The 72,089-nt window shown below is 42.0% G+C and overlaps 1 protein-coding gene and 1 long non-coding RNA gene across 2 annotated transcripts; both read left to right on the top strand.

Moving 5' to 3' along the window:
- Window positions 1-48,668: 48,668 nt before the first annotated feature.
- On the top strand, window positions 48,669-62,438 carry LOC122656385. Its single transcript, XR_006332096.1, has 3 exons — window positions 48,669-48,679; window positions 50,626-50,628; window positions 62,221-62,438. It is a non-coding gene; the product is annotated as an uncharacterized LOC122656385 (long non-coding RNA).
- A 3,781-nt stretch (window positions 62,439-66,219) lies between these two features.
- LOC122656958 (probable leucine-rich repeat receptor-like protein kinase At1g35710) lies at window positions 66,220-71,432 on the top strand. Its single transcript, XM_043851666.1, has 2 exons — window positions 66,220-69,520; window positions 71,059-71,432. The coding sequence occupies exons 1-2, from the start codon at window positions 66,226-66,228 to the stop codon at window positions 71,403-71,405; spliced, it is 3,642 nt and encodes a 1,213-aa protein (XP_043707601.1). The 5' UTR covers window positions 66,220-66,225; the 3' UTR covers window positions 71,406-71,432.
- Window positions 71,433-72,089: the final 657 nt, after the last annotated feature.

The raw sequence follows: 72,089 nt of genomic DNA, 5'->3' as shown, positions 1-72,089 counted from the left end.
TCGATGGCACTAAGTTGTTGGATCCTTGTTTGATTATTGCATTTTTTATAAATTTTCAAGTCTTTGCAAGAATTTTGGAGATTGTTGCTAAGTTTGTCATGTCTAGTTGAATTTTACTTGGATTATGTCCCGGTTTTAGTTGTGGTAAAATCTTCAATTCACAATATTTTAGGGAAACTCTTCAAGTTCAAGTTTAATTCTTTTGCATGCCATAAAATCTCATAGAAAATTATCACATTGTCTTATCTTTAAGCACATTCTCTTGTATACATGATTGTTGATAAAATCCTTGGAATCTTTCCTCTTTGTAGCCGTATATATAAGGCATTTTTTCTCATTCTAGGGTTAGACGAAAACTTGTATCTTCATTTTATTTAGTGAAAAGTTCACCGCTGCTCTTCCCATGGATGTAGGTTTCTCATGAAACCGAACCACGTAAATCTTGTGTGTTTGTGATTGTCTTGCTTTTTATTTTTCCTCTTCAATCCCATATTTGGCCATCTTGTGTGATTCAGCTTCAACAGGGGACTTATCCACGGCGCCGTGGGTGACGTCAGTAGGCTGATGTCGTAATCTTCCCCGACGGCGTGGTTTTGTACCCTATTGCCATAGGGGGCCTCCATAGGGCCGTGGGGCACTGTCCATGGCATCGTGGACAGTGTGGTCCCCCTCTTTCCACTTTTTGGATCTAAATGGGCCTTTTTTGGTGTTTGGGGTGTGTTTGGGCCCTTGGGCCTTGTCTTTTTGACCCTAAGAAAGGGAAAGGGGTGCGACGTCCATCGTCCGTATCCCGTTGTCATCATCGCCAGGGGGGTGACAAAATTTAACGTCTACAGTTTACCCCTCTTTGGCCGAGGCTTGTGCCAACAGTCGAAGGATAAAGACAAAAGACCAACTAATTTTGTCACCAAGAGCATGCACTGATGACGCTTTGCTCAAAGGATACATGCTGACGCTTTGCTCAAAGGCGGCAGAGTAAACAGGCGGTTAATCACGATGAAATCCTTCAAAAGAAAAATTCGGGAAAAACCAAATCTTGAAATGTGTAACAATGAGACGGCATCGTGAGCAAATTTTGAAATGTGTAGCGATGAAACGGCATCACGACCAAATTTTGAAATGTGTAGCGATGAGATGTAATCGCGACTGAATTTCAAAATGTGCGATGATGAGACGGTATCGCAACCGAATTTTGATGGGATGGCATCACGACCAAATTTCAAAATGTGCGATGATGGGATGGCATCGCGATCGAATTTTAAAATGTGTAACAATGAGATGGCATTGTGATCGAATTTTGAAATGTGTAACGATGAGACAGCATCGCGATCGAACTGTGTAACGATGAGACGACATCGCGACCGAATTTTGAAATGTGTAATGATGAGATGGCATTGTGACTGAACTGTGTAATGATGAGACAGCATCGCGATCGAATTGCGTAACGATGAGACGGCATCACGACCAAATTGTATAATGATGAGACGGCATCACGACCGAATTTTGAAATGTGTAACGATGAGACGGCATCGTAATCGAACTGAAATTGTACGATGAGATGGCATCGCGGTTGAATTTGAAGCACATGTATTCATTCATATGTAAATTTTTTTTTCTTTTTTCTTTTTGGGTCCACGGCACTGTGTGGAGATGTCCACGGCACCGTGGAAATCCTCTTTATAGGGGGTCCCCCCTTGATTTTTTTTCATCTTTTGGACCCCAAACTCTACCATTTTTTTGGTACTTTTCTGTATTTTCTGAGTGAGATGGCTTTCCGCAGACATCCTCGACAGTCCTCACACAATCCGCTACTGGGTACGACTAATACGGATGATTGAGCGGACTAGTACCCGTCCGGGTTGACACTGCGAGACACTTCCCGCCACATTTGCTGCGCCATTTGGGGGCAATCATAGGCGGTGAGTGCACTTTACCCTATCCCGTATTTCTTTGTATTTATTTAATTATGTATTATAGTCGGAGACCAACTTAGGCTTTTAGATGCGTAGACCAAGGCGAGGCCATTAGATACCAAACTGGTAATCTTTCAACATGTAGATCGATGTGAAACCCTAAAACACCGACTTAGGCATTTTTAGGCACACAAATCGAAACAGAGCTGTCAGATACTAAACTGGATATCTTATGACACGCAAATTGAGGTGAAGCCCTAAAACACCGACTTAGGCATTTCTAGGTACGTAAATCAAGACAAAGCATCAGATACCAAACTGGTTATCTTTTAGCACGTAAGCCGAGGCAAAGCCATTAGATATCAAATCGGATATCTTTTGGTGCACAAATCGAGGCAAAACCCTAAAATAATGACTTAGGCATTTCCAGGTACGAAATTGAGGAGTTGTTAGATACCAAACCGATTATCTTTGGGCACATAAACCGAGGCAAAGCCGTCAGATACGAAACCAGATATCTTTTGGCGCCCAAATTGAGGCGAGACCCTAAAATGCCAACTTATGCATTTTTAAGCACGTAAAACTAGGCAAAGCAGTCAGATACCACACCTTGTAACTTTCAGTGTGCAAATTGATGTAAAGCTGTCAGATACCAAACTAGGTACCTTTTGGTACGTAAATCGAGATAAAGCTGTCAGATACCAAACTGGGCATCTTTCGGTGTGTAAATCGAGGTAAAACCCTAAAATACCAAGTTAGGCATTTTTAGGTATGTAAAACTAGGCAAAACCATCTGATACCAAATCGGGCATCTTTTGGCTTACAAATCGAGGTAAAGCCATCAGATACCAAACCAGGTATCTTTTGGCATGCAAACGAGGTAAAGCCATCGAATACCAAACCGATATCTTTTGGTGTGCAAATTGAGGCAAGGCCCTAAAATGCCAACTTATGCATTTTTAGGCACGTAAAACTAGGCAAAGCTGTTAGATACAAAACCGGGCATCTTTTTACTTGCAAATCGAGGCGAAGCCATCAGATACCAAATCAGGTATCTTTTGGCGCACAAATCGAGGCAAGGCCCCAAAATACCAACTTAAGCATTTTTAGGCATGTAAATCAAAACAAAGCACTGAAATGTCTGACTCTATTTTTTTTTAGACTTATATTCTTGTTTTCTCTTTATTTATTAGAATTTGATCTTTTTTTTTTTAATGTTTTTACAGGGTAAGACCCTCCTGATGCCAAAGAAGTATTGTGGCGTGGAGAGAGTGTAGGAGTGGTATGGAGAGCTTTGCCAGAGGTACTGTCCTAGGTGAGGCGGAATGGATTGGGGCATATTGCTACCTGCCCCATCCGAGAGCTGGACAGCTTGATAGTTCAGGTTTTAGTGGAGAGGTGGTGGCCGAGCACTTACAGTTTCCACCTTCCACTAGGAGAGGTGACTATCACACCTCTCGAATTTTATATGATTACAAGACTTCCCTTTGGAGGGGTGCCCGTGATGCTGGTCCAGGAGGACTGGGAGGACTGCCTCGATTACTGGGGGTGCATGACAGGGATGCACTCCATGCATAGGGGCCTTCCTGCCGCCGTTATGAGGCAGTTCTAGACGAAGAAGGGGGTGACAGACCAGTCGCCCTCTGTGGAGCATGACCAGATGGCCTGGTGTTTTCTCCTATATTTGCTGGCCGAGGTCGTGCTCGGTAATATGATTGGGACCGTGACTGTCGACCTTGACTTCTGTCGGTTCTTCGAGGACTTTGACCTCGCGGCAGGGTATGACTGGGGGGTTCAGCTTATGCCCACCTCCTCTACATGATGGACTTCCTAGTCCTAGGTTCTCCGAATCTTATCGGGTGCTCCTATGTCATCTGGGTGAGTCTTATCCCCCTTCTAAAAATTCTTTATTACTGTCTGACTTCATTTATTGATTTTTTTTTGTTGTTGTTCCCCACAGACATGGAACTATGAGATTCTAGGCTTTCGGACTCCCTTTTTAAGGGGGGAGAGGACCATGGCATCACTTTCCTTAGGGCCGAGCGATGGTCCAAAGGGACTCTCTTGAAGAGCGGCTGCTGATGATCATATTTATGTGTGAAATCTTAGGACATAAAGCATGCATTTTACCACATTGGACAAAGTTACTTTGGTGCTTTCTTGTGCTTTTCAGGTTTTTGGCTACTTTATGCTATTTTGGACTATCGGGAGCTGCATCTCCCAATCTACACGTAAAGTCACCATTTTTCTTTCCATGGCTGTAAAGTGAACTAAATTTTGAGCAAGTTGGATGTGACGGAATTCAATTTCGCATCCGTTTAGGCTACCATGCAATCGATTATTCTTTTTAGGCTAGGAAAGGATAATGGGTCAGAAATGAACTATAATGCAAGTCCATAGCCATTCTGCCACTTCCCAAGGGTATTTTTGACATCAAAGAAGGTACTCCTAATCAATGGTGGAGATCTACTGTAAGTACATGACCGTTTCGACGATTTTCCAATCTTGAAGAGAGAGAAGATCTCCTACCCACATGGGGGGACCCACACTGCCCAACCCTCCACGATTTTTGAAGGTGCCAAGCTGTCCACGATTTTTAGAGGGTGCACACTACTCTCCATGATTTTTCTAGAGGACTTGATGGGAATTATTTGATTGTTGAGTGGAATCCTAGTCACTACTCTCGCTCTCCTCCAACTTTCCAAGGGCACTTTTGGAATTGTACTATGGATAGATTTCTTTTGAAAAATATTCTTTCATCCTTGGAAGGTTGAAAAGTCAAAAAAGCCTTAATCACATGACTTGGAGAAGACTCCTACAAAGAAAAGGAAGCACAAGAATAGAATTAGAAAGTCTACTTTTTAAAAAATAGAAGGTTTATATAGCTAGGATTTTTATCTCTCCCACTTTCTATTTTTCTCTTTTTTGTTGGGATTCAAACAATGTAAAGGAGGAAGGATAAGAGAATATTCTCTTAGTTTTGGGACTTTCTCTCTCACTCTCTCTCCCCTCGGTTTTAGAAGGAGAGAAGCCTCACAAAACCGTGCACTATAAGAAAAAGGATCTTTCGCGGCATTTTTTGACGGGCCTTAGCGGCGTTTATTTATAAACGTAGGCATATATGAATATTCGCCGGCGTTTACCACCAAACGTCGGTGTATAAAGGATAATAGGTAGAAATCATGGCATTTACATGTAACCGCCGCTACATATACATCTTTAGGGGCGTTTGTTTTGAAATGCCGAGGTATACAACACTACAACGACGTTTACTTATAAATGCCGTAATATCATATTAGATGTACCCCTCCCATATGTATTTTCGGGCGTTTAGTAAGAAAACGCCGTTAGATGGGAAACTATATCGCCACGTTTATTGATAATCGCCGCTTAATATAATACTTTTTTCAGGCGTTTGTTTTAAACCGCCGGGGTATGTAACAATACAACGGCGTTTATTTGTAAATGCCGTAATATCATATTGTATGTATGTGTTTTTCGGGCGTTTATTAAGAAAACGCCGTTAGATGGGGAACTATATAGCCACGTTTATTGATAATCGCCGCTACTATTTTTTGTGAAAAAACTCCGAACTCTATTCATTTCCCGCCTCTTTCCGCGCGCTAACTGATCGACCCTTTCTAAAATCTCAAATCCCAATCCCTCACGTTTCTCTCTCAATCTATCACGATCGTTCTCCCTCAAATCCCAATCCCTGAGTTTCTCTCTTAATCTCTCGCATTCTCCCTCAAATCGCTGTCTTTGTTATTGTTGAACAATGTCCGATTGATAGATAAAGAACCTTTATCTTGTCTCTTCATTATTACAAAACATATCACCCATGGATGTTGGCTTGGGTTGTTGATTAACAATGGCCATGGACGATTGATCATCCCACGCTCTCTTTCACTCTCGGCCAAGGTGAGGACTATTTGTGGCTTCAAAAAGAACTCAAACTGCTTCACGATCACCGTCCTTGTGTCCCTCTCTAATCTTCATATTCTCTTCAAATCTATCTCAATCTCCCACATTCTCTCTCAGATTTCTCTCAAATCTCTTTCAACCTCTCTCCCTCTGCAACCGTTGTGGACCATTTGGGGCTAAAACAACCGATTGAGGATCAAGGGGAAGATTCTAGGGTTGGTGTTGCTCGCTACCATCGTAAAGAGCTCCACCTGTAGCGACGGTGGTGTTGCTCTTGGCCTCCCTGGCAGGGAGCATCTCCTACTCTGAGGTACGTAGTGAGCTCTTACTCTTCTTATTCCTCTTTGATCTGTCTCTATCTCTCTCTCCTTCAATGTGAACACTATTTGACTGATTTTGTAGTCGATGATGATGAATTGTAGGTTGTCTTGCGCTCATGTTGTGCTACTGGATTTTGCATCTAACTCTTCTATTCAGCCTTTATTGTTGGATTTCTATTTATATTGTGGTTGTCTATGTGAAATCGCATCAGTGTGTTCAGGTGCAAACAAATTTGGAATTACTCAAATTGGCAGACTACACTTATGACATACCAAGCACATAATTCTGTTCAGAGAAACCATTTTTTAGGAATTATTGGGTGTGTTATAACGAGGATGTAATGCCTGATGCTTAAGGATAGGTTTGGTCCTGTAGGTATAATGCTCTAAGTTCCTTGTTGTTCACCCTTTGACTACGGAGTCTAGAACCCTTCCATTGCTGTTCCTGGTTTGCTTTGATATCATATTGATGTTGCATAGAGCCTGGAATATATGGTTCATGATGGCCCTCGAATTCACATAATGAAATCTCAATCTCTTTGTTGTATGAAAGTTAACCAATGATAATTGATTAATACACTTTTGCTTTGAGGGGGGAAAAAAAAGGCCAAAAGATTGTCTCTGTTTTGCAGAGAAATAGCCAAAACTTTAACCCCAATAAAAATTGGATCAGATCATGTAAAAGCCTTACAGAAGTGCATAATCTGCTCATCCTTCACTTATATAATTTGTAATCTCTATTTGTTTAATTAGCTGGAGTTTTCTCAAACCTTTAAAGTACGTACTGCTGTAGTCTAGTTTACATTATGCCATTGATGTTCTCTAGTAAATCTAAAGTGGGTAGGAAATATGTTAAATCAACCTACACAAAATGAGTTTGTTGTCTCTGATTCCTTTCTTCTTCTTCTTTTTTTCTAATAGTTGGACAATCTAGCTTATGAAAATAATAGAGAGACTCGTTCCTCAGTCTAATAATTACCATTTGAATCATCATTCACCCATTAACCTCAATATTTAGTTATGGTCTTCCTTACATAAAGGTTCCTTGAGGTTTGAATCCCAAAACCATTTATTAGTTGGATTGTATGGGATTCTTGGTTTTTTATGTTTTAGTTGTTGATTGAGAACTGAGAAGTAGGGGAGATGAGAGACCTAAATCAGCCTCAGCGATTCAATGCTGGTGCCAAGTGGATTGGAAGGTCCATCTCTCAACTCATGGAAGTTTGGCTCAAGCTATTACTGCCTCACTTTAATTTAATTTTTTTTTTCAATTGAATTTATAGAGGGGACTTTAAAATATTAATTAGTAAAAACCAAGCGAGTCTTTGTTTGATTCTGCGCATCCTATGCTTTAGTAGAAGTGAAGATCTAAAGATCTTCATCTGCATTTTCTACTACACTACATATTAGTGAAAATAATGCACACACAAACGTTTAAGTAGAAGCATAAGAGAGAATCATGCATATATGTGATGTTGTTTGTCTATGTACTCGTCATTGTTAGTTGTAATCTGTAGTCAAGTAAAGATTGAAATCTTCTATGAACCTGATCCTGGCTGCAATTATTAATTGTAATCCGTGTATAATCTAATGATTTTACTTTATATTCTTTTTTTTGTGTGTGTGTGTGTTGGAGGGGGGGGGGTTGAATTTTTATGTATTTGTGTTCTTGCTAGTTGATCAGATGTTAATTTCTATGGAAAAACCAAATATAAAAGCATAACTACAGTTTGGTCCAAACTTTTGATTCCTTAATTAATATATATATATATATATATATATATAGTATGGCCATGATTGAATTTTAAATTTTAATAAATTAGTTGTGTCTTGATTTATGGTTGTGGCAAGAATTGTAGGAGTTTGGTATTCCATGAACATGGCTGAGAAGAGTAATAGAACAAGTACCTTTAATAATCCTTGTGAAAGGAGTAGTGAAAGATATCTATAGATAACATTAATTTACCATTTCAATTCTCATTTTTATTTTTATCAACCAAGAAAGAATTTATTTAAAATGGAAGTGGGGTTGAGGTAACCCTAAATTACAGAATATCTGTACAAGGCTAAGCCAGCTATAAGAAACTTAAAAGAAATATCTTTCATTCTTCCAAATATTCATTAATCAAAATCAATGGCATTTAATTTATTTGATTACAATTTTAAATGGAATTGAGTGGATATTGATAGCCCCAAAGCAGTTTATCTTTGTTTAAACTCTCTAGATTTTGATGTTGATTGTACTTCTCACTATCTCTTCAAAATAGTGTTCAAGTCTTTTAAATGATGAAACTTGGGTGGTGCATGTGTTGATCACCAAACTAACACCTTATTCTTTGATTAGTTACCCAAGCTAATGAATAGATGTTGGGAAACTTTGGATTCCGTCTTTGCTTAAGGTGATTTAAATTGTGCTTTGCAAAAACTGCATTAATTGATAACCTAAACCGTGCTTCATATGTGTGGACAGATTGACAAATGATGAAAGCTTCTCAACTCTCTAATCTCAACACCCCCCTATACATCTGCCTCCCCTGTTTGTTACTCTCAATCTCTAACTCCCTCTCATTGTAGAGATGGACATTGACCTAAAAAAAATATTTTAACAGGGGAAGGGACTGATATTTGATACTTCTCAGATTTGCTGTTAAATTTGCTGCTTTTCTCCATATATTCATTCACCTCTCTAAGTTTCTGATATTAATGGATTTATCTCCCCTCTTCTCCTTGTTACCTCTAACTCTTGAACTTTTTCCCAAATCCCAACCATTCACAGATTCTTATATGTTTTAAAACCAACTAAAGAAAGTTCTCCAATGGGTTTTGTCTTGATTCTGACTTTATGGGCTGTACCGGGTGACTTATTCCTACCTTTTTAATTAAGATCCATTAATAATGGTCTCTCATTATAAGGTCAAGACCATGACCCCTTTCCTTTTAGTAAATCACCCTAATGTCATGAACATTACAGCTTGACACCAACACCCCCAGCCCCTTAATTCTCCCCTCTTGGCCTAAGAAGATCAAGATTGGGATTGGAAGTTGGAACTAAATATCACTTGTATGTATCTTTGCGATTTCTATTCATCTTGGGTTTTAAAACATAGAGTACATAAAAACAATTCTGTATTTGTGCTAATTCATTGAATAAGTCTGCTGTAGTTTATACAGATCTGTTTGAATAAGTCTGTTTTAGTTTATACAGATCTGACAGTTATGTCTGCATGACCTGGTTCTGGTTCTGGTTCAATTCTATCTTAATCTAATGTCAAGATACTAGTCTTTGGATGGTAATCACCTAAGTGCTGAGCTTAACTGTGGGAAGGATTGGTAGTTTTACATTTTAACCTGAGCTTAACTGTGAGAAAAATTGGTAGTTTTACATTTTAACTGATGTGTTTCTTGTCTTGCTAGGGGGTGTCTGTAAGGTTCGAAGGCCTACTGACTAGAATCCTTCATTGGCTGCTGCTGTTGGACCTAGCCATCCAAGTCCTAATCTCAACCTAGCTGTTGTTGGTCTTACCCCAGGGTAGGTTGGGCAGTTTATTCATTTGAGTATTTTTTTTTTAAAGGTAATTATGTTGCTTATTGATTCAAAATTGGAGATACAATCAGCACAACAGGTGAGACTGTCTGGTTCTTCCTTAGGAGTGAAAGGTTTTGTTTTTGGCACTAGAGATGTGTTTGGAGAGAGAGATACCTTTGAGTCAAGGGCACTACAAGAATGAGAGTTTTATATATTTCTGTAACATTATTTTATTTTTAAATGTTTTCTTTCTTGATTCCCTGGTTCTTCTTTTATGAACTTAATCATTCCTGCTGCGTTTCCAGTTTCGTTTCAGATTTGAGTGTTCTACTTCGTTTTGGAACTGGTTCCTTCTTCTTCCCTGCATATTTCTCTCAGTAATGGGGCTTTGCTTCGTTCCTGCTTTCTTGAGTGTTCTGTTGCGTTTCAGATCTGAATGTCTAGCTTCATTTTTTATCTAAATGTTCTTTTTAGGATCAGAACCCCATCATCGTTCTGGCATTCTTCTCTGTTTGTTTGATCACCGCTGCTCTCCTTCTCGTTGCTTCTGAGTTGACTCTCTGCTGCTAGCTCCTTCCTTCGCTGGTTTCAGACCTGAGCTTCTACTTTGTTCAGATATGTTCGGCTGTGTTTTAGTTATATGGTGAAAGCACCATTGCAGGAGATGGTGGTGTTGCGACAGAATCGAGGGCGAGGGAGTCGGGAGTGGGGACCGGATAAAGTCGTGTTTTACTTTTGACGGAAGTGTTCATAAACAGTAAAAGCAATAAATTTTTGCCCTGCCAAATGTGCTCACTGAGCAGTTTTTGACCCAGAACTACTCTCTCCGAGTAGAAAAACAGACCAGCTTGCCAAATGCAATTCTGCTCACAATCTGCTTTTGTGAGCAAGAAAACAATAAAATTACTTTCAGTGAGTGTAACCAAACACGGCCTTGGAGTAAGAGAGTGATAAGGGGTATGAGTGGAATGAATTGGCTTGGTTAAGATACTTCTCTCTCAACCACAATAGCTCTCTTCATCCTTTTTGCTCTAAGTTGGTATCTCCCTCTCATTAACTTCTCTATTCCCCTCCTACAGCTATTACTCTTTTCCCCTTCTTTGCTCCTACTATTTCTCTTTAAACTAATCTTCTTTTCTTCTCCATCCTGTCCATTGGTTTAAAGCTCAAATCCTATTTCAGGAAAGACTTATCTCTCTCTCTCTCTCTCTCTCTCTCCAATCAACTTCACCCATCAACTCTCTGCAATCAACTTAATCCATCAATTTCAAATACTTAGTTTTTTTATGTCTGATTTCTTGTTGTAAGAATTATTTATATCAGACAATTATTGCTTAAATTCCGAACCATTAGATCTAGATTCAGATCTGGCCATATCAACATAAAAAACTGACCGTTAGATTTAAGATCAGCAGTATGTATGGGAAAGAGGTGAGCATCCAAGTGATGTTAATTAGCTTCTTCCTCAAGAAGAAATGTGAGTTGCATGAATCATATTATATTCTCTTCATTTCCTGTGTACCAGAAACCGTAGTTTCATTGGAGGATGAAACAGTATTTGTCAGCTATTGGACTCCTTGATCTCATGAAGAGTAGCTTGTAGCAGAGACTAATAAAAAGCAATCTAGAATGTTGATTGTGAGTGAATTGGTTAATGAGTTGTTTCAAAAAGCCCTTCCTCTGGAGCTTACTAGGGGATGATTGCTAATACAATTGCTATTTATTGCCAAGAGATTCCTTGGTTATGGAAACAATATGGGTTGAATGACAACAATCCACCATCAGATTAAAATGTTTTCTTTTTAATCTGATTGCTTATAGGGGTTATGACTTTAAAATCCTTTTTCATTTTGATTTGATGACATTGAACCCTTCACTATATTATGATGATAATTCACCTGCCATGGTAGGCAATCTATTTCTCTGTCCTTATCCATTCCAAGTCTCTGCAAAACGCAGAGCATGAATGATATGAGACTCTCCAAGATGGCAAAAATTGGAAGTATCAAGTTCTTGTTATTGGTTCTCTAGATATAGATTCTTTAAATCTGTGCTTTCTGCTCATTTTGTTTATTAGCTTTTTCCTATCATAGTTCAATATGCTTCCGTCCTTCCCCTTCTAAACTTTTTTACCTTGATATTCTCAAGGGCCTTTCTTGGTTGCTTGTTAGTAGCTAAAGATGGGTTTTGATGGCTCGTTTCATACTTCTACCAGAAAACTAGAAATCCTCACCCAAAAACCAAAAGAATGGGATGCTTGACAGTAGATTTTCCATTCTCAACTCAGTTCCCTCCCCCCACCCTTCTGTTTATATACTGCCTTTTTTTTGCTTTTCTTTATAAGCCATCATGTCTCTTTCATAACCACTCTTGATTCCCATAAGTACTAGGTGAGAGCTTTAAGAGTCAAAATCTCAACCTTATGCTGAAGAAGGCAGCAGTCAGGGTACTGCGTATGTAGTCTGTTCTAAAACTCCTGGATTCGACATATTCTATTCCATAAAGTGGTAGTTACTAGAAATTCAGAATTTGGTATCATTCGACACTTATACAACTCAGACTATATGGTTACCTCTTTCTACACTTCTTAAGTTACCTATGTTGTGCAACGGGGTTTTGGAAATGTCTGCGGTTTCTGCTTTCCTTATTGTACATCTTGACAAGCTACTATTTATATTCAGTTTAAAGACAACCAACTGTTATCAAAAAAAGAAGATAGGACCACACGTAGGACCAGGATCTAATTGAAGGATTTGAAGAAAACTGAGAAACTAAATAGATTCAAAAAATTTAATGCAGTTTTTAAAAAAATGGTTTTTCTGTTTTTACTAAACACTACCCAATGATTGTATTCATGAGGGAATAATTTACTGATTTTAGAAATTAGAGAGGGGAAGAAGAGACGTAAATAAACAGGGGTTCTAAAAGATGTTTGAACTTAGGAAACTCTAATTAAGCTGGACTGTAACTTCAGCAATAGAATTGCTTGGGTCTACTTATGATTTCCAGGCCAGAAAATAATATCTTAATAAGGCTAGAGGAGGTATCGTAGGCTGGTTGCTTGTAATTCATATATCTTGATAAGGATAAAAAATATTAGACTATTGTTAGGATTCAAGAGAGATTAGCAACATAAACACCAAATCTAAGAAGAGTCCAAACTAATATGAATAAGATATTGTCAAATGATGCAGGTTGGAAATTGACAGAAAAATAGAGTATGTGCTTGGTTTGGAATCAGATAAGCCAAGAAGTAAAGAGAAAGAAGTACGAGAAGAAGGCAAGAAGGAAGAAGGAGGACAGAAGAAATTAGAATGGAGAAGAACAGCAGGTTCACACCTGTGATGAATAGCTCATACCTGAGTTGAGCAGGGACATGCACCACAGATACTAAACAAACAATTGATTCAATCCATTCAACTCAAGTATGTTCAATGGGTTACAATTTTATATAAAGAAGGAAAAAAAAAAACTCATAATCATATCCTAACAGAAGTTAAGAACTACTTGAACTTATTCCCTTAAAGAGAGGATTTTTATGCCATTTTCTGTTTGTCCTTTTTCTCCCCGATCTTCAAAGTAGTTGAGTGACCTTGATTGTGGCTCTAACTAGTTTTTAAAATGCATTGAATGGCATTGTAACATCACCTTTCACTAACAGATTGTTTCTTTTGTGTTTCTCTTTTTCTTATGCTTTTGCGTAAGATTGACTCAGTGGGCAAGGTCAGAGAGGTGGTTGGTTGCTCCTGCTGTGTCGTTGTAAAGGTGAGTAAAAACTACAATGAAGTTCATGTTAACCCATTTTCTAGTTTAGCATAAATCTGATTTCTTTCTCTTAAGGTTTCCTATCTTCCTACTGATGTGAAGGACTATAGGGAAGAATTTGAGGGTCTTAATATCGTCCAGGAGTATGTGAAGTCATATTATGTTAATGCACTAAGAATTGAAAGATATATTGTTTGAGGTTTTTGACCTGGAGTCGATCAATGGGAACCTTTCTTTTTATTTTTCCCTTTTGTTATTTGTAGTTGATAATTAGAATGGACTAAATACAATTATTTTTTGTTGGTGGTTGTGAACCAGGAGGGTTTTATCTTTTTTTTCTTGTTAAGTTGAGATTGAATTAATACTTTTTTAATGTTTGATATTTCATATTAGTGGATGTTGGGCATTAGTAAAATTACTGTTTTGTGGATTAATGTGTATTTTTATGGTCTGAAATGAATATATATTATATATGAAACAGGGGGCAGGGTGTTCATGTAGGCTGTGTTGCAGCACAAAGAGAACAGATTCTTAAAAAAAAAAAATATTACTTTTGGCGGCGTTATTTAACAAACGTCGCAATAATAAAAGCCACCATATATGACGGCGTTTCTTAAACGCCGCTGCCATATGTTTTATCGGCGTTTATAAACAACTGCCGCAAACAACATACATTTAGCAACATATGCCGGCGTTTAAGACACGCCGCCATAGGGTATTTTCCCGGCGTTTATGTAAACATGCCGCAAATAAATAATATTATACCAACGTTTACCAATCTATAGCGGCGTGTCCCAAAACGCCGTGATAAAGTATATATGGCGACATTTACTAACAAACGCCGGCGAAAGTATACCTACACGGGCATATCGCATAAACGCCGTGATACATTTCCGGCGGTACATTTGACGACATATGTGCGGCGTTTATTACAAACGCCGCCGAAGAATATAGCGGCGTTTCTGTAAGCTATGGCGGCACTTACAAAACGCCGCAAAAGACGCCTTTTCTTGTAGTGGTGGAGGCCTCTCTCCCTCTTCCCTCTTCACTCTTCTCCTCTCCTTCCCCCTATAAATACCCCTTGCTCTTGGGTTGTAAGAGTGTTCACTTTTAGTTCAATTATTAGTGAAATTTTCTCTTCTTCTCCTTCTAATTTTTGGCTTTCTAAGTTTCTAGTTTGATTTATGAGCTTAGTTTAATGGTTGTAATAGGTTTAATTCAAGCTTTACTTTCAGTTTATGTCTTCAATATGATTATAATTTCTTAATTCTAGTTTAATTTTAAAGCTTTCTAGTCTAAGTTCCTAAGTTGATGACAAGACTTGGAGATTTGAAAGAGGAAGCCATGGTAGGATTATTCAAGTGTTCAAGCTTCATCAATTACATTCATGCAAAGCCTAATTAATTCATGCACTTTCAACTTTGGTAGAAGGGAGTATCAATTTCTTATTTTTATTTTTATATTCTTCTTTCTCTTAACCTCTTAATTCTTCTAGTTTCTAATTGCTTCTTCTTATTCTCTACCTCTTTCTTCTTATATTATTTTTATTTTATTAGTATTCTCATCCCCTCCATTCCATCCATTCTAGTAGAACTCTCATTCTCCACTTTTATTTTTATTCTCATTCTCTACCTCTCTAATTCGATCATGCTTTTAGGATTTTATTTTTTATTCACTATTATCATTATGCATTATGGTAGGATTTTAATTTAATTATTTCTGTTTTAATTTCAGATTTGGTAGTGCCATTTCAAGTGTGGTAGAAGCAAGCAATTTCAGTCCGGTTCAAGCACCTTCGGGTTTTACATCTCTAATCTCTTAGTCTCATTCTCCCCTCTCTAATCTCTTTTTGATTTTTTTTTGTGGTTGTGGTGTGTGGCTGCAATTTTTTACTTCCAATCCACGTTAGTTTTGATAGGTTAGATGGATATATGTTAGGACGCCAATTCAATTCATGCCAATTCAATTCGTTAGATGCTTGTGAGTTAGGACGCGTTAGTTTAATTATCATTAGTTTAATCCACACTTTAATTTGATTCACTTTGCATTACTTTAAAGTATGTAAGATAGAGTGGCGTACATCTCCTTGAGTTCGAACCGTAGCTACGACTGATCCGTACGCTTGTGGTTAATTATTTCTTGCAAACAAGTTTTTGACGTCATTGCCGGGGAGATTATTGTCCACTTATTTTTCTGATTTTTAAGTAATTCGAAGTGCTTTAGTTTCTTCTCCTTCTCCTATTCTTTTTCGGAAAAAAAAAAAGTTTTTGAAAACCTCATCTTGTTTCTCTTCTGTTTCAAAAACTGTGCGTCCAATCTAAAGTCCTCATATGCCCAAACCCAGCCTCTTTTGGTGTCCCTCATAGGATTAAGTTACCTATGACGCTGCATCTTGACTTGGTTGGGTGGATTGGCATGTGACTTATCTTTGGAGGTGACCAACTTTGATAACAGGGAAGCGACATAGTGAGTGCTTTCAGAACAAAAACGTACAGTAGTCCTCCACTCTACATCAGAATCCACTTAGAGTCGCTGGAGGTGGTTATAGAAGACTATACGGGTTCCCTTGCTGTCAACCTATATGGCCTCCTTACAGCTTTGGAACCATTGTTTCGATTCTTGAGGGACAGATGCACCATCTACCTTGGACTCCCTCTTGTTTTTGGTGATTTTTTCTAATCTTTTATTTTTCTTTAATTTTTCTACAGGAGACCTCATATCTGTTTAGGTGGCTTCAGTGTGGACCCGTGATTCACCCAACCGTCTTATTAGAATACCACCTTCTCCACCACCACCTGCCACCATGGTCGACCAACAACCCAAGACTCTTAAGGATAGATTTTACCCTACCAGGGTTGCATAGCGTTCTTGCATCAGTCTACCCATTGCTACAGGGAACAATTATGAACTCAAGAGCAACTTCATTAGCATGCTACCCACTTCCATGGGATGGCCAATGAAGATGCATATCTCTTCCTTAGGGAATTTGAGGAGGTTTGTGTTCTAATTAAGGTTCAAAATTTAACTGATGATGCAGTTAGGCTTCGGTTTATACCCTTTGCCCTGAAAGACCAGGCCAAAAAGTGGCTCTATGGACTGTCGACTAATTCCATTATTATATGGGATCAGTTCACATTTGTCTTCTTGAGAAAATTTTTCTCTCTTCACAAGACCAATAAACTCAAGAGTGACATACTCCAGTTTAGGAAGAAACCACATGAGTCTTTCTCTAAGTTCATGGAAAGATTCAAAGACCTCCTGTTAGAATGCCCTCACCATGGTATTGACTTGTAGCAAATCTGCCAAATTATTTATAAGGGTATTGACTTTCAGACCAAGTAGCTTTTAGAGTCCATGTGTCTTGCAGGGTTTACCTCTTTTTCTGATGAGAATGAGGCTTGGATGTTTTTGACCAACTTGGCTGATAAGACTAGGGAGTGGGAATCTTCCCAAGAGACTGAAAGGGCCACTAAGGGGTATCTCATTGAGGGTGTTACAGCCAAAGAGGCCAAACTTGACAGCCTCATCAAAAGGTATGAGTCCATAATGCCTAAAGAGCCTATGCCAATTAATCAGGTCAACCATGTTTCAATATGCAGTTGGTGCCATGCACCTGAACATCTTTTGGAGGAATGCCCCAACACCTTTGTGGGTAATTCCAACACTGAGAATGTAAGTGTTCTCTTCTAGAATAGTCCATATAGCAACACTTACAACCCAGGACGGAGAAATCATCCAAATTTCTCCTGGAATCAAAGAAACCAAGCAGGCACATCCAACTTTCAGAATCAAGGCCAGCTTGGTCTCTAAAGGCTCAACTTTGCACCACAAAATCAAGGTATGTCTCCTTACCCCTTTCCCGCTCGTCCTCATTTAGGACCCACTATGAATTCTGCTAGGCCACCTCTCCTTGCACCTTATCAGCAACCTGAGGGTTTATCAATACAGGAGAAGTAACAAGAATGAGTGAGATGGAAAATAGGATAGCTCTTCTCATGACAAGCCACGATAATATGGAGAAACAACTCACCCAACTTGTCACAATCCTACACGAGAGAAAAATAGGGAAGTTACCTAGCCAACCTGAGCCAAATCCTAGGCATCAGGTTCGTATTCAGCAAGGTACCCAAGCTCCTCCACTCAATGTTGCACAAGGCTAATAGCATCAAGGGTCCTCCGGTCAGGTTAATGCAATATATACTTTAAGGAGTGGCCCTGAGTATCAACAGGTTAGTACACCTCAGTCTCTACCATCTCATACTCCTGTTGACTCCTCCCCTTCTGATGAAGCCATTCTAGTGCCTTCTGTTCCTTCTGTTCCAGGTTCGTCTGATGAACCTGAAGAAATTCCAGATGATTTGGTTGAGAAAACCAAAGATGATTCTATTGAGAAAGTGAAAAAAACTACCCCTGAAATAATATATACCTCACCTGCCCCTTTCCCAAATAGGTTGGTTTGCAAGAAGTCTCCTTCTGTGGAAAAATGAAAAAATACTTGATGTTTTTAAGCAGGTTTAGGTGAACATTCCTTTATTGGACGGTATAGCCCAGGTCCCCGCTTATACTAAAGTCCTCAAAGACTTATGCACCCAAAAGCGGACTACCAATGTGCCCAAAAAGGCATTCTTGACTGCTAACATTAGTTCTCTCATCGCACAGCCAGTAGCAGCGAAGCATAAGGACCCAGGTAGCCCCACCATCACTTGCACTATAGGCAACACCACTATTGATCATGCCCTATTGGACCTTGGTGCAAGTGTGAACCTGCTACCCTTTCATGTCTACCAACAACTGAGATTGGGAGAGCTGAAACCCACCAGAATTACTCTTCAACTTGTAGACAGGTCGGTTAAAGTTCCTAAGGGGGATGATTGAGGATGTCCTGCTAAAGGTTAGGGAATTTGTCTTCCCTGTGGATTTTATTGTCTTAGATATCCAACCTACTGCTAATTTTAAGGACCAAATCCCAATTATCTTGGGTAGACCCTTCCTTGCTACCAATAATGCTTTAATCAATTGCAGGTTGGTCTCATGAATCTATTTTTTGGCAATACTTCTGTGGATTTTAATGTGTTTAGGTTGGGCAAACAGCCTGATCTAGATGAAGAGGTACATATGCTTCAAGGGTTTCCCGATGATGTTGGTACTTGCTTTGACATTTATTTTGATTCAAGATTTTAGGAATGTATGCAGGAATTGGAAGTTATTGATGATACCACCTTATCAGAGGTCTGGAGCATCCAACCACCATTGGAGCCCCTTGGACCCCTATCCACCTCCATTCCTAAACCCTCTATTATTGAGCCCCCCACATTAGAGTTGAAAGCATTGCCTTCCAATCTCAAGTATGCCTTCCTAGGGCAAGATCACACTCTCCCTGTAATTTTTCACTATTTTTTAGCGCAACCAGATGATTGGTTTTAGCATCCGCCTCCAACCCAAACAGAAAATTATTCACACCAACAGCTTCCATTGTCTCCTGCACATCTCCTAGAGCCACTTTCGCATCCCTAACCGCCACATCAAAATGAGGGAAATTTTCTCGGGCCCAGGACCTTAACACCGGCTTCAATCTTTTGAGTTTCTGACTCAAGATATACAGGGGCGACCCCCTCACATACTGGGACCAAGACTGATTCACCACCTCCAAAAAACCTTGGTTGTCCATCCAAAATTTGTGAAATCAGAAAGGGACATTCCTAGGTTTCTCCACCCCCACAGACGACAAAAAAATAGGAGAATGATCAGAAGCCACCCTTGGCAGGACTACCTGGCAACCATAGTACTATATCTCGCAATATATCGGTATCTCGGGCCTACCGAGATATCCGAAATATCCGAGATATCGCGAAATATGCCCGAAATATTGCATTTTTTCTGCAATATTTCGGGGGTCCATCTCGGGGGGTATTTGGCCATATCTAGGCCTGAAACTTCATGGACAGCCTTATTTAAGCTTAATAAACACATTTAAACCATAAAATTGTAAAAATGTGAATTCAAATTGGTGTTTTGGGCTTGCACCCTTGATTGACATATGGTCGCCGATCCTAATGTATAAATAGTTAAATACACATAGATTAATGAAATCACAACTTAAGTTACAAATTACAAGTGCTAAACTGCTAATAGTACTTGCTGTGCCTCCCTGGATCAATCCCACTCATGCCTCGCTGGAGTCGACGTCCATTGCTCTCTGTTTGAAGGACATATGTGGACCACGGTATAGAATCGGAGAAGAAACGAGTGTAGTCATCCACAAGTGTCACGTAAATGGAATCATCAACATATTGTAGGTAACCTATCCTAGGATATAAACTAGGGTTACCAATCGATCCAGTCCGTGAAGAAGATGATCCACTGTGATATGATGTTGGCGCCGGCGCAAGAGGCGATGGCATTGGCCATGTATGGTCGGTGAGGTTGGTAGCTAGGTCCGCTAGGGTATGCAAAGATGTTATCTACAAAAGATGATCCAGATGTCCCCGGATCGGGACCGTAGTCATAGTCCCCTACCCCACTAAATCGCCCATATGATGATGATCCATATCCATATCCACCGTAAGGTTGTGATGCACCATAATCCGATGCCAATGGAGTGGCATGTGCGTCAAAAGATGGGGCACGCCAATGTCCAGTCGGTCCTCCCTCCCTATCACCCATACTCAAACCACCAACAAAGCTAGATAGGTTATCAATGTCCATGTGATCAGGTTGCAACTGTGTTTGTCGACCCCTACGCTTCCTGTTGTATGTATGTAGGGGGCCTCTCGAGGGTGGGGGTGCGGGGGCACGTGCTCCGTGGTCCGTATCTTGTGTGGCATGATCAAACTGTGTCTCTCCAGTGAATCGGAGTGGCTCTACAGGTGTCGTATCCTAGGCCTCCTGGCCTACCACATAACGCTCTCGCATGCCGTCAAATTCTTCACCAGCATCACCACCACCAACATCACCACCACCAGCATCACCATCACCACCACCAGCATCACCATCATCACCATCATCATCATCATCATTTGAGGACTTAGACCAGTCTTCATCATCAGCAACATTGCCACCAGTGGGCGAATGGTATGGGCGAGGCTTCCCTTGCATGTATCGACCCTCGTCGACCATATACTCGTCCACATCGGCACCAATCTCGGAAGCTATCATGGGGTCGGGCCTACCTCCCTCCTCATCCAACACTGGCTCACCTCTATCCCTCACCCAATCCACAATAGGGTCCTCATCGTCTGAGTCAACTTGAAAGATGTCAGCTAGATCAATGGTGCCCCTCTGTCCCACATGTCCCATGCTTATGTGTTGCAGTTTCAGCCTCAAGTTGTAGTGCACATACACCATGTCAGATAAACGTTGAGACCCCAATCTGTTGCGCCTCTTGGAGTGGATGAGTGCAAAGGTACTCAGTTCCTCTCACAACCGGATGCGAAACATGTTTGGGCAAGGACTTTAATTGCTATTCTTAAGTTTTCACCGATTCCCCATACAACACCCACCATTCAATTGCATTACAAGTTTACAACAAAAAGACATGTGTCAAATCTTGTTTCAACTTTCAACTTTCAAATTTCAATACATATGTAATTTAAAACTTAAAAGAATTACCAGCATCACCACGTGCTCTGCCTTATATCGCAGCCTCAGTTCCAAAACTTCCCAATGCATCCCTAAATACCTTGATCTACGCCCATGTGGAAAATTAATAAGTACTTCTTCACTACTTATTTGAAAGCATGAATAAGTTGAGTTTCCAAATGAACTCACTTCATTGTTGCAAATTGCTTGTAGTGCACCATCTGGCTCCAACTTCTTCACTACTTGTTTCACAGCATCAATAAGTTGAGTTTCCAACCCAAGCCTATTGTTATATTGATACTTAGGGTTCAAGTAGTATGCTGAAATATGACATATAGAATAAAGATATTGTCAAATGCATAGGTAATTAGTAAATAATAATACTATGAATTAGTAAACATAAAACAAATTTACTCACCAAATTTTTACGCATGGATGCATAAGTTGATTCTCCCAAATGAGCATTTATGATATCTAAGAAGTGTTTGCTCTGCGAGGAGCCACACTATAGACACTATCTTTCATCAAGTCTATTACGGCAGATATAGGATGGCATGGTTGGGCCCTTCGAGCGAAGTCAGCAACGTGTAGAACTTTAACTATTGGCTCTAAAACTTTCACCACTTTGCTTAGTTTGGTCCAGAAGTCCTCAGATGACATCGTTGTTTGTGCTTCCCTCCCATTTGCGCTTGGAACCCTTCCATTCAAACCACTCCTCAAGCAAACATGCTTCTCACCGCCTTCTTTGTCTCAATGCTTTTGAGAGCAATGTAGTTGGTAGCAAATCTTGTGATGCCAGGCCTAACCAAGTCACCCCCACATTTTTCCCTCAATAGATTGAGTGCATAGGAGTGGTTGTATACAAAGTTGGTGACTTGTCTTGCACTTTCAACCACAGTCTTCACCAACTTTAACTTTCCCATATCTTTTAGCATTAAGTCAATGCAATGGGCTGCACAAGGAGTCCGAAGAGCCGGTACTTACTATTGTTCATCATCTTCTCACCGCCACTTGAAGTTACTTCCATTGTCGTTACAATCACGACAACATTCTCAATACCCACATCTTTTTCCACTACTTCCTTTAACAATCTGTAAATATATTTTGCATCCTTTATCTCTTTGGATGCATCCACAGATTTGAGGAACACTGTCCTCCCATCACAATAAACCATGAAATTGATGATGGACTTTCTTGTAGGCACAGTCCATCCATCTGCCATTATAATCACCCCATATGTCTCCCACATATTCCTCATCTCACTAATGTACTCATCAATCTCACTCTTTTGTTGAGGTAGATAAATATTCATTACCTCATATGGGGTGGGGCCCTTGAATCCTGGGCCACCTCGCAATGGTATCTATCATGGTATCATAATGGGGGCCTTGTGCGAGTGTTCTTTGGGATGGTATGGTATAGCATCCACTTAGCTATTGATTCTTTAACCAATCCCTTCATCCCATTCCATGCTCCTTTGATTCGGTTGATGCTTCCTTTCTTCTTATGCAATTTAGGATCGATGTTGATGGTGGTGCTGCATCTTGGTAGAGGTGTTGGGGTTGCCCTCACACTTTGTGATCTTTTAAAAGGATTCAAAGTTCTAGGACCTCCAATCGCTAGCTCCTCCACTACCCCCTACTCTGTCTCTGCTGATCATCTTGAAAACTTACTCGCTCCTTGAAACAGTCGCCTAAAATCCCTAGCCTCCTCTGCTTGTTTGTATGTCATCGTGCACTTGCAATGTCATCATCATCGAGGAGGAGTCATCATCATCATCATTGTATCGTCTTCCTCCTCCCATCGAACTCCTCATTGTATCTTCAAGTTGTTCTCTTATCCTTTGCTTGTCAGCCTTCCTCTTCTTTCTTCCCCTCAAACTATCACCAATCTCCCTGGCTACTTCAGTAGAGACCATATGACAACCTACAACATCTTTAGATCCTCCAGTCAGATGTTGTTTAAGTCTACTGGACCCACCTCCCATAAATTGCATGTGACAATAGTTACATATAGATTTTCTCTTATCCCCATCAATTGGAGTACCATGTAACCATGCAATGTCACCCCTATGCTGGCTGGCTGGTCTCTCTTGTTCCCTCCGCCCCCTTTGTTGACTACTTTCCCCCACCTTTTGCTTGCCATTCGCACGTTGTCTATCACGATCCGCCATAATGATACTTGTTTACTGCAATGTAAGTAACACAAATAATTAAAAAACTTAATGTAGATGTACTTCAATTGACACTTTTAGATTACTAATACACTTGTATAGTTATTTAATATTTTTCCCCTAACCCTTATATTTTTCACATAATTAAAACCAATTTTTTATATATAATGTTAATATAAGTATTGACTTAACACAACAAAACCAAAAATTAGTAAACATAATATACATGTAATGCATCTCAAAACATATAGAAATAACTTTCATATTTTTTCATTATTTTTTAAACTTAAAACTCATATTTTTCCTTATTTATTTCTATTTTTTTAATTTTTTATATATTTTTCTTAATTTTCAAAAATTAAAAGAATTATTTAAGAGCAGAAAAATAAATCCGACACTGTGAAGCCGTAGATCGGCCATTGGTGTCTAACATATATTTAATTCATTACCATCTAAGTCATATTACCCCTAATTATTTTCTATTTTAGTTGTAGGAAAATGAATTTTTAAAACAAAAAAAAAAATAAAAAAAATACATATGGGAAAAAAATTTCGACACCGTGAGGCTGTAGATCGGCCTCCGGTGTCTAACATATATTAATATCATCAACATTCAACAACATTTGTACAAAAATTTTTTTAAAAAAATAGTTTTAGAGAAATAGAATTTACCTTAAATAATGAAAATAGGCTTGGATGATGAGCTTAGATGACCCTCCAACGTCTTCCCGGCGACAAGGAGCTTCAACAATGCTTGGATGAGGCTTGGAAGGGAGGAAGAAGAGAGAAAATTTGAATTTCAGCAGCTCTCGGTCGAAATATCGACCAAGAGTTGCGAAATATGAAATTATAAGGCTCTTAATGTGACACTATTTGTCACTTTTACAATATCTCGCGATATATCGTGAGATCTCGCGATATATCGTGAGATCCACGATATATCGACGAGATATTGTATTTTTATGTTTCGGAAGTGTTTCGTATCTCGGATATATCGAGATTCACGAAATATGGTGATATATCGCCGATATTTCGCGAGATTTTATACCATGCTGGCAACACGACTTAAACACCTCCAGCCATTGCATATTATAAAAGCCTCTGTCAAGGACTGCATCAACTTGACCAATCTTCCTATTATTTGACCAGGCAAAACTATTTCCTTGAGAGCCAATTTTCAATAGGGCACAAGCATCAATAAAAGCCCCAAACTCCAAAGCTGAACCCATCAAGAAGGCACCCGGACCTCTCTTTTCACAGGATAAGAAGGTCGCGTTAAAATCCCCCACAACCATCCAAGGGTCTGTCACCACATTTAAACCCCCCAAATCAAGCCACAACTCCCTGCGCTTAGCTCTAAAGCAGCTGGCATGCACGAAAGAAACAAACGCAGAGCCACCATTCCACAGAAAAGAAAGAGAGAGATGATGATCGGACGACGCAACCATCGCCGGCTTAGCGACACCCACCCTCCACACCACCATCAAATTCGGGACTGATCCCACTCTCATATTATAAGCCAAGTTCACAGCAAACCCTAGCTTATTAAAGAATAAAGCAAGGAAACGACTCACCTCTAATTTCGGTTCAGCAATACACACCACATCTGGACAAAAATCAGTCATACAAGATGCCAACGCTTCACAGGCAGCGTTCTTCTTAATACCTCTAACATTCCAAAAGAGGACTTTCATTAAGCACCTGCCGCTTTCGAAGCCAAATGGGTAGACCGCTTGACACTCGAGACATCACCCTCGACCCCCTTCTTTCCTTTGCGCTTTGGATACGCCCGTTCTCCCACTTGTTCCATCGCTGCCATTGCCAAATCTGTTTGGGCAACCGCAGAGGACTTCACCACCACAACCCCGTTATGAATCACTGTGGGAGCGATGCTATCTACCACATGGTCATCCTCCACCGGTAGCCACACCTCCAGATTCTCACCCCTCGAACGATCACCTCCATCGTCAACAAAGGGATCACCCAACTGGGAAACACCTACTCGACCCTCCCGAGACTCACCCGACCACCGTCCATCTTGACCCTACCCCTGACCAGGTCCATGGGTCCTAACTAAACCGACACTGCTCTGTGGAGATTGTCTCCTACTAGGAGACGCATGAAGACTCCTCCCATTGGCTGCCACCACCCCACGTCTAACCGAAACAAAATCCTCAGAAGTTTGCACGCCCAATCTATCCAAGGAAGATCCCACAAACACGGGAAGATTGGAAACCCCCCTACAATCTCGCCTTGGCCATTAGCGTTACCATCCAAAGCAGGACCTTCCAAGAAAACACCACAGCCACCACAAACCCCGGAGAAGTGGGAATCTGGCACCACCGACACGTCCGGCTGCGCCCCTCGAGGCCCACCGCCAAGATCCTTCTGGGGAGCTCTCAACTTAATCTCTTCCACCGACCCACCACCATCATCAACCGCAGCCTCCTTCCCATCCTTACGGGCCCTTTTATCCTTCTCCGCCAACACTCTATCTTTACAATTGTTGAAAGAGTGGCCCACCCTTCTACAGAAACCGCAATGCGCCAAACTATCCTCATATACAATAATCTGTTTGAACTAGTAACGTTCAGAAGAGCCCAGACATTGGCACTCCACCATGATCTCGTCCACCCGTTCCGCAGAGATGTCAACGTCGACCAACACTCTTTGGAAAGTGGCCAGCCGATCCTTCTCTAGTGCGGCGATTCAAAGCAACTAGGGAGCCCAATGCTTTAGCCAACGACAAAAGAATATCCGGATGCCAGTACTCATATGGTAGATCTGGGAATCTAATCCACACCAGCTTACGAGTCTGGTGATTTCCATTGACCTTGAAGTCTGGTCACCATCTTTGAAAGTGTATAAGCTGATTTCCAACCTTTATCGGACTCCTTTTCCAAACCGAACACATATCCGATTCAGACGAGAATCTTAAGATAATGAATCCTTTGCCAATCGGGATAGTATCCACAGACTCCTTCAATCTCCATGTCTCCCTAATCGCAAAGTGAAGCTGTGCGAACGGCACTTGCTGCAGATTAAGTCTGCCTATCAACACAAACGTAAACCTCTGAACCTGCGCTTCATAGGTTCCATGAGGGATCTTGACCCGAGTGACCCCCCTTCATGAATAGGGCTAGGAAGGGCAGTCACATTCGACATAACACCTTTTCCAACCACATCCGTAAACGATTTCCCCTCCGTATTGACTACGGGAAGCTCAACCACCGTCGCCCTAGCAACCCCCCTCCCCTACCGGAGGAGCCCCACCTACACCATAAGCCGCTGCAGGAGCCCTTGCGAAAAAATCAGTAATAGCACGCTGCCCCCAAGGAGGCGCACCACAGCACCGCCTGTCCGGATCTTGAGCATCTCCCACCATTATATTGAATTTTCTTTTGTTGTTTCTGAGTTGGACAATGATCTTCCTTTATATATTGTTCAGTCTTCTACTTCTTTAGTTTCACAGGTTTTTCCACCACAGTTGCCGCCTTCTCCACCGCCACAACCTCATGTTGTGTACCAAGGTCATCTTCGAAAAGTTTGGGCCCCACCCCTTTCATCTTCCTCTGCAATGCTTCTTCGCCGGCTGATCCTGTAATAGGTAATTCTTCTTCACTTGATGTTTCTTCTGATCTTGATGTACCTATTGCTCTTTGTAACAGTGTTCGGAGTTGTACCCAACATCCTATTTCGAATTTTGTGACCTATTCTGGTTTATCCTCCATATTCTATTCCTGCTTGCATACTATTGAGTATCATCCTATTCCTAAGTCTATTGCGAAGGCATTGTCTATTCCTGGTTGGAGGGTTGCTATAACTAAGGAACTGTTCGTGTTGGAGGAAAATTAGACATGGGATCTTGTTTTGTTATCCTCTGATAAATCAGTTATTGGTTGTCAATGGGTTTTTGTGGTGAAGGTGAATCCTGATGGTTCTTTGGCACGTTTGAAGGCCAAATTTATGGCCAAGGGCTATGCCCAAGTGTATGCTATTGATTACTTAGACACTTTTTCCTCTGTGGCTAAGCTTACTTCTGTTCGTTTCTTGATTTCTCTTGCTACTACTCATCATTGGACCTTATTTCAGTTGAATGTTAATAATGCTTCCTTGCATGGTTTATCTCCATGAGGAGGTTTATATGGAGAACCTCCTGGGTTTGTTGCTCAGGGGGAGTATGAGATGGTGTGTAAGCTCAAGAGTCTCTATATGGGTTGAAACAGTGGCCTAGAGCTTGGTTTGGTCGGTTTATTGAAGTTTTCTTGGAGTTTGGACTAACACATTGTGGTAGTAATCATTTTATATTTTTCCAGCATTCGGATACAAGATGAATATTTCTTATTGAATATATGTATAATATTGTTATTATAGGAGATGATTCCTCAGGAATTGAGAAGTTAAAGATGCATTTACAATAGAAGTTTCAGACTAAAAATTTGGAAAGGTTGAAATACTTTTTAGGTGTGGAAGTGGCTCAGTCAAGGAAAGGAATTTCGCTTTCACAACGGAAGTATGTTATTGATCTTCTTTTAGAGACAAGATTGTTAGGCTCTACACCTCTAGATACTCCTATGGATCCTAATTTAAAGCTTATAGCTGATAGTGGTGATGTTCTTGGTGATCCTGAGAAGTATCGGAGGCTTATTGGGAAACTAAATTATTTGATTGTGACTCGACCTGACATTGCCTTTCCTATCAATGTTGTGAGTCAGTTTTCGTCTGCTCCTCAGACATCCCATGTTATGCGCATCTTGTGGTACCTCAAGAAGGCTCCTGGACATGGTCTTCTTTACTCTGATCATGGCCATGGATGGGTTGAGGGTTTTTCAGATGTTGATTAGGCTGGATCTCTTGTGACAGAAGATCAACTACCAAGTTATTGCACGTTTGTTGGAGGGAACTTTGTGCCGTAGAAAAGCAAGAAGCAAACAATCGTAGCTCAATCCAGTGCAGAATCAGAATATCAAGCCATGGCACATGTTACATGTGAGCTGATGTGGGTGAAACAGTTGTTGACTGAACTTGGGTTTACAGATGATCCGCCTATGCAATTGTGGTGTGATAATCAAGTTGCAACCCATATTGCTTCAAATCCTGTGTTTCATGACAGAACGAAACACATCGAAGTAAATTGTCACTCTGTTCGAGAGAAGCTGCAACAAGGGCTTATTTCTCCTCGTCATGTTCGTATAGGGGAGCAACTCGCAGATTTGTTTACAAAGTCTTTGGGGAGTGCTAGAGTGGATTATATTTGTAACAAACTGGGCATGATTAACATCTATGCTCCAGCTTGAGGGGGAGCGTTAGTAGAGACTGTCTAGCGCTAATACCGAGATAAGCTAGGGGTAAGTTTAGGTATTATGTTTTGTTTTCTCTTTTCTTATTTTCCTGTTGTGTCCCTTGCTTCCTCTAAGGGATTATATATATTGAATGGAGTGGGAGCTCTAACACTAAGTTGAGACTCCCAAGGTTACACAGACCTATCGCCTCTCATTGCTCTCTCCCTCTTCTCTTTCTTCCCTTGTTCTCTTCTCTTATTATTTACAGATATGTATCTCTCATCTATAGAAGGGATGGGTTTTAAATCACATTCTTACAAAGTGAAGGTACTTGTAGATTCAAGCCCATGACTTATACAATTAACCACTAGATCTAAGTGTCACTAGTCACTCGTAGTTTTCATTGCTAGTATCATCCAGGTTACTACTCCTCTCTATACTAGGCTATGTTGGAGTAGACTGCCTTATGAAATTTATGAAAAATAATACCAGCATTAAAAGCTTGTTTGCACCATCAGCAACAGTTGCAAGGCTCTCTCATATCGTTTAGGATCGAAGTCCATCAATGTGATATTCTCCATCTTACTTCAATATTAAAGCATAACCTTGGAATGACTAACGCCAACTTCAATCTTCCTAATTTAATCATCTAAAGCCGAGGCCAGAAGTAACTGATCTCCTCAGGGAAAATATTCAGCAGAATCAAAATACATTTGATGTTTGTCTACAAGGATAACAAGCTAACAACAAATAAAGTACTGAAAAGATTAAGATGAAATTTTACATGCAATAAAATGAAACAAACAAAGGCTCTAGAACCCCGAAATCCAAACATTAGAGTGAGATAGAGAAAGTTGTACCTTAAAAAGATCTACAAAGCCCCAAACCCAGAGGAAGATGCTCAACAAAACCCTGAAATCCAAACATTGTAGTGAGAGAGAGAGAACTAAACCCTTGCTCCTTAATTTTTGAAGGGGTAAGTGACACTTGCGGTACCTAACATTTGCAAAACATGCACCTAAGGTATCCAATGTTTTTGATATTATGTTTGAGGTACCTTTTTTTTATTTCCAGTTATACCTTGTTATAATTTTACATCACACCTCCTATAACACCCCCTTCCTCTCCTGGTCACTCTCCCCTCCCCCACCCCTCCCTCGGATCTGGCTCCTGTCCAGCCGTGGTGGGAGCTGGATGGTGCAGCACCCCCTTAAGATTGTTACAGCTGTCCCTTAAAACATCCAACAATCATAAAGAAAAGTCTCTCGTTTTAATCACTCTTCCTCTCTCACCCTGTAATGTGACGAAACCGTAACCGACTTTGAGTTCAAAATCCATCTTCCTCCGTCGAAACCTTTGGTTTATTTTCTCTTTCTCTTCCCCCTTTCTGCTAATCTCCATCTTCCCCACCGCAAGCCACTCATCTTCTTCAAGGTTTCCGGCAACGGTGAGGCTAACTAGGTATGTCCCTCACTCATCTTCTTCTCTCTCCTTTTCCATATCTCTCTCTCTCATTTTCTTTCTTAAGGGGAAACCCGAAAAACTGGATTTTCGTTCTACAGGGGAAGTGGAAGAAGATTTTTTTCTTCAAAGTATCTGGCGACGGCGAGGCTAACCAGGTAGACTCATCTTCTTCTCTCTGCTTTTTTTTTTTTCATTGTCTATACATCAGATGCTTCCTATTTCCCAAGTCTGGAAAAACCTGATCTGGAGGGCTGATAAAACCAACATTTGAATCTCGGGATTGAATCGGTCGTTCTTGGTTCTCTGAATTTTTTTATTTTCTTTCCCCTTCTATAGATTGATCGAACTGTTAGTTCTTCTCTTTCAAATTTCTATCTGTAGCTCTGCTTGGGTTTTCAAATTGTTAAGGCCATGATAATTATTATGGATTGAATAACACCCCTCCTGGAGGTCCAAAATTGTTGTGGAATGAGTAAATTCCGAGGTTGGGAGGTTTATTGGTTATGGTGACTCCATTCCCTATTCAAGCTCAGGACTTGAGACTGATCCCCTGTCCCCCGTCCCCCGTCCCTCCCTTTTCTGTTATTCCATCTATTATGTTATGATTGGAATAGTGATACATTTTCCATAATTTCAGTGATCCTAAAACAATCTAACATACCTAGGAACTTTGGAACCTGGGTATGCTAAACATTCATACACTCTTATACATATTTCATCCTGAATAATCAAGGAATTTTAACTCTTAGGGAACCTAACATTGATATTGTCTCTTAACTCATGATGGCAAACAACATTCTACATATAAGAGAAATGTTAGGAGACTAGCCTTGGTGCTTCTGCTCATTACTTTCTATTAGAGCATGCTATATGTATTTCTTTGAATGCCAAGATGTTTCTGCAGCAATTTCTTCTTTTTAACTGTGTATGAGATATAAGCCCATTATTGTTTTGGTTGGGTATCGGTGATTTGCTCTGTTTTCCATGAATTCAGCTTTGTGAGTTTTCTTCTAAACTAAGTAAGCTATACCAAGGCAACAGCTTTGGTATAAAAATCCAAAGCTGGCGGTGCTTCCTCCAGTGAACACCACGTGGAGGAGTGAAATCCAACGGTCTATTTGTTTTGGTGGGTTCTACTTCTTTAGATAGATAAATGGTCTCCTTCCATTTAGAGATAATTTCATGGATAATGTTCTTCGGTGAACTTAGCTCCTCTGTGTTTGTACACATCTCTGGAGATCTGCTAATGAAATGGGTAGTCAAATTACTCCTAAATTAGTGCTAAAATTTCAATGCATGTCTTTTACATACTAAACAAGGCACAGAGATTGAGTTAAATCTGAAAGGATATCAAAGGTTGTGGTTGTCATTCACTGATTAATGATGAGCCCTTTTCCAGCTAAACTAAAATCAGACGTTGGCCAAGCAAATAACGCCCTTAAGAAAATGAAATCAATTTTTTTAAGATGAATCCTTAGCTCAAAATGGCAGAGCACCTGGGAATTACCCAGGGTATGATGGTTCGAATCCATCAGGATTCATACATTGGTTTTGGCCAAAAAAGTCTTGATATCTTTTTTTTTAAAGAAAAATGAAGGAAGGCATTTGCCTGTCCATGTTGACTGTTACTTTTGGTGGAATCATCAAAAAGTCTTGGCATGGGAGGAGCTGCTGCCATGGATGCAGGGTTATTTCCCTATTTCGATTCAAAATCATAAGCTTCAGCTGCTGCTGCCATGGAAAAGTGGAATCAGACATATGGGGATATTATTTATAGTTGCATTTTTTATTTTATATTAGAGCAAGAACAGAGGAAGGTAGAAGGATGGCCATGAAATGTTTAATAAAAACTTCCATCCTGGAAGGGTAAATGAGAGCTTTACATCTTTGTTTGTTTGTGATATAGCCTTTAGAGGACAACCACATTCTTTGAATTTAGTACTGGATTGAAGATAATGAACTTTTGACCAAGTAATGTAAACAAATAGATATAAGACCTATCAAGGGAAGGGGCAGTTATTATATTTTCTAAGTTGACAGGAACTAACTAATAAGTTGCATAAAGCAGGGCATTTAAGCTTATAAAAAACATTGAACAAATGTTTGGTGCAGAGTCGACCAATTGGTGTTCATGCTAAGGAGAGGATAATTGGAAGGCTTGCTGATTATTTAAGGAAAGGTATTGCAATGTGGCTATTTCCCTATCATTTGACACTTATGTACTAAATACAGATTGGTATCTTATGTTTGTTTCTTTGCTTCACAAAATGACCAAAGAGTTGAAAGTTGTTGACCTCAGCAACAGATGTTTATACTTAGATGCAACTGCTGGCTTTTTATTGTTTCCATCCTTCGATTAGTTCTTGAAGGTTGTCAATAATTGGCTTGTGTACATGAACCTTTAGGGTCTCCCAAAGAGACTTCTTTGCTTGAACCTCTGATCAAGCAAGCAAACTCTTAGAAATCCCGGTTAGTATTTGTAAGAGATGATCTTAAAAAACTCTCTTTTCTGGGTGTAAATCACTAATCAAATCAAATGTTGTAATAAAAGAATACATGCAATCAAATACTTACATCAGGTCAAGGAAATCCAAACAAGCACTAGTTAAGGAGATGATGAGAGGATGGAAATGATGCATTTTGGGCATCAAGATTATATTTTCTTCAATCAAAGTTGGGAAAAAAAGACTTCTGGGGTTGATCTGTGTTTGAAGCATCAGGTTTAACAAATCCAAAAGACATAGAAAAGACTTTCTTTCCTATTAATTGTCCTGCAACCAACTGGCTCTCGCACTGGTGAATGGATTACTATGGGACCAATGTTGCTAACAACTTCAGTAACACTGGAAGGAAACATCCTGTACTTAGTCAAATTCGGTGGCCTTAGGTCTCAAATCTGAATGGCATCATGGGCCTTAAGTCTCAAGTCTGAACTTTTAAAACTTCATGGTGCAAGAACTAGATGGGACAGAAACAGAGAAATTTCAGCAACTAAGTTTAAACAGTTCAGAATGAATTAAAACTCCAAATCTGAAGTTACTATTATCCGAAACATCTATCATTGGAACAATGTATGAATCCTGATGGATTCAAACCATCGTACCCTGGGTAATTCCCAGGTGCTCTACCATTTTGAGCTAAGGATTCACCTTCAAAAATACATGTTAGAACAATGCTGATTGTAAATAATTCTGACTGTACTTACCTCAAACATGATATAATTGGTCATTCATTCCTGTTAAAATATAAGGCAATGGAAATAGACACCCCAAATCACAATACACTTATTGAAAAAGCTCAAACAAGATTAAACACAAAATCACGGTAGGGTTAATTCTTGAACAAGATTAAACATAAAACACAGTAGGGAGAGTTATTGAACAAGATGAAACAAAAAAAATCGCAGATGGAAGTTTTGCAGTACAAAAAAATTCGGAGATGGAAGCTTCCTTACAACAAGAGTTTAAAGGAGCAAATATTTCAGTTAAAGGAGCAAACATTGCAGTTATTTATTTTCAAATGTTTATTTTATCGGTCCTCCAGTTCAGGTTTTTCCAGACTTGGGACATACCTGGTTAGCCTCGCCATCGCCGGATACCTTGAAGAAAAAAAATCTTCTTCCACTTCCCCTGTGGAACGAAAATCCAGTTTGTAGAGTTTCCCCTTAAGAACGAAAATGAGAGACAGATAGAAAAGGAGTGAGAAGAAGATGAGTCAGGGACATACCTGGTTAGCCTCGCCATCCCCGGAAAACTTGAAGAAGATGAGTGGCTCACGGTGGGGAGGATGGAGATTAGCAGAAAGAGGGAAGAAAAAGAGAAAATAAGCAAGAGGTTTCGACAGAGGAAGATGGATTTTGAACTCAAAGTCGGTTAGGGTTTCGTCACATTTGAGGGTGAGAGAGGAAGAGTGATTAAAACGAGAGACTTTTCTTTATGACTGTTGGATGTTTTAAGGGACAGCTGTAACAATCTTAAGGGGGTGCTGCACCGTCCAGCACACGCCACGGCTGGACAGGAGCCAGATCGCCCTCCCTCCCTTGCAACCCTACTCCACCTCCCCTACCACCGCCCCCACCCCCACCCCAGCCCTACAACATGGTGGCCCAGCCCCCAGCCCACACCACCCACCCGAGCCCTTGCTTCCTCACCCCACCCTGCAACCCCACTCCCACCTGGCCCAGCCCCACGGCCTGCTTCCCCGCCTTCCCCTGCAACCCTGCCCCACCCTACCCTTCCCTCTGTTTTCCCAATAAACCAGGAAAGCAATATGATCAAATACTTCCAAACAAAATCTTTATATCTTTTTCCTTTTCCTTTTCTTCACTGATAGTGCAGCTGAAAGTCTGAAACATACCCTCAAACAACTCCAAGTAATCTAATTCCCACCAGATAGATCCAAAAGTTTATACAGACACCAAATTTGGCATATTGAAGTCTGTAGCGGAAGAAGCAGACCCGAAAGCTCTTCCTCCATCATATTTCTCCAATCCTAATTTCAACGAATCCATCGAAGAAGGTATTCCCACGCTAGATGTGTAAAGGACGATCTGAAAGAGTCTTGTTCAGATGCCATAGGATGAGAAGATGTCAGCAGAATGAAAGAGGATTGCGGAGAAGTGGATAGATGGAGTAGGGTTCGATACAGTTAACAGCTTAGAAGAGAAACTCGCAGAGATAGGTCAATACTAGAGGCCTCTTCACTTGCAACCCCTTCCAACCCTCCCCTACCCCTACCCCACCCCTGCCCAGCCCAGGCCAGCCCAACACCCTGATAAACCATAAATACTCAGGGCCAATCCTGATCCACCACGTGGCATGGCATGAAGAGAGGACAACTTATACTCAGCTACATCAAGACTCACCCGCTGAGCCCAAGAGGAAGAGACCTAGTAGGTCACTCCAAGACCAAGGGCGTCACCACCCAAATCTACATCATCTAACCGAAAAGGAGATCTTATCCCAAAGGAGATGCACCTTACTTGTGCACGACTCTCAAGGATCTTATCCAACACTTGAGGAGCACGCATGTCTATCTACCAGGGAACACCTTCCCTACCCGGACTCCACCTCCCAAGAGGAGTTAATCTACTACGTGATGGACTCTACTACCAAGGAGGGCTATCACCAACTACCTGGACTCTCCACACCGCCATATTCAGCTATAAGTACCCAGGTATTCTACCCTATTGACCGATCTTGAATTCCAGTAATTCATCTGTTGCTTAGAGAGATCTAACTTAGGCATCGGAGAGTCCTAGGCCGGAACCACACCGATTCTCCTTTGCCCCCCTGACGCTCTTTTGCAAGTTGCGGCACCCGAAGGGCCTCCCAGGTGATTTCGTGACGCAACAGATTGGTGCCGTCTGTGCGAACGACGGTAGCCAACGTATCTACTAGCTCATTTTCTCAAAGCATTTAATGGCACCACGTAGGAAGGCCGCTCCCTCTACCAATGCTGCGAGAGAGAGGAACTAGACACCACCACCGGAGAGCTCAAGATAGAGAGCCGACCATCAGGAGGTTCAAGAGAAGGAAAATCCGGAGAACGGAAGTGTTGAAGCAGGAGAGACAAACCTCAATGAGGAGATACCCGGGGGAGTGGTGGCTGACCCTAACGCGCCAGTGACTGTGGGTCAGATCAATGACTTGCAACGATAGATCCTCCAGGACCAACGACTTTTTTGAGACTATCTGAGACATGGGGTGACGTCCTGCAGCAAGAGGGCATTGCCACCACCAAGGACAAAGCCACTCCCTCGACAAGAGCAAAACCTTAGGAGGCCACCCCCGAAAGGTGAAGGACAGGAGATAGCCGCGAGGCGCGCGGGTTCGGCCCAACCGTAGGGCCATTTAGTACCTCGCCCTGTGAGAACTATGGATCTATCGGTCTGATCGGAGTGGGTGACATCCCAGACTCATAGATCGGTGGAGCCTAATCAGAATGGCTCAATTAGAAGATCAATGTTCGAGAGGCGATTGGGAAGAGAGCATACACCGAGGCCAAGTCAGACGTATCAGAGTCCCTCACGTTCACATCAGGGGTCGTCACGTCACGTCATCTCATCCTCCCGTCAAAACTCAATACGTGAAGGAACATCGGGAAGGGGTTGAGAACAGGTTCGCAGCGAGCGGACGACTAGGCATGATAAGGAATTAGACAAACAACTCCGAGAGTTGGACGAGAAGCTGGAAGGATTGAAGCAGCAGAAGAAGGGTGAAACACACTCCGTGCCAGGCCAACACCCATTCTCGGTAGAGATCATGGCTACATCTCTCCCCTCCCGATTCAGGCTACCCACCTTCAAACTTTATAGCGGTACCACAGATCCCAATGACCACATCAACTACTTCAATGGGATGATGACTCTATAAGGGGGATCGAACGTGGTCTCCTATCGAGCATTCCCAGCATCCATCAAGGGTGCAGCCACTTCATGGTTTTCAAGGCTCAGGCCACGATCGATAAGTTCATTCGCAAAACTAAATGAGTGGTTTGTCACTCGCTTCCAAAGCAGCGTAAAGCAGAAGAAGACCACGGTCAATTCGTTAAACGTGGTACAGAACCCTGGGGAGTCCCTCAGGAGCATGTCACCAGGTTCACGTAGTCGTTGGAGGTCCGAGACCTAGACTACTAGACCCAGCATGCAGCCCTGGCCAGGGGCATCAGAGACCTAGACCTGATCAAGGACCTGGCCAGACATGAAACCAAGACGATGAAAGAACTTCTGGAGCAATGCAACAAGTTCGCTAACATGGTCGAGGTACTACAAGCTCAAAAAAAGGTGATTGAACCAAAACCTCAAGAAAATAAGAGATCGGCACTGGATGATCTTAAAGAGATCAAGAGATCGAGAACCAAGTGTCGACAGGAAAAGGGTGACCGCCAGGCAGAAAAGACTGAGCGTCGCCCAGAGAAGAATGACCGAGTAAGCAACCCCGAATATACTCCCCTGAATACCACCAGGTCATAGATCCTCATGCAGATCCAAGATCGTGGCCTACTCCATCGGTCATGGCCCATTCTTGCGGGACTTGAGAAGCGTAATCCGAACAAGTACTGTCTCTTTCACAAGGATATTGGACATGACACAGAAGACTGCATCTAGCTAAAGAGGTAGATAGAACAACTGTAAAGGCGGGGAGCCTGAACAGGAATGTGAAAGGAGGTTGAGAGGCCGTTTAGGCCAAGGAGGAAGAGACCGTGATCGAGAAAGAGAGGAGCCACGGCACAAAGAAAGGAGAACAGATCGTGATCGAGAAAGAGACCGTCCGGAGGAAAGGAAGGATGGAGTGGGACCAAGTAACTTCAGAGGAGCTCCAATCCTTACCATACTGGGAGGACCAGAGCAAGAGTCCACGAGGAAGGCCAAAGCTCATGCTAGGTTCATGGGAGTAGCCAAGGTGCCGAGCAAGATAGCCAACACCAAGACAGTAATCTCCTTCTCGGACGCTGACCTAGAAGGATTCGGCTTACCACATGAGGATGCCCTAGTAGTACAGGTGGAGATAGCCAATCGAGCGGTGCACAGGATGCTGGTGGACACCGGAGCATCTGTGGACGTGCTCTCACTAGAAGCCTACAAGCAGTTTGGGTTCAGCGACGACCAGCTCAAGCCTGAACTAACCCATCTCCACAAGTTCTCGGGCGCCACCACCTCCATCAGAGGAATAATGGAATTGCCTGTTACCATCGGAGAATACCCTCGGCAAACAACGATCATGGTTAACTTTATGGTAGTGAGATCAGTGGTACCCTTCAACGACATTCTAGGACGGCCATCCCTAACTACTCTCAAGGGAATAGTCTCACCAATCCACCTGAAGGTGAAGTTCCCAACAGAGAATGGGGTGGGCGAGATCAGAGGAGACTAGAAAAAAGCCAGGGAGTGCTATGCGTTGTTCGTCAAGAAGAACAAGGGCAATGCTCGGGAGATAGCACTGTATTTAGAGAACCTCATCAGCAACCAGAGAGACGAGCTAACGGAACAATGGGGAAAGTCGATGGAGGACCTCGTCCCATATCCTCTTAGTGAGGAAGATCCCACCAAGATAGTGCAAGTTGGGTCGTTGCTAAATGAATAATAGAAGAACAAGCTTGGGTGGTTCCTCAAGAAGAACTCGGATGTCTTTGCATGGTCGGCCTCGGACATACCAGGCATACCTCGATATATAGCTGAACACAGACTGCACGTGGATCCAACCAAGAAGCCAGTGCAGCAAAAGTGGAGGAATTTTGCCCTTGATCGACAAGCCGCAATCAGGGAAGAGGTAGAGAAGTTGAGCCATTCGGGGTTGATCAGAGAGAAGTTCCCAACCTGGCTCAAGAATGTGGTGATGGTTCTGAAACCAAATGAAAAATGGAGGATGTGCGTCGATTACACCAATCTGAACAAGGCATGCCCAAAAGATGAATACCCCCTGCCAAAGATCAACTTGTTAATCGACACAACCACAGGCCATGAGATGCTGAGCTTCATGGACGCGTACTCCGGCTACAACCAGATCCTCATGAATGAGGAAGGTGAGTCCTACACCACATTCCGAACAGATAAGGAAAACTATTGTTACTGTGTCATGTCGTTCAGACTAAAGAATACGGGAACAACTTATCAAAGAATGATCAATAAGATGTTCGAGGAACAGATCGGGCGCAACATAGAGGTGTACGTGGACGATATGCTCGTGAAAAGCTTCAAGGCCGAATAGCACCTAGCTGACCTGGAGGAAGTGTTCAAGGTACTGAGGAAGAACCAGATGAGGCTGAACCCCGCAAAGTAAGCTTTGGCGTGACGTCAAGGAAGTTCTTAGGCTTCATGGTCTCAGTACGTGGAATAGAGGCCAATCCGTCAAAGATCAAGGTCATCCACGAGATGTCGCTACCCCGAACGGTCAGAGAGGTACAGAGGCTGAATGGAAGGATCGTAGCCCTATCAAGGTTCATGTCGCGAGCTGGAGAAAAGTGTCTGCCATTCTTCAAAATGTTGAAGAACCTTCGAAGTCCTAAAGACTTCACATGGACAGAAGAATGCCAGAGAACCTTCGAGGAATTGAAGAGGTATCTTGAAAGCCTGCCACTGCTTGGACGACCAAAACCTAACGAGGAGTTATAACTCTACTTGGCCGCCACCCCAGTTGGGGTAAACGCGGTGTTACTGAAGGAGGAAAGTAAACAACAAAGACCTATCTACTACGTCAGTCACGTGTTGATCGATGCAGAGACCAGGTACATCAGGATCGAGAAGGTAGTATACACTCGTGATCGCGACAAGGAAGCTAAGGCCATACTTTCAAGCCCATACGGTCGTGGTACTCACAGACCTACCACTAAAGAAGGTGCTACATAATCCAGATGTATCAGGACGATTGATCACCTGGGCGGTAGAATTGAGCGAGCACGACACCAAGTTCTAACCTCGAACGACCATCAAAGGTCAGGCCCTAGCGGACTTTGTCGTTGAGTGTACTCTGTCGAAGGTTAAGCCAGAAGAGATGGAACCTGAGGAGCATGATCAAGGATCGTGGGAGATGTTCATGGATAGTTCGAATAACATGGCAGGGAGTGGGGCTGGGTTCATACTCACCAGCCCTAAAGGTTTTTAGATTCAATACGCACTCCGATTTACATTCTAGGCCTCTAACACTGAGGCAGAATATGAGGCACTACTTGTCAGACTGCAAGTGGCCAGAGCCATCCAGGTCACTCACCTGGCCATCCGAAGTGATTCCCAACTCATAGTAAACCAAGTGAATGGGCAGTACGAAGCGAAAGATGAACGCATGGCAACATACCCGATGCGTACCTGAGAGTTGATCGCAAAGTTTGAGAAGTTCAAGATGGTTCGAGTCCCGAGGAACGAGAACGCCGTGGCAGACGCCTTATCCAGCCTAGCAAACGATGAACTTCAAAACTTGGCTAGTGTAGTATACGTCGAGATTCTTCATGAACCAATGTACAAGGAGAAACAAGTCAACGAGAACGAGGAGGGGCCAAGCTGGATGGATCCCATCGTCAATTACCTACAAAATGAAATATTACCAAAAGATAAGGTCAAGGCCAGAAAGGTAAGGATGCGGTTAGCAAAGTACACTATCATCAATGGGATACTATACAATAGAGCGGTCATAGCATGTCAGCACCACTACTCAAGTGCCTAAGACCCAAGGGGGCTAAATACGCCTGGGCAGAGGTTCATGAAGGAATATGCGGAAGTCAAATGGGTGGGCAAGCGCTAGCCTATAAAGTCCTCCGCCAAAGATTCTATTGGCCGCGAATGTAAGAGGAGGCCATAGAATACGTCAAAGCCTACGAGCAATGTCAGTTGCACCCCAGAACCACACCAGTCGGCCATAAAGTTGACCTCCATCCTTAACCCCATACAGTTCGCCATGTGGGGGATGGACATCCTTGGCAACTTCACCCCGGCGTCCGGGAACAGGAAGTATGTGGTGGTCGCCATCGATTACTTCACTAAGTAGGTCAAAGCGGACCCGTTGGCAAAGATAACAGAGAAAGAGATGGAGAAATTCGTTCGTGACAACGTAATCTACAGGTTTGGGGTGCCAAAGATCATCGTCACAGACAATGGGAAATAATTCAACAATCCCAAAACATTGACTATCGGCCTATCTCCGTGGCTTACCCACAGGCCAATGGTCAGGTGGAAGTGACAGACAGAACACTGCTCGAGGGAATTAAAAAGAGATTGGAAGGAGCGAAAAGGAAATGAGTCGAGGAACTTCCTAGTGTCTTATGGGCGTATTAAACGACAGTAAGGACCCCCACAGGAGAAAGCCCATTCCGACTTGCATACGGTATTGAGGCCCTAGCACCAGTTGAAGTCCTAGCCATGTCACACAGAGTCTTGCACTTCAACGAACGTACATATGATGATGGACTCAAAAACTTGGATTTCTTGGACGAGGTTCGCGAGAAGGCACTACTTAGGAACGTGGCATACCGGCAACGAATGGCCAAATATTACAATGCAAGGGTCAAGAAGAGGTTGTTCCACCAGGGAGACCTAGTTCTAAGAAGGGCTCGAGCATCACAGCCCAGGAAGGAAGGAAAGTTGTCCGCAAACTGGGAAAGACCCTACATAGTTTCCAAGCAGATACGACCAGGGACATACCGCTTGAAAACTCCGGGGGAAAAGAAGATAGATCGAGCCTGGAATTTAGAGTACCTAAAGAAGTATTACCAATAGGACAGTAGTAGTTATGGCTTTCAGCCACAGTTACAGTAGTTGTTTCTACTTTTTTAAAGTTTTTGAAGATTTTGAAGTAATATTACGAGTTTGTTCTTGACTACATCTCTCCGTTACTAATCAAGCACTTTCAAGCACCAAGGCCTATCGGCCACAAGGCGGAATGCAACCAAGGCCTGTTGGCCACGAGGTAATATGCTGCCAAGCCCTGTTGGCCACGAGGCGAAATGCCACCAAGGCTTGTTGGCCATGAGGCGGAATGCCACCAAGGCCTGTTGGCTACGAGGCAATATGCCACCAAGGACTGTTGGCCATGGGGTAAAATGCCACCAAGGTCTGTCGACCACGAGGCGGAATGCCACCAAGGCCTATTAGCCACGAGGCGATATGCCACCAAGGCCTGTTGGCCACGAGGCGAAATGCCACCAAGGCCTATTGGCCACGAGGCGGAATGCCACCAAGGCCTGTTGGCCACGAGGCGATATACCACCAAGGCCTGTTAGCCACGAGGCGATATGCCACCAAGGCCTATTGGCGACGAGGCGATATACCACCAAGGCCTGTTAGCCACGAGGCGATATGCCACCAAGGCCTGTTGGCCAAGAAACAACGAAAAGCAACATACAAAGGGGCGAGGATCCAATCACGAAAATTCAAAAAGAAGAAGATAACATAGAAGATGCAAAGATAATTACAAATATACGTCCCAGGTTCAACATCCAACGTCCAAGAAGGAAATAAGTACTATATAACAAAGGAAATCAAGGGAGAGCCACATCCTCCTCAGGGGGAGGAGCCGTACCCTCCTCAGGGAGAGCCACACCCTCCTCAGGGGGAGCCGCACCCTCCTCAGGTGGAGCGACAACAACCTCATCCGTGACCGCAATGACCCGCGGCACGTAACTCAAAAACTTGGTAAAGTCACAGCCAGGAGTCTCCCCAAGGACATACGCCACTGTGTCGTCTACGCCCATAGAGTAAACCTCATCATTATATGTGTAGAACATGTCCTCCAAGGCTTGAGATCTCTGAAACTCTGCCACGGCCTACTCACGAGCCCAGACCAGGTCAGCCTCGTGCTCCCAACTCAAGAAGTGCAGCTCCTCCTCGACCGCTCGGACCCTGGCCGCCAAGTCTGAGCTCTGGGCCTCTAGCACCACTCTCCGAGAAGATAAGGCACCAATCTCCTCCAACATCCTCCGCTCCTAAACACTGCCCTCCTTACAGGCGGCCTTCTGCTCCAAAAGGTCCCTCTCCAAACCCCGTAAGTACCAGGCATGCTGAACCTCCTGGAAGGTATACTTCTCGAAGCGAAGTACCGATTCGGCAGTATGGTATTGGACCTGCAACCGAGTTACAGTCAGCAAACCACCAACATATTAATGCAAAGAAGGAGAAAATAAAAAGGTGTAGACTTACAAAAGCCATATCTCCATAAAGGGACCTTAATAGCTCAGAGTCGCTCATCTCCTGTAAGGCCTCGTGATCTGAAGGAAGCCAACCCTTGTCCACCCACTCTTAGACAACGTCTCGACCAACCGTAATAGAAGCATGGTCCTTGATATCCCAGGGAAGGACCAAGGGAGACGGGGTCAGTGGACCCTCGTCGACACCCGAAGAAGAGACCAGTCCTTACCCTTGGAGGAGGGTGGAATAGAAGCACCATGGGCACTTGGTGGAGGAGCAGCGGGAGTCGGTTGAGGAAGCTTGAATACTTGAGAGCCCCTCCTAGGGTTAGGAGGCCTAGGACCCACCTTCCTCTTGGCACCCATGGCCAGAACTACGGTGGGAGGAGTGGGAAGTGGGTGAGTACCGACATCTCCTACCCTAGCAGAAGAAGTATCCTGACGAGAACGTTCGGCCTTGGCAGTCGCATGCTAAGCCGCCTTCTTCCTAGCGGCGTTGGCACAAAAACGCTCAGGATTAGGTCGCAGATTCACTGACAACAACAACAAATAAAGAAATCAAGTCTTCACTAGATAAAAAAAAGGAAATTTAAAGTACAAGAATAGGTACAAGGACAAGAGCGAAGAGCTTACTAGGACTCAAATTCCAAAGAAATAGGAAGGCCTCCGAGTCCAACTGGTGAACATCGAACTTGTTGCCTCTCAGGCACCGAGAGAGACTAGTTCTCGAAGTCGTTCAGTTCAAGAGAATGGTTCACACTCTTCAGGTCAATAGCCTACCAGTTGGTCTGCAGCGGACATTGGGGGATCGTGACAAAGAAGAATCGATCCCTCTAACGCTTCACCGAATTGGTGAGCCCCACGAAGAAGTTGAAGTTGGCGAAAGAGCCCTTGAGAGGGCGACGGTAAAAGTGAAACCACTCATCATCTCGCTTCCTCAACATGTAGAAATGCAAGAATAGAGGAACGGCAGTGGCATGCCCCAACCGGACGAAAAATACATAAAAACCCAAGATAACCCTCCAAGAGTTGGGCAACACTTGCCCAGGGGTAAGATGCTAATGGTCCAAGACCAACTCGACGAATCAAAGGATAGGAAAGCGGAGGCCATAGGAGAAGGAAATTTCATAAAAGCAGAGCTCATCCACTTGGTGGGAAAAGGCGTGATCATCTCCCCCAAGAACACAGAGGACAATCTCAGAGGGTACAGGGTACAACTGACGAAAGGACGCTAAGTCCAAGTCGGTCAGGATGTTCGAGTACCATCCCATCCTACTATCAGGATCCATGACCGGGGGTGCCACCCCAGGATCATCTCCATCATGACAACCATCTAGACTAGGGCTATTTATGGCATGCTCCCCATCACTAAGAATAGGCTCGGGAGAAGGCAATGGAGGGAGAGTATCCACGTCCAATGCAGACGAGGACAACCCTAAAGTCGGCCCATCAATATCGTATCCCTCATGTACAGTGTTAAGATCAGAATCACTCAACATGGTCGTGGAAAAAGATGACTTACTTGGGTGATGCTTCTCAACTCCAAGCTAAGCACTCCAACAGTGAACTGCAACACGCACAAACAAACAAACAACCAAGGATCTTAAGAACCAAATTGCAAAGGTGCTCACAATGGATGATAGCGATGAAGCAAGGGACACGTACCCAGAAGGTCGAGGTCTGCAATGGGTCGAGGTCGAGGTACGCGAGAAGATATGTCTAGGGCAAAAGACAAGTTCGAGTTAGTACCCAAAAAAAAAAACAAATTTGGCCACAACCATACCTAAAGGGCTAATGGGCGAGAGCGCCGCAGGGGACAGGCAAGCGTGGCCGGGGCGAGACCGCGTCGGCAAAAGCTTCCATGGGTGATAGGCGAGCGTGGCCAGGGTGAGGCCGCGTGGGCGGCAGCGGTCGCAAGCGTGGCAGGGGCAGATAGCATGGGCAACCACGAGCTCGAGCGACAGGCTAGCGTAGCCGGGGCAAGACTGCGATGGCGACCATGGGCTCGGGCGAGAGCTCACGGACGACAGGCAAGCATTGCCAGGCTAGAGCGCACGGGCGACTGTGAGTCGAGCGATAGGAGAGCGTGGCAGGGTGAGAAGGCGTAGGCGATGGAGAGCGTATGCGAGAGAGCGTGGCTGGGCGAGAGCGAGTGCAAACAACGATGAGGCCGGGTTAGAGCACGCACTGGAGATGGCAACTGCGTGGGCATGATCGAGACTGCAGGCGCAGGCGTGATCGATAATGAACGTGGGCAAGACTACCAAGATTGGATACAGGTGAGCCCAAAGGGATGAGGAGCGAGACCAAGAAAGCCAAAGCAAAGAATGAAAAGAGAAAAACCACTTTACTCAAAGAGAACAAAAAGCAAATACTTGGGGGGCAAGAGGTGTAGATTTAAGCTTCAAAGAAGAGAGAGAGTAAAGTGGAAAGTAAAAGAGAAAGGATTGAAAAGCAAGAGAGGAAAAGTGAAAAGTTGAAATGAGTGAAGTGTTATGGCTATGGTGCTGTCGTGGGGTCCACATAGGATCGCGTGATTAGCGCCAGAGATTCCTTAAAGCCCCAAGGTCCTTTTCATCTTTTTCCCTAACCCTATACACATATATATGTATTCTTTTGGCTGTCTCGATTGAATAGATTGAGAGTTACGGCTGCAACACTTTCTTCTCTTCTCTTCTTCTTCCTCTTCTATTTTCTGATTTTCTCAACTATCATGGTATCAGAGCAGAGATTCTAGGCCTGGTACAAATCTACGCAAGCCCTCTCTTCCCCTTTTCTTCCATTTTCTTTCTTTTCCTTCTCTGCGATATCTGGTAACACTACCAGAGGCTCTTGGTTTTAGCAAGGGGGTGATTTTTACCCCGACGATTATTTTTGGGTATTGGTTGATTGGTTTTTGGAAGGGTATGATGTAAATCTGCTATTTCATAATTAAAAGCAGATTCTGGTGTGTTTGCGATGGTGTTTGTGGTTGTTTGAGTGCTGTATTGGTGGACTGATGAGTTTGGGAGACTCGATTCATGGTTGAGCAGCAGTTTTTAAAGTCATAAGTGATGTATTTGGATGTGATTGATGGTAGTACCTATTGGAGCAGCAGTTGGTGAAATCGTGGGTGATTTTGGTGATTCGATTGGTGGTATCATCTATTGGAGGTGTGTTTAGGATTTCTTGATATCTAAAATTTATTGTGAAGTCAACATGGGTGATGAAGATAAAAGTAGTGTAGTGGTTACAGAGGTAGTTTCCTCATCTTACAATCGGATCACAGAGAAGAAGCTTAAAGGCATTGCAAATTTTTAGCAATGGAGGAAAATTGTGAAGCTTATTTTGACTGGGCGAAATCAGCAACTACACTTGACAGGACCCAAACCAACAAATGATGCCACTTGGGAGACGGTCAATGCCCGAATTCTTGGACAGATGTTAAACTCAATGGAGAATCATGTTGTGGATTTGGTCACTCATATTGACACTATGAAAGATTTATGGGACTACTTGGAAGTTCTTTATTCGGGCCAAAATAATTTATCAAGGATTTATGAGTTGTCATAGGAGTTTTACAGGACTGAGAGAAAGGGGCGTTCTATCACCCAATATTTCGCTGATTTTAAGCGATTGTATGAAGAATTAAATGCTCTTCTTCCTATCTCTTCGGATTCAAAACAGATGCAAATCCAAAGAGAACAGTTGGCTGTTATGGGCTTTTTGGGAGGACTCGGGCAGGAGTATGAATCTGTCCGATCACAAATTCTTGGAAGTGAACACATAGCTTCTCTCATGGATACATTTGCTCGTGTTCTTCGAGTATCTCGTGAGAACTCTTGTGACTCCACACGACCAGTTGATAATTCAGCATAGGTTTCTCAAAATACAGCTAGTGGGGGTGTTCTTGGAGATGGTAGTTACCATGGGGGAAGCCGTGGACATGCCGACATGGGGTTGGTCATGGAGGTGGTCGTAGTGGAGGCTGTGGTACATTTCAGCCCGCTAACAGCCAAGGTTATGGGCAGTCTAATGCCTCTTCTGATGGATCAGCTGCTATCCGGACATGTCATCACTGTGGCCAGCCTGGCCATATTCAGAGGTTTTGTTGGAAGCTTCATGGAAAGCCTGGACAGCAGCAGTTCGCTAATTCTGCTGCAAGTAGTGATCCAACCCGTCAGTCTCAACCTTCTGAGGGAAAGGTGATTGTTATGTCTGATGAAGAGTATGCACGGTACAACCAATTTCAGATTTCATAGCCGACTTCTTCCACTGCTACTTTGGTTAAGACAGGTAATGCCACTGCGTGCCTTTCCACTGCTTCTCGTCCCTGGATCATTGATTCAGGGGCATCGGATCACATGTCTAGAATGTCAGGTATCTTTTCTTCTTTGTCTCCATCATCATCCAGTGTTACCTTAGCTGATGGATCTCTAGCCAAGGTTAAGGGCACTGGGACTGTTCATCCTAACTCTTCATTATCCCTGTCTTCCGTTCTCTACCTTCCAAATTTTCCGTTTAATCTTATGTCAGCAAGTAAGTTAACTAATACTTTTAATTGTTCAGTGACATTTTATCTCGATTCTCGTATTTTTCAGGATCTTGCTACGAAGAAGACGATTGGTAGAGGCCGTGAGTCAGGGGGGCTATATCTACTTGATGGATCTCAGCCGGTTGCTTGTTCCAGTGTTGCTTCACATCATCAAATTCATTGTTGCCTTAGTCATCCGTCCTTGGAAAGTCTTAAAAAGTTAGATTCTAGTTTCCATTCTCTTTCTAGTCTTGAATGTGAGTTCTGTCAGTTTGAGAAACTCCATCGTGTGAGTTATCCCCCTAAAGTCAATAAGAGGTCTGTTTCTCCTTTTTCTTTGGTCCATTCTGATGTGTGGGGGCCATGTCCTGTCGTGTTAAATTTGGGTTTTAAATATTTTGTTACCTTTGTTGATGACTATTCAAGAATGACTTGGTTATATTTAATGAAAAATAGATCTGAGTTATTTTCTATTTTCTATGCATTTGTCTATGAAATTCAGACTTAGTTTGGTGTGCCTGTGAAAATTCTTCGTAGTGATAATGCCAAAGAGTACTTCTCTGCTCCCTTTTCTACATTCATGATACAGCATGGTATGATCCATTAGTCTTCCTGTTTTGACACACCACAACAAAACGGTGTGGCAGAGAGGAAAAATCGTCATTTAATGGATGTAACCCGTTCCTTGTTATTTGAGATGAAAGTTCCCGAACATTTTTGGGCTGATGCTATTTTAATAGCATGCTACCTCATTAACCATATGCCTTCCTCGGTCTTGCGGGGCGAAATTCCTCATTCCTTACTATTTCCCACTGAGCCGTTGTTTGTTTTGCCGCCTCGTATATTTGGTTGCACATGCTTTGTTCGAAATCATACACCAGGGCTGTCTAAGTTGGGTCCTAAAGCAATTAAGTGTATGTTTCTTGGCTACTCCCGTACCCAAAAGGGGTACCGCTGTTTTTCTCCATCCTTACGAAAGTACTTCATCACAGCTGATGTCTCCTTTTTTGAGTTAACACCATACCATGTTGATTCAGTGAATGTTTCTAAGTTAGATGATGACCTTCCAGTGTATGTAATTCAGACTTCTGCTCCAGCTCCCACACAACCAGCCCCTGCACAGGGATTGCCGCCAACCAAAGTCTATGTTCGTTGTCCATAAGTAGCTGCTGCCCCTCCTGTTCTTGGCGACTCTGCCACATCTTCTTCGGCTGCAGATCCTACCACAACTACCTCTTCAGTAGAACCTATTGTTTCTGACCTTGACATTCCAATTGCTAAACGGAAAGGTTCCTGTAGTTGTACTCAACATCCAATTTCCAGATTTGTTTCTTATTCTTCTTTGTCTTCTCCATTTTGTTCCTTTTTATCTACTGTTGAGGCCCATCATCTTCCTAAGTCTGTGACAGAGGCATTATCTGATTCTGACTGGAGAACAGCTATGGAGGAAGAATTATTGACATTAAAGGTGAATGATACTTTGGATATTGTACCGCTGCCTCTAGGGAAAACAGCCATCAGTTGTCACTAGGTATATGCAGTGAAGGTTAATCCGGATGGTTCCCTTGCTCGCTTAAAAGCGAGGCTTGTAGCTAAAGGGTATGCGCAGGTGTATGGTAAGGACTACTTGGATACATTCTCTCCGGTGGCCAAACTTGCGTCTGTTCGTATTTTGATATCTCTTGCAGCTACATATCATTGGCCCTTGTTCTAGCTTGATGTTAAGAATGTGTTCCTACATGGGACTCTACAGGAGGAGGTTTATATGGAGCAACCACCCGGGTTTGTTGCTCAGGGGGAGTCTGGGATGGTGTGCAAATTAAAAAAATCTTTATATGGGCTGAAACAGTCTCCCCATGCGTGGTTTGGCAGATTTGCTGAAGTTGTCTTGGCCTTTGGCATGTCCAGGTGTGGGAGTGATCATTCATTCTTCTATAGACAATCAGATGCAAGGAGGATTTTTCTGATTGTGTACGTTGATGATATTATCATTACAGGTGATGATTTAATTGGTATAACAGAGTTGAAGTCATATCTTCAATAGAAATTTCAGACCAAGGACTTGGGGAAATTAAAATTTTTTTGGGAATTGAAGTGGCACAGTCTCGGAAAGGAGTTTTCCTATCACAATGGAAGTATGTATTGGATCTGCTTACTGAGACAGGTATGCTTAGAGCTAAGCCGATTGACACACCCATGGACCAAAATGTGAGACTTGTAGCCGAAGGGGGAGATGTCCTTGATGATCCTGAGAAATATAGAAGATTGGTGGGTAAGCTGAATTATTTGACAGTTACTCGACCTGACATTGCTTTTCCAGTGAGTGTGGTCAGTCAGTTTCTTTCCTCTCCTCGGACATCTCATTGGGATGCAGTTGTACACATCCTAAGGTATCTCAAAAAGGCCCCAGGTAGAGGAATTGTGTATCAAGATCATGGACATAGTATAGTTGAGGGGTTTTCAGATGCTGATTGGGCATGGTCCCCAACTGACAGGAGGTCAACTACTAGGTACTGTACTTTTGTTGGAGGAAATCTAATTTCATGGAAGAGCAAAAAGCAGAGTGTGGTGGCTCGTTCCAGTGCTGAGTCCGAATACAGAGCTATGGCGCAAGTAACATGCGAATTAATGTGGATACAACAGCTATTGCCTGAGTTGGGGTTCAAGGTTCCAACTCCCATGCAGTTATGGTGTGATAATCAGGCATCAATCCATATTGTTTCCAATCCTGTGTTCCATGAGAGGATGAAGCACATTGAGATTGATTGCCATTTTGTTCGAGAAAAGATGCAGAGTGGAGTGATTCTTCCTAGTCATATTAGAACTGGTGAGCAGCTTGCAGATGTATTTACCAAATCATTGGGTAATGGGAGGATAGAGTATATTTGTAACAAGCTGGGCATGATTGATATATATGCTCCAGTTTGAGGGGGAGTGTTATGGTTATGGTGCTGTCGTGGGGTCCACATAGGATCTCATAATTAGCAAGCGCTAATCACGAGATTCCTTAAAGCCCCAAGGTCCTTTTCGTCTTTTTCCCTAACCCTATACACATATATATGTATTCTTTTGGCTGTCTCTATTGAATAGATTGAGAGTTACGGCTGCAACACTTTCTTCTCTTCTCTTCTTCTTCTTCCTCTTCTATTTTCTGATTTTCTCAACTATCATGAAGAATGAGGAAGAAATGGAAGAAATAGAGAAAACAAAAAAAGAAAAGGAAAAAGTATAGTGGGGAAGATTTGAACCCTGCACCTCCCCCACTCACTAGAAAAGTTACAAGGCACCTACCATGAAAAGATCAAGACTCATCAGGCGGTCAAGAAATACTTGTCATGGAGTTTCCCTAAAGAAGGCTTATTTGCAATGAGCCCCCTCACCATATTAAGATACCACTCCCTTAAGCACTTCGTTCCAAGAGAGTGGTGGGCACATGATAAACGATAAATACTCGGGGCCAATCCCGATCCACCACGTGGCATGGCATGAAGAGAGGACAACTAAGACTCAACTACATGAAGACTCACCTGCTGAGCCCAAAAGGAACAGACCTAGTAGGTCACTCCAGGATCAAGGGCGTCACCACCCAAATCTACATCATCTAGCCGGCAAGGAGATCTTATCCTAAAGTAGATGCACCTTACCTGTGCACAACTCTCAAGGATCTTATCCAACACTTGAGGAGCACATATGTCTATCTACCAGGGAACACCTTCCCTACCCGGACTCCACCTCCCAAGAGGAGGTGATCTACTACGTGATGGACTCTACTACCAAGGAGGGCTATCACCAACTACCTGGACTCTCCACACTGCCATATTCAGCTATAAGTACCCAGGTATTCTACCCCATTGATCCATCTTGAATTCCAGTAATTCATCTGTTGCTTAGAGAGATCTAACTTAGGCATCGGAGAGTCCTAGACCGGAATCACACCGGTTCTCCTTTGCCCCCCTGACACTCTTTTGCAGGTTGCGGCACCCTAAGGGCCCCCCAGGCGATTTCTTGACGCAACACACCCCCTCTTCCCTGAGCTACCACCCCCACCCCCTCCTCTTCCCCAACAGAGCATGCATCTTGCAACTCCCCTCCCCACCTGCCGACACTGCCTTCCCCTCGACCTACGCTTCCTCCTCACCTCATGTGAGTCGTTTGCAACTCCCGCTCCGACCGCAACACCCACCTCATCACCTACCATGGGCCGTCTGCACCTCTGCCACCCCACAACCTGAAACCATTCCCCCCCCCCCCCCCCCAACAATATCTTAGGTTGTGTTGGGTTTGCATTCTCATAACGTGTTTTGAGTCTAGAATGCATTCTAGAAGGACAAAATCGTTGTTTGGTATTCATTCTCATTCTAAATTCCCAGTATGGAATGAAGAATGGGCCTCGTTCTGGAATGTGAAAAAACACATTCCACATTCTCGTTCCTGTGAGATCGTGCATTCGAATATTGAAGACAGAACATGCTCCTCCCTCTCCCCGGAGCTCTAACCATGGGAGTCATCGTTGGATCCTAGGAGAAAGAGACCTACGTCGACCAATGATTATGGTCTTGTGATCTGGACCAAGGGTCAATGGGGAAAATGTGACTGATTTTAGTCGGAGAAGGAAATCTATGGTGTTGCATTTTTTTGTATGTCTGAAATGGAACCAAAAACTTAACGTGAAGTAGAGGAGACAGTGTTGGAGATTTTAAGAAACTCAGACATGAACACGATGACTGAGTTCAAGATGAGAACCATTACAGAGAAGCTGGGATCGGTCTTTCCGGTCCGAGGCCCAAGCGGTTCGTCAGAAAGGTCAAATCAAACCTGCTTTCCAAGGAGCAGGACGACTAACAAGCAACAAGCACTGCACCGGATGAAGAAAACAAAGAGGTCGAAGAAGAAGAATCCGACGAAGGAGGTGAGGAAAAGAGAAAACCCAATATTGTTGCGAAAGAGTACGCCAATGAGGGCGATCTCATTATTTGCAGGGTCAGTTTCTCTTTACTGCAAAATGCTCTGGTTTTGGTTCTGCCTCTTTCTAAACATTAAATCTTGTGTCTCAAAAGTTAAAAACCCTAGTTTATTTGCCAAGTGTGAGGGAACATTATGATTAAATGTTTATCTTTCTAGTTTTCTCATCCCTCCACCCTCAATTGAGCCTATTTTGTTCACTCTCCCATACGAACTGCAAGTTTCTTTGTGTTTTGTTGTTAATTTTCAATTTTTGGTTATAACCTACGAGTGCATCTTACAAACAGATTTTGTAACCTCACTTTTTTATCCTCAATGCAATGAGATGGCACTATAAGGAAAGGACTAAAGTTGTCATTTCACTCTAACCTAACTCTTCCCCAACCTTCCCTCTCTAGCTTTGAGTCGTTAGAATCCCAAGCTTGGATTTCACTTCCCATAGTTTAGTCGCACTTCTTCCCTCCCGTTTCCACTCCTTGTCATCATTTCTTGTGCAAGCTCTTCCTCCTCTGCTACTATCACTTAGCTTGGTTGTTAGTGCACAGAATTTGTTAGAAATGGTTGAAACTTTTTGTGTTAGAAATGGTTGAAACATTCCGAAAGTTGCTTGAAGTGGCTGGAAGTCACTGCATACGAACAATTGTTCCGCTTAAGTTCATTTTCAATGATTTTTTTGATGAAAGGAAAAAATTAATTAAAAAATAAAGAGATATCTACATTGTTTCCTTGGAGAACAAAGGTTTGTCTTTCTTTTAAGACAAATTTGGTCACCCTTTTGGCTAGAGAGGTAATAAAGTGTTCCTTTGCAACACAAAAAGAAATTCCTATGCAAAAGTTAGTAATCTTCAAGAAGTGAGAAACAAGGGGCCACGGCCATGCTGTTTGAGTTGGAGCGGGAAGAAAACCTGGAATCACCTTGTTGGTGCACCAAACTTCTTTTAAAATCCCAACTGAGAGGCATGCTCAAGACCTCTGGCTATGCTAAGAACCTCGGGTCGAAAAAAATGATCAGTGGTTAGGTATCCTGCAACGATCAATGTGAGTTTCCCTTCTAACAAAATGCAATATGTCCAACCAAAGGAGTTTAGACCTGAGTTAAATATTCTTGCGCAGATCAAAACAGGAAAGTTTAATATAGGAATATGTTCAGGAGAAGATAAAGTAGTAGCCTTCTCATGAAGCTTAATAATTACATCACAAGAGGGTAAAGAGAGGGGGGTGAATTTTCACAGATCACAAATCCATCATTCAATGTTCTTAAAGGCCTTAATCGGGTCAAGCTTTTCCAGTCCCTTAGCCATCTTGTTCCTACTTTCCAAATAAGATAACAGGTAATTATAAAAACAGAAAAAAAAAAAAAAAAAAAACATTTCAGAGACTATTTGTCAAGATGTTTATGGAAGAGGGTGGAAATGCAGAAGTGTTCCATCGATGGGTGGGAGAGAAACTCTGTTCTTAATCCCAAAGGACCAGTAGCCTAGATATGCTTAGACCAGTTACACGAGAGGAAAAGGTGCCAGGTACACTCAACACATGAGCCACAAAGAATACAATAGGGCTCGATCGGGATCCATTTCGAAATAGTCACCTTGATTAGAATTCCTACATTTAAAACACAACAAAAAAATATTTTAAATTTGAGATGTAAATTAAGTTTCCAAAGAAAATTCCACTAGACACTCTTATTATCTTTGGAAACATAATTCTTGGTTAAAAATTTTGCAGCTAAACGAGTAGTAAACCGGCCATCCCTGCCAAGAGTACACCAAGAACTGTCATTAGTATTAGACAAAATGATATTAAAGATTTTATACACAAAATTAGTAGGAAGAAGATACGAAAGCAAATTAATATCCCATTGGTTGTTATTGATAACCTTACAGACCTTATCCTTACGTTGATGAATGTAAAGAGGAGGAATAGTGAAACATGGAATTGATGGAATCCATGGGTCCGTCCAAAAGTCAGTATCATTTCCATTTCTAATTCTTCGAAAGACAATCTTTCTCATAGATGGGATGATCTGGGAGATACTATCCCAGGTCCAAGAACCCATCTTGGATAATACCTTGTGGTAAAAAATTGATGATTCGGGGAAGTACTTGGCCTTTATCACTCTTACCCATAAAGTCATCTTATCAGAAATTAATCTCCATCCCAATTTTAATACGAGGACTGAATTATGGGTTTCAGCCTTACGAAGACCCAATCCATCTTTGGACTTGGGTAAGCAAATTTTATCCCAAACAATATAAGATGCTTTCTTAACATTCTCTGAGCTACCATTCCAAAAATTCAGACAAATCGAATCAAGCGAGTGACAAATTTTGAGAGGAAAAGCAAAACACGACATTAAATAAGCTAGAGTAGATGTTGGCACAAATTGGCTTACAATCCTTCGCCATGCATAAGTAAGGAAGTTAGATTTCCAAGAAGCAAGTCTATTTTTAACTCTGCGGGCCACATAACCTAGTTCCTTAACCTTTGAACGGGAGCGAAACAAATTGGTTCCTAGGTAGACTGAATCTCTTGACATCTTTATACCTATGACAGAACATAGATGTCTTCTATCTACGGCCGATGCATTTTTACTGAAGCATAACCCATTTCTTTCAAAATTGATCACTTATCCTGAAAGGTCGGAGAAAAGGTCAAGCACAACTTTGATGGTGTGGAGGTCCTCAACATTAACTCTATAGAAGATGAAAATGTCATCCGCAAAAAAGAGATGGGAAATCTCCGGTGCATGATATACTACAAAAAAGGCCCAAGCCTCTATATGCAAAAAGTAACCTTGATAAAACCTCCATAGCTGAGATTAAAAAAAAAAGATAAGGGCTCAGGGGGCATCCTTGACGGATACCCCTTGTTGCATGAAAAAAGTCAAAGGAGCTTCCATCAATTTTAACAGAAAAAGATGTAGAACAGATAAGTGAGAGTATAAGATTTCCTCATTGATCACCATACCCAAGTATATCAAAAATAACATCCCCGTACTAGACTATCATATGCCTTGGACATGTCCCTTTCTTGTGGTCTAGGTAATGAAAGATCTTCTGAGCAATAATAATATTGTCTGAAATCTACCTACTAGGGATGGAAGCAGCTTGGTATAAGGAGATGAAAGATGACAGATGTCCCTTAAGTCGATGGGCTATTAATTTAGCCAAAATTTTATAGGTCACATTGCATAGGCTAATAGGCCTAAAGTCAGCAACATGAGAAGCCTTATCAGACTTTGGAATAACACAGAGTAAAGTGTGGTTAACACCATGGGGAGTAGGGGTACCTGGAAAAAAAAAACTCGACACAAATGAGAAAATATCTGAAGAAATTAAATCCCAGAATCTCTGGAAGAAACAAGCCTGAAACCCATCCACCCCAAGGGCTTTGAAGGGTCCTAAGGAGAAAACAACTTTCCTTATCTCATCAAGAGATGGGGTGAGGCAAAGAAAATTCCTAGCCTCTTCCGAGACCACCGCAAGAAACAAATATTCTACAAAGCTAGCGTCAAGAGAATTTGTGGTTGAAAAATAGTCTTTAAATGATCAACAAAAGAATGAGTGATCCTTTTAAGGTCCTCTAATTGGGTTCCATCCTCTTGTCAAAATAAAATCAATTCTTCTTTTTCTCAGATTTGATTTCGAGATGGAATGATAAAATCTGGTGTTTCTGCCTTCATCTTTAATATAGAAATGATGAGACTTCTGTAACCAGAATGCTTCCTCAGCCTCGAAGATCCATTTCAATTGATAAGAAATCTGTGATAAATGATCATAGGGAGGATACGGGTCATCTTCTATGCGAGAGAATTGCTAGAAGAGATCCCATTTGTTAAATCAATGTGTCCCAAAGACATTTCTGTTCTGCTCATAAAGATTTTCCGAGCTAGACAGTTTGACCGAAATTCTGTCTCTGAACTACATCAAGTCTATAAATATGTGGTGTAATCGACTCTAGAGAAAATGTACCCCTAGAGTCCACTTCTTCCCCATACTACGAGCGAAAGAGAAAATGTAAAGACTACGATTAAAGCAGCCCAAGCGAGGGTTACTATATCTATGTAAATTCTGTCTCTGAACTACATCAAGTCTATAAATATGTCGTGTAATCGACTCTGGCGAATAATAATGGAATGGTTTTACAGATTCTATTTCTATGACGGATAACGGGTCTCTTGCTTAAGGTTTGAAGGACAAACCCCAATTTGTTAATGGTTAACAGAGAATTTTTCTAATTTGGTTCTTCATCATCAACTGGATAAATAATTTGATATATAACCATCATCTGGATTTCAGTTCTACTAGTTAACAATACCATCAAATCTGAGAAGATACCACATGAATATTCTACCATAGTAAGTATTAAAGAATCAGTACATGAAATTTTAATGAATTTGAAAGAAATTGTATTGAGAAGTATTCTATATGGAACTCGCAACACATCTATTTGCATCAGGGGTCCTAGATACATAAATGCTCAAGACCCCTTGTATTGGAAAGTTAAGTGGGCGAGGAATCATATATCAATGATCAAACTCTCATACGTGCCGAAGATTCTATTGCTTTGTGGTGTTTGGAAATGGTTGAAGTAGTTGAATAAGAGGATCAATATGACTATAGCCCTTGGTAGATTTACCAAAGACGAAAAAGATTTATTTGATATTATGCTTTTAGAGTATGTTTTTTTTATCGACGCACAAAGAAAATATTTTGTTGCGAATGAACAAGACAATGAGGAATTGTCCATACGTAAGATCATAATTATTGATACAAACCTTTTCCACATAAAATGAGAATTTTTTTACAATAAAACCAGAAGTGGGGGGAAAGCTCTCCGTTATTGGTTCCATAATTCGAGAACTCGCGAGATCTCGACAAGTTTCTCGGTTTTTTGAGAAATCGAGACGAGATGACATACGATACATTTTTGTATAATATCTCGGTGAGATCTCGTCGAAATCTCGAAACTCGGGTCGAGATCTCGGGTTGACCCAGATCTCGACCCATCTAACACTTTAAAGTGCACCACCTTAGCGAGATCTTGACTCGACTCGATTTTTTCCAAGGACCAAGTTGGTACCAAGTTCCGAGTTTTAGAACATTGCTCCCATGTACCCTAGGATAGGGGATTTGATATATGTTGATGACAACACTTATATGACTGCTGGGGCGAACTATGTGTACAACTATAGCAATACTATGACATGGGAATGCTATGTGCATAGTTTTGGGACTGAATTCATTACTCGATCACATTTTACCTAACATTTGTTTAAAGATTGATATATTATACACTTTAACATTCCTAATGCTTATTTAAGTTGTTGTATGTTAATTGATTGTTTTGATTGCTTTCTATTACTAATTTATGTGTAGAGTAGGATATTTTAGTACATCGTCGCCTACCAACTTATGGTCCGAAGTGAAACTCATATTTGGACTTTGTTTTTGCAAAATTTGATAGTGTCATTGTGTTTAAATGGCCTAAAATAGGTTGAATACCAAGTTTTAAACCCACACTAGGTCTAAAACCCACCGAGTTGAGGCTTCGAGTAGGAAAAAAAAAATGTACCAACTCGGCGAGATCTCGACTCAACTCGGTTTCTCCTAGGACTGAGTTGGTGCCGAGTTCCAAGTTTTAGTACCTTGACTGGTTCTCCTATAATTGAATTCTCCGAAACCAAAAGAATCCTTAGAATGGGATTATAACTCAGCATCTTTTGAGATTTTGAAAAGAATTACTCTTTTTGAGAGCACAGTACGATGAAAATTGTAAGTTGTGTTCGAGGGGGAGTTATTGTCTATCATTGACTCCGTGCAACTATTGTTGTTGACCCTGTAGAGCTGGAGAAGATCCATATCCATATAACTGCTTGCCAAATAAAGATGAACATACATGCCAAGGAGTCAACGAAGTTTAAATGATCAGACCAACACACTCCTCGAGGAGAATGTCGTGGGGTGCATATAAGCAAATGATCCAAGAGGACCCAAACCTATGATCAGTGTACGGTAATCCAATAAAATGATGGTGAATACTGATATTAGTAGCATGGAATTGGGGAGCCGCTAAAACCCAAATCCCACTTTTGCCCCTTTTTGGTCCTACACTATTTACACAGGCAACAGAATTATAAACATAGTGAGAGAAGACATTTACAGAGAAGCATGGTCTTGGCATTTTGTTTCACATAGAAAAATGATATCAGGATTATGCTTTTTCACATGATAAAACAAGCATTTTTGGGTGAGGAGACTATGTATCCCTCTGGTATTCTATGAAAAAATCAGCATATTATCATCCAATAACAGAAATAAAACTAACAGACGTGAAAAATACAATAGGAGAAGTGACATATAAAGTTCTCAACATACAATAGAGATTGCCCTTGCGAAGAGCAAAGGAACGGTAAAGGGCTTTAGGATTCAAGTCATATATGCAAGAGATAGGCTAAGCAGGATAATAAAGAAAACAGCAAAGAAATTGAAGAAAGACTCGTAAAAACTAAAAGGTGTTACCCGGTTTGGATTCAGTGAACCTTTTGCCTCCCAAAGTTTGGATGGAACATTCTAACCAGTCCAAAGATTCAATGATTTTAGTCGATTTATTCTTGATTTTTGTGGTCTCCGTTGGTGGTATTTTGGAGGCCCTACACTGGAGTAAATTGTAATGGAATGAGTGACCTAAAATCGAAAACTTGGAGTGAGTTCTGCTACTGCTGCTTTGTGTTATGATCATAGGTAGATGATGGGTTATGGTGTTGGGTTAAAATGTTAAGGGGTAAATGGGTAAATATATTAGATGGATAAGCAAAATGGATAGATGGTTAAATAGGGCGAGTAGCCCATGTAAGACACAATGAATAGTGAATTCTCAATCTCCCCTCAATTCTCTGTCTCTTCTTCGTCTTCTTCTTCTATCTCTTTCCTTCTTCTCCTTGGTCCTCTCTCTCCTTCGTCTATTTTCTAATTTTCAGTCACAGAGACGTATCATTGGTCCGACCTGCCGGATCATTTCCTCCCCAGATCTAGGTTCATAACATTGGTGCTTTCATTGAACCTTCCCCTACCAAATGGCTCTATTTTCTCATTACAACACCTTGGTCCGTTGTTTTCATTACTGGGAACAACACGCTCCGAATTCTCTGCTCCTCAATTTTCTTGAGACTGTAATGGCCACCGAGCTCGAGCGGATCTATTATCTTGACACAATGGAAGGTACGGCAATTCTCAGGGAGCACGAGGATGCACATGCCAACTCCACGGATTTGGTTTCGGCTGCGCTGAACCAAACCCCACTGGTTTCCAGGGAGACAGCGTCGCTTCCTTCTTCGATCCCTACCCTAATGGACCAGATTCCAGATCAGCAGGAATCTGGGATTGCTGTCGTCGTCGATCATGGAGACCAGGCCTTCAACGATGCCGCCATGGAGCGAAATCTGGTTGCTTCAACGATCGTGGCAGCATCGTTCGTCCCTTCCTTCTTCGGTCAGAATCCAATCGGAACAGAGCTCGTTCCTGCCATTGTATCTTCTGGAATGCACGCAGTTGATCTGGAAGACACCAGCGCAACGTTAGCTCTTCGTTTCACGGCAATGGAAGAGTGGCTCCAATCCGTTCATCTCACTTCCTCCCCTGTTCTGCTTTGCAGGGAAATGACAAAACAAGAGATAGCGGAGGACGGGAACCATCGGCCGCCACCGGAGCCACCACCACCTCTGCGTGTATCCAGCTGTCGGTGTCTCAGTTGTTGGACCAGCGCAGGTCCGGACTATATGGACGCCATAGATTCCATTTTTTGCTTCTTTCCATTTCTTCAAATGCATTCTGTACCCCTATTAGTCGTATTCGTAGTCCGCCCATGGCAACAGATATCCAACGAAATTCCCGAGTTTGGCGTCAAGCCCAATGTCATTACCTACAACGTAATGATCAAGCTCTGTACTAGAGATGATCGCAAAGACTTGCTCGTGTTTGCGTTGGAGCAGGCTCTGGATCAAGGAATTGAACCCTGCGTTACTTTAAATTCACTTGTGGTTGGCTTCAATGATTTGGATACTGCAGAAGAGATGGTTCAAGCAGTGAGAGAAGGTCGGATGGATCTCTCCAGAGTCCTCAGGGCCTCTTACGAGGATCAATCGATCCAGGCTGATGTTGTTGAGGTGTTTGTGAAATTGCTCCCTAAATCAGTGACACGAGATACTACACATGAACCACCGTCTTCTCATCCACATCTCCACTCACTCCCCAATGCCTATGCCAACTGTGGCCATCTCCATCGGAGTCTTCCTAGCTTCAAAATTGATGATGGCTCAAGGGAGAGCTTGGCTACCAAACGTCCACGCATAGCAGTGAATCCAAAGCCATCACCTATTATTATCCGAGGGGTTGAAGTTCCTTGTCGTGCATTACCAGATATAGCATTGGATGATCCTATAGTTATGGACATTGATCCCAGGACTTGGGCAACTTGTGCGGCTGTACCAAACCACGCTTTGTTTCCATTTGAGTTGCGTCCAGTTTCGTTCCTGCCAATTGCTTGTGAGAATGCCGTATTGGAGGATTTTCTACCGTCATTTGCATTAGTTCTTGGAACCTCTCGACCACCACCGGAACCACCACCACTCTGCTGTGATTGCATTCACCTTTCATCGTCGTCCCTTAATTTTCTGGTGCCATGGGGCCATGATTATCGACGAAACAGGCACAGAGAAGCCTCCAATGCCGAAGATGGGTCTTCTGTTAATTTTTTCTGGGTCTTCCGCCACTGTCTTCTGGCAGCTTCTCGAGACTGCTGGCATCAACACGGTTGCAACTCCCAAGCTTTGGCACTTTTTAATCCCTCATGCACTCACGACATCTTTAAAAGCAGGTCTTAAAGGGTTTGTTTTGTTGGCTTATGCTAATGAGGAGCGTTGGGTACACTATGATGAGAATGAGAAGATGAGTAATGATGAGTGTGGGGTATGGTGTGAGTGTGATGGGCAGCTGAAATTTATTGAGAATTTCAAAATTCTCCCCTCATCTTCAATATTCTCTGGGCCTTTGATCATAATGCAGGTTCGATGGGCAAAGAAAGACCTAATGTTAGATGGGTCTACACCAAAATTAGATGGTCTTAACTGGCTTCATAGAAGGTCTCAAAACAATTTTGATGGGCTTAGAATTTTTTATCTCCTGGTCGACATGGGCTTCGGCTACCGGCACGGTTCCCATGCATTCATGCCTATTCGTCTTCAGCGAGATGAACCGCAAATGAATTACAACTCCATTTCACCAAGGTCCATCTCTGCTCCTTGCTTCAGGTGCTGTAGAGTATGTTTGGTGTTCGATCGTGGAAAACTATCCTTGCAGTGTGTTGGCTGTATGCAGCTGAACCTTGAGGACAAGGTTCTCTTAAGGGGTGGGCAATGTTATGATCATAGGTAGATGATGGGTTATGGTGTTGGGTTAAAATGTTAAGGGGTAAATGGGTAAATATATTAGATGGATAAGCAAAATGGATAGATGGTTAAATAGGGCGAGTAGCCCATGTAAGACACAATGAATAGTGAATTCTCAATCTCCCCTCAATTCTCTGTCTCTTCTTCGTCTTCTTCTTCTATCTCTTTCCTTCTTCTCCTTGGTCCTCTCTCTCCTTCGTCTATTTTCTAATTTTCAGTCACAGAGACGTATCACTTTGCCTCCCATGACGGATTATTCATGAGACGACTTAGACGAGAGTTGTGAAATTGAGAGAATTTGACAGAGAGAAAGAGAATTTAGCTTCAATCTTTATACAATCAGTGTTTCCTATCATCTATCAAAATGATGGAAAAACACCTTCCACGGCTCCTTGTAAAGCCCCTCAGGTTGCTTGATTCCTCAGTCTTCTTGCAGATTCTATGCTTCGACTTCTTCATTGTTGTTGCAATCCAAGATAAGTTTGATTTCGCAACAGTGACGGAGCTTCACTTCTCAAGTTCGGGGGCGGGGAAGGTGGCCTGCAGGGGGCGGTGAGAGGGCAGGGGAGATGGTGGTTGTGGGTTGGGGACTTGGGGTGGGTCAACCGGAGGTAGTGGGTGTTGGATGCGCTAGGCGCTAATGGCAGAAGCGGGCGGGGGAGCCCAGGGACAGGGGCGGGGCTTCGCAGGAGGGGTGCGAGAGAGATGGAGCAGAGAGGGGGCCGGGTGAGTTGCAGGTGGAGACAATGGGGTCATGTCGGACCTGCTGTCGAAGCATCTTTCCATCTTCTCCATAAAGAACGTTCTCTCCCTCCACGTCCTCCTTGACTACTTGGGCACCAAGAAGCTCCACCAGATCACCAACGACACTGCTCTCTCAGCCACCATGTATCAGGCCACCGGTTCTGCTTCTGGATCCTCTGGGTTCGTTAATATTACAGATCTCAAAGGCGGCAAGGTTGGCTTCGTTGAGCAAAACGATGGGAAGCTCAACGTTTCCTTTCTCAAGTCCGTGAAGGAGATCTCTTCGACATCTCCCTCAATCAAGATCAGTAGCATTTTTTTCCTTTTTTTTTTATTTTTTTTTTTTTATGAAGGGTATTTTGGTTAAACGAATTTTGAGGTCAACACCGTTTAAAAATAAGTAACAGTTGATATTATGGAACGTGTACTTTAAAATATATGCAAACGCCAGGGGTGGCGTTGATAATTTCTCTTCTTTTAATTTATAAACCTGTAATTTTTCCATTGGAGGGTTTTCTTCTTTGTGTCTTGTAAAATGCCAAACACTGTTTAACAAAACAGGAAAAAAAAAAAAAAGGCCAAACACTTAACAATTTCAAGCAAACACATCACCTGCTTTTGTAGGTCCAACAATTTGGATCCCACAACAATTTCAACCATATGGTTTGCATGATCAGCTCAAAAATGTTGTGCTTGAATTTTTCAATTCTCAAAAATAGTTTACTAGAAATTATTTGCATTTAAAATGAAGAAATGGTTAATCATAAATAGTTGAAAACTGAATTCAACATTTGACATGTATTTCTGAAGTAGAGAATGCACGAACTTGGGAGAAGGTTTAACTGAGTCGTATGCATACATGTAGAAAAATATTAGGGAATATTACATCGCCACCCCTTGAGATTTATATTAAATACAGAACGACCCCTTGTGTTTTTTAAATTATACAACCATGCTGCCTGAGGTTTGGTTAGTTGTTACAGACAACCCCACTCTATTATATCATTCCCGTTAAGTGGTACGATGTTGGTAATTTATGACTTAAAATGACTAATATACCTCAAATTGCTCAATTTTTTTCTTTTTTCTAATTTTACCCTTGAATTTAATGGGACCCACCTGATCACCATCCCTCCTTCTTCTTCTTCTTCTTCTTTTCTGCAACCCCACTGGCCCCACCACCTACCGCAACCCAACCCCACTAACCCCTACCCCCTACTACCTAACACCACCACCACAACACTCCATCCTCCCCTTGCTCTCCCTTTGTTCCTTCCTCATCTGCAACTGTCTGGCCCTCTCAAATTCAAAGAAAGACGTGTTTTTTACTGGGTCCTCGAGATCGTCAAATCTCTCATCGTCTACTTCAGTTGGTGTTGTTAATTAATATCATCTACCTTGAGTTTTTTTAAAAGAAAAAAGGGTGGGTTTAGTCCCACATCGGATGTGTGAATGGTGTATGTGTTGTGTATATCCACCATTCCACAGTTCCAAAAATCAATCTTTTGGAATTGGTGTAAAGTCAATCTTTTGGAATTGGTGTGTGATTTGTGTGATTACATTTCACTTTGGTGTTTCATAAAAAAAAACATCTACGTTAAGTTTCTCGCCTTTAATGAATCAGGGACTCTCTCTGGGATTCTCTCTGACTGAGTCCCCTCTTCCCGTAGCAGAAATTCCAAGCGGTCGTTTAGAATCTACTATATAGAGACGGTTTTTAACGTTAGCTCTCCATTGTCACAATGACTGGTTAACCTTCGTTGGTTGGTGGAGTAGTGGATTCTTCGGTTGCCTTTTTTGTATTTTTAGCTAAATAGCTGACACCCATCAAAATATGTTTCTTCAGTCTTCTTCTCTTTACCTGCAACGGAAGGAGGCTGCGAATAAAAAGGATTCATGAGATGGGTTTGTCCAAAATTCATAAAATTTCTCATCTATAAAAATGTGAATCATCCAATTACAATCTTTATCAGCTACGAATTGTTTTTGAATGACCTAACAATACTCCTTTGCACAATTTTTTTGGACTTGAGTGACAATAGATTATCTGGTGAAATCACTTCCAATATTGGAGACGTGAAGGGTCTGCTGATTCTGAATATGAGTAGTAATGGCTTCTCAGGGAGGATCCCTAAGAATGTTGAGTCACTTATTCACTTTTGCAGCTCAGGATTCTGGATTTCAGCAGGCGGAACCCCCCCCGGCGAGTTACCTTTAGAGCTTTCCAGCTTGATGGGTAAAATCCCAAAGCAGGGAGACGAGAGCAGGCAGAAATCCAGACGTTGGAGCGGCGGTGCAAGCAGAAATCTGCTCTCATCATTGTGCCCATTACCTTCAGATAGCTCCTCCCTCGCAGATCGCCGGAGAGAACAGTGGAGTTTCCGGAGAAGAAAGAGGGCCCTTTGTAACATAAGGGTAAAAGGGTAAAGTTGGAATTTTCCATTGAATATTAACAGGATATTAAAAAAGGGCAAAATTGATATTTAAAATATATTATTTAACACCGTCCATCCATTCAGGGGGTGTGATTGTATAATTTAAAAAAAACAGGGATCGTTCTGTATTTAATACAAATCTCAAGAGATAACAATATAATTTTCCCAAAATATGGGTTAAATACGATAGTTTCCCTATGTATACTTGTCATATATTTACTCAAACTCTCCCACCTTAAGGTTCTTTTTCTATTAGTCCAAAAAAGCAAACTTTCACCTCTCTTTCTCACCTAATAATTCAAATTTTCTAAATTAGCCTTAGTCTCTTCCCTCACAGTCCCTCTTGCAGGACCTTCTCTGATAGCCCCAATGCTCTGCTTTTCTCTCTCCCTCATTTGGATATGTATATCCATCAAACCCTAATTAAGTGTAATAATTTGCAATATCATTTTATTTGCATTGTATTGTCCTAAAGTTGTACCTTAAAGTGTCTATTACAAGGGATAGTACTGGACATATTGTTCATAAAATTGTCATATTATATATTTCTCGAAATTTGATTCAAGAATATAGATGTGAGCCATTGACACTCACGTCTATATTGTATATTGTATATATGTTAAATATGTTCATTATGAGAATTTTGTATGGAACACAATCAATTTTATGAACATTGTCATTAATTTTTTACCCTTTGATCTGAATCCTATTTTTTACCCTGAGGAATGAAAACATGGTTTGTGATTTTCTACTGATGGAAAAGTATTATACTAATTTAAATATCTTATCTAGTAGAGATGGTGACCAATATCAGCTGAAACCAAAATTTGTCTCTGTTTGTGTTTTAAGGCTTCATTGGTTTTCCATGGAAAGGACTGCTGCCCACTGTGAAGATGACTGGTTAGCCTATAATAGTTATAGAGCTCTATGGATCCTTGAAGGTTCTCTTAAAGGCTCTCTTACCAGGTTTTTTAGAGAGAGCAAATGCTGATTGAGGAGGATGCCATAGTCAGCTAATGGAGTGGTTGATGACTCAGTCAAACAAGGGAAGCTGAGAATATCCAACCTCTAGGTCCCCAGAAATATAAATTAAATTAAAGGTCCTCCATGGGAACCTTACAGAAGTAAAACGCACGTGTGTAAGGCTATGTTAGACTGTTCATGGTCAATTACCCCCCATAGAACCAACTAAAACAGAAAATAAAAGTCTCTGTTCTGTCTCTCCATTAAAAGGAGAATACCAAGTTGGCTTGAGACCACCTGAATTTTTAAGTAATTACTTAATGGTTGCTCTCTGAATTGGACAGGCACTGAAAATTTAATAGTCTAAGCACGGCTCTTGGAGCTAATCGTTCAGCATCTGCCACCACTGGGTGTAACCAATTACCAGGAAATTCAGTTCTTTAATCATTGGGTTGAAAGTTTCAAAGTCAAGATGAGAGAGACAGGTTTCAAATTCAGACAAAATCCTTTTCAACTTCAATATCTTAAGATCATCAAACGAAAGCACTCCCACTTTTTCACACGGCTCTCTCTCTCTCTCTTCCCTTGGTTCTTACAGGTGCTGCCATGGCCATGGGAGAAGCACTAAAGAAGATGTTTTTCTTTGTTGTTCTGTCTTGTGTTTTCCTAGACACCTATGCACAGAGAGAAGCCCAAGCTTTACTGAAGTGGAAAAACAGCTTAGTCTCTCATTCTCTCACTTCATGGTCTCTCACCAATGGAAGCAGTAGTCCTTGCAACTGGACTGGAATTCAGTGCAATGAAGATGGAAGCATCGTCGAGATAAACTTGGCCAATTCAGGCCTTGATGGCACTCTTGACCAGTTAGACTTCACTGCCTTTCCCAATCTCACCTCTCTGGATCTCAACCTCAATAGTCTTGTTGGGGTAATCCCAACTGAAATTGGGGCTCTGAGTAAACTCACTTTTCTCAATCTTGGTACCAACAATTTCACCGATGCAATACCCGGGGAGATCGGTAACCTAGTGGAACTCAGTGTGCTTTGGCTTGGCGACAACTCACTCATTGACCAAATTCCATATCAGATCAGCAATCTTCAGAAGGTATGGCTTCTCAATTTGCATGGAAACTATCTACAGAATCCAGACCCAGATCGTTTTGAAGGCATGGCATCTTTAACAAACCTTGACCTCGGTCTCAACTCTCTTGAATCAGAGATCCCAACATTCATCTTTCAATGTCCGAATCTCATTTATCTGGACTTGTCAGATAATTATTTCATAGGTGTGATACCACTTCAAATTGTGGCCAGTTTCAAGAAACTCCAATACCTTATCCTGACCAATAACCAGTTTGAAGGACCAATTCCAGCAGAACTGAAGAACTTAACTGAACTTCAAGGCCTGCAGCTGGGAATGAACATGCTGAATGGGACAATACCCGATGAAATTAGTCTCCTGCATAACCTCACAATCCTAGAATTGCATGATAATCCTCTTCATGGGTCAATACCATCTTCAATAGGAAACCTCAGGATGCTTCAAACACTTAATCTAGGGAATGCAAGCCTCAGTTCAAGCATCCCAGATGAGCTTGGCTTTTGCACCAACCTTACTTATCTTGAATTGTCGAATAACAATCTTTCAGGTCCCTTGCCTCGTTCCATGGCCTCACTAACCCAGATTTCTCAGCTTGGAATGTCTAGCAACTACCTATCTGGAGAACTCCACCCATATTTCCTCTCCAATTGGACTGAACTCATCTCTTTGCAACTCCAAATCAATAGTTTCACAGGATCGATCCCTCCCGAAATTGGAGCCCTTCTTAAGGTCGGAATTTTGTTCCTATTTCAGAATCAATTATCTGGTCAAATACCATTTGAGATCGGAAACTTGTTAAATTTAACAGAGTTTCACCTAGCTGACAACCTTTTCAGTGGTCCCATCCCACCCAGCATAGGAAATTTATCTATGCTACAAAGTCTAAATTTTGCCAATAACCTGCTCAGTGGGATTCTACCAGATGAAATTGGTAACATGGAAAGCATACAAACTCTTGATATAAGTGGAAACATGCTGCAGGGAAACTTGCCTTTATCGATCACCCATTTGCAGAAATTGGGTCTCTTCTTTGTAGCTAATAACAATTTCTCTGGTAGTATACCAGAAGATTTTGGCCCCAGTTCTCTCACAAATGTGACTTTCTCCTATAACAACTTCTCTGGCAAGCTCCCACCCCAAATCTGCGGAGGAAGACAGCTGATTTATTTAGGAGCAAATGCAAATAGTTTTGTTGGGCCAATCCCAGAAAGCCTGCAAAACTGTACAGGTTTGATCAGAGTTCGCCTTGACCAGAACCTTCTTGATGGAGATATCACAAATGCATTTGGGGTATACCCAGATCTTGAGTACATTGACTTGGGCAATAACCAATTATTTGGTGAACTATCTTTGAATTGGGGAAAGTGTGCAAATCTCTCTTACTTCGGAGTATCTTCTAATATGATATCAGGCAATATCCCATCAAACATTGGAAAGTTGGAGTTTCTGCAATATCTCAGCCTTTCTTCAAATCAACTAACAGGGAAGATTCCATCGGAGCTCTTCAACTCAACTTCGCCTCTATACAGGCTTAATTTGAGTGACAATAGGCTCTCAGGGGAGATATCAACAGAGTTTGGAAGGTTATCAAATCTGCAAAGTTTAGACCTATCTGCAAACAATCTCACTGGGTCAATTCCACAGGAACTTGGGAACTGTCAAGAACTTATATCCTTGAATCTCAGAGATAATGAATTAAATGGGACAATCCCTTACCAGATCGGAAACTTGGTGGCCTTGCAGTCTCTTCTAGACCTCAGTCAAAATTTGCTCAGTGGAGATATACCATCACAGCTTGGAAACTTAAAATCACTAGAAAATCTGAATCTTTCTCACAACAGACTCTCTGGTTCGATACCCTCGTCCCTGCAAGGTTTGATAAGTCTTCAATCTGTCGATATATCATATAACAATCTTGAGGGTTCTCTTCCAGAAATTCAGGCTTTTCAGAATGCTTCGGCCAATGCATTAGCAGGTAACCCAGGTCTTTGTGGTGAAAGTGCACAAGGTTTGAAATCCTGCAACGGCAACTCTTCATCTATAAATCGCAGCAAACAGAATAAACAGAAGCTGATCATTGCTATTGTCGTTCCTGTCGCTTCTATTTTGCTTGTATCGATTGTGTTGGGAGTCTTCATCTATCGTCATGGTCACAGAGAAGATCTAAACAAAGAAAACCATGATTCAGCAATTGAGGAATCATTCTCAATATGGAATTGCAAAGTGAAGTTAGAGTTCAAGGATATTGTAGCTGCTACAGATAACTTCGATGAGACATATTTCATAGGGGAAGGTGGACAAGGGAGTGTATATAAAGCAATTCTTCCAACCGGTGAAATCTTTGCTGTCAAACGTCTTCATGAATGTTCATCAGATGAAGATGGGTTTCTTCAGGATGAATGGCAGAAGAATTTTGAGTCAGAAATTCATTCACTGACAGGAATCCGGCACCGGAATATTGTAAAGATGATTGGGTTCTGTTCGATGAAGGGTTTCATGTATTTTGTTTGCGAGTATGTGGAAAGAGGTAATTTGAGAAAATTCCTCCATGAGGAGAAAGAAGCCATGGCCTTGGACTGGTTGATACGATTGAAGATTATCAGAGGTGTAGCACATGCCTTGTCCTACTTGCACCATGACTGTAGGCCGGCTATTGCGCACAGAGACATATCGCCGAGTAACATTTTGTTGGATTTAGACTTTGAGCCTAAAGTATCTGATTTTGGGACTGCAAGGTCCCTGAGAGCTGGAGAGTCTAACTGGACAGCACCAGTTGGTTCCTATGGCTACATTGCTCCAGGTATGTTTATACACTAGCCTACACTTCCATGTTATTAGCTAGCTTGTCTCTAGGGGTGTAAATGAATAGTCAAAATCTGTTTTCGAATCCGTGTCCGTATCCATTTAGCACTATTTGAATCCATCCGAAAGCTAAACGGATGTGGATGCAGATACAGATAGGCTATTGCAATCTGAAAAGCTATATTTACATGTAAACGAATAAAATATCCGATCCGTATCCGTGTCCGTATCCGCTTAGCATTATCCGAATCCATCCAATAGCTAATCGGATGCGGATGCGGATATAGCACTATCTGAGCCGAATCCGATCCGTTTACATCCCTATTTGTCCCTTCAGCTTCTCAGGAATAGGAGTGCAACAGGGCTGAACTGGTTTAGGTTTTGAAAACCCAAGCTCAGTCTAGGCCCAATCTGGTTTGAGGTCAAGCTAAGATATCCCAACCTAGCCTTAGATCTGTCAGGCTCAAAGCTAGCTAAGCTTAGACATGGTTTTTTTTCTTCTCATTTTTATGTTTTTTTAATATTAAAAAAGGGTAAAGGCTGGCATGCTAGCATTGTGTCTGTATCTCTCCTCCCATGGAAAAGTCCCCCAACCCCCCAGCCCCTTTCCAACTAGTCGAGTCACTAGCTCTAGGCAAGTTAGCGGCATGCCCAACCTCTGCCCTTAAATAATTAACCTTAAATATTAATAATTTTTAGGGAAAAGTCTCTCTGAACATGAGGTGTAGGGTATGTCTACTCATATTCAGTTTTTCTAGTATATTTTCCCATGTGTGTGAGTGTGCAAGGCCTCAGCTTAGGCCTAACCCTAACGAGCTAAGGGCAGGTTCGGGCTGGTCGGGTCAAACTTGCACCCCTACTTAAGATAAACTCTTAAGGTAATCCACCACAAAGTTTTGAACAAAACTTCCTAAGGGTCTAAATTTTGAACCCCCAACATTAAATTGAGAAAATAAACAAGACAATTTCAGTAAATTAAAGAAAATCCAACAATGTTTTGGAAATGGACAGTAGTCTATGAGAATTTTGTGTTGAGCTCAAACAAGTGAGGCAAAAATTTTCTATCCTTGTAAAGGAATATAGAGTTTGCTTGAAATGACTTGGATTAAAAAAAAAAATCAATGGAGATATTTGAAGTTTCTCAAATACTGTTATCTTATACTTACCATTTAATAAACATTGTTATCTTAAATAGATAAGGCCAAAGATTTAATACACGGCCGTGCAAGCATGCACGGTCGTGTCCCCTCTCACAAAAAGTAGGAAAGTCATAAACCCCCCACCCATATTTAATGCCTCGAAACTCCCACCCTCTCACAAGCATGGCTTACACAGCCGTGTATGAAAACTTCCCCCAATAGATAATCAAGCAAAAGTAATAAATGCAATTCAAAGTCCACAAGTATAAGGAAGCACCCAACCACTAGGTTAGTTTGCAAAATTTTCTTTTGAATCTTTTTCTGAAGAAGTAAATATTTTCTTCTTTCTTCATAATCTTTGTATTCTTATTGTTCTTCTTATCATTATCTTTTTCAGAATTTGCGACCACAATGAAGGTAACAGAGAAATGTGATGTGTACAGTTTTGGAGTGGTAGCATTAGAAGTAATAATGGGAAAACACCCTGGTGAACTCCTTACATCCCTACAGTCTGAAGTCAATCAGCAGCAGCTTGTAAGTACAATATTAGATCAGCGGCTACCACCACCTCCTGCTGGTATAATATCACAAGAACTAGTTTTGGCAGTGACTCTTGCATTGGCATGCACACGCATAGATCCCAATTCTCGACCTACCATGCATCAGGTCTCTCAGAAGTTGTCATCAAGCTCATGTCTTACTATCTCTGAGCCTTACCACACATGCTTCCAATACAACACTTGATGGGATTTTCTTAACATCTCTCGAGGTGTAAGTAAATTTTCAGCCCCCCACCTTTTTTTTCTCTCTTATAACTCCCTTCTCTATTTAGTGAGGATAAAATACTATCCTTTATGTCAACAAAAATGAAATTTCTTATTGACATCCCTTAAAGTGTCAAATAATTTGTAATCTAATTTTTTTTGTTCTCTAGTTTAACACATTTTTTTCTTTTCGTGAGAGTAAAATATGTCATTTTACATGTGTATGCAAAAAATACGCGAAACAATGATCTCTTAAAAATCACGTAATGGCAAGTCATTTTCAAATAATTTTGAAAATCTTTTTTTACCCTCAACTTAACAACTATTAGGAATAGGACCAAGGGTACTGCGCAACTGGCAGTATCAGACAGCCATTAGAAGTAGGTTGTCATTGTTGGCAACAGTTGAGCAGTGTATGATGATCTAGCAAGGCTTCAAGGCAGTGTCTGGGGATGTCAGATTGTGACTGGGATGCACTGGACAATGGTGGATAGGCCAGTCAAGTGCTATGCATTTGGGTCATCTTCAAAGCCAGTTTGGATAGACCAAATGGATGATTCATAAAATGGGATGTATTTGAGATATGTATAATGTTGAGCCAGCTTTCCATGCAACTGGAATCATGTCAATCCAACATTGGATGAGGAAGATATTGAAGTTTCAA

The sequence above is a fragment of the Telopea speciosissima genome, chromosome 3 (genome assembly GCF_018873765.1).
Source record: "Telopea speciosissima isolate NSW1024214 ecotype Mountain lineage chromosome 3, Tspe_v1, whole genome shotgun sequence".
NCBI lineage: Eukaryota > Viridiplantae > Streptophyta > Magnoliopsida > Proteales > Proteaceae > Telopea > Telopea speciosissima.
Note: the sequence above shows the minus strand (reverse complement) of the source record. Positions and strands in the feature narration are given on the sequence as shown.

Excerpts from the sequence above, each read along its gene's own strand:
- LOC122656958 (XM_043851666.1), top strand. The coding sequence starts at position 66,226 with ATGGCCATGGGAGAAGCACTAAAGAAGATGTTTTTCTTTGTTGTTCTG. Across the intron at positions 69,521-71,058 it reads CTATGGCTACATTGCTCCAG|AATTTGCGACCACAATGAAG; the intron begins GTATGTTTATAC and ends TATCTTTTTCAG.